A 68,852-nucleotide genomic window follows, 5' to 3' on the forward strand; every position below is an offset into this window, starting at 1 on the left:
GTTTCGAATACTTTTAATTTCTGAGTAAAGCCCTTCAGAATTTGTTGTAAAAATGGAATGCAGAAATTCCTTCTATAATCGTTTACAAATATTTACCAGGGTTGGTATTTGGATTTCAGGCTATGAGTTTTTTTTAATCAAGGCTCTGAAACTACAAGGCTCTAAACTACATCATCTACTTCTCTTTTGCTAGGGGTATACGATTTCCAGTAGGGAAAAAGGAGAGGGACCCCCCTCCCCCCACTTGGAAGCCACCCTCTTTCTTAAATTTTAAAATTTTCTTAATTCGAAGTAAATATAGCGTTTTTTAACGCATTTTCCTATATTTTTACCTTATTCCTCAAGAAAGTCAATAATGCTCCAGCTTTGTATTTTATATTGCTGAAATTATTAAAACATTTATCATGTATAACTTGTATACAATGTATTCATGTAATTCAAAGATCATGATTGTTAACTGTAAGTCTTTCCCTCTTTCACAAAAGCGTTTCTTGTTTCAAAATAAGTTGCTTAAAACGATGTTAGTATAAAAGTAAAAATCCACAAATAGCCACATCAATTTGCCACAATTAGCCACCAAAACCACATCTTAGTTGGTGCAAAAATAATGGTTTCAAAGCAACCTCCTGCCGAAAAAAAAACTATTTTAAAATTGATGTACTTCTTTCTTTTAAAGAGAACCTTCTTTTTATTTACCTCTCTTTACCATGCCTCTTTTGTTTTATTCTTTGCTTTTTTTTCGAAACTAAAACAAATTTCTTGGGCACATCTGTTATTATGGTAATTCAAAACCTGTTAGGTGACAGTTTTAAAGCTTATATTTATACCCTTCTCCGTCCCACACGACAGGGAAATGAGCCGATATACAGTCAGTGAAAAAAATAATAAGGGAAATGTAAATATCTTGGCTAACCTATCCTCAGTACCAATACAAAATTGGAAAACCTAAGAGAAAAACTCAGAAAACCACCACAGAAAACGTGTCTTAATTTCCATTCTCTGTATTTTCTATTTCCTGTAGGAACAACGCGTTGCACCGTCTCGGAAAAAGAAATTTTGGGAATTTCGGGAAATATAAACTGAACTATCTTGAAGGCTAGATAAAGTATTAGAACATGAATTAGACCAATTGATTGTGCTTATTTAGTTTAACCAGAGATATTTTTAATGCACTTTTTTTTTTACAAAATGTGACATAACAGTTTTTGGTTTGTCGCAGCTGAAATTATCTTGCTTTGAAAAAGGGCTTTTAAAAATATTTTGTCGGAAGATTAAGCTATCAAGAAATATCCACCGACCAAAACTGAAAAGTTTCCGCCAAAGTGTAAGTGGCGTGAAAATGGAAAATGAATAGCTTTTGAAGCAACGTTTCAATATAACTACCACTTTTTGAATGTCATGCAAGTGCCCTCTTTTTAATGAATCTTCCACTTAGAGTGACATACTTATATTAGATTTTCAAAAGCCCCCCTTCAAGTAACCTCTCATCTGTTACAGGGGCCCGCTCGGATATTGCTATAAAAACAGTCGAGAAGGATGAGACAGCAATCCAGCCACTTGGACTCCGCAGCAGTAAGTAAAGTGGAACATATTTCCTTTTCTGTAAAAACCTTAACCGTTGGGTCAAAGGTCAAACGGTTTGGGTTTTTTCGAGATATTTTTGGTTGAGTGTTGACAGTTATTTGAAGTGAACTGAATTTATTGGTTTTATGTCTGTATTTTGAATGAGCATAAAAACACATTCTCTTGGCTATTAACAGTTTCCGAAGGGTCCTCCTGAACTAGTTTATTACTAAATGAATATTAAAACACTAATATTAGGCCATGGAAATTAGGGTTAGTCAACTTTTTTTTCTCACTGTTTATGGGGACGATTTCCTTGTTTTTTCAATATTTTTAATAAAAAAAAAGAAAGAAAAAATAGCGTTTTGGATTCAAAATACAAAAAAAACATTTTTCAGAATTTAGGGGGAAGCATGCTCCCCCCATAGACGCCAATCACTGATGTATCCAGGGGTGAGGGGGATCCCCCTCCCCCAAGAGTTTTCTGTCGCCCTCACTCCTCGTTTTTTCTTCTGTTTTTACTCTTTTTTTTAAATAAATTTGCCAATTTGGTCAATTATTGGCACGCTTGTCACATTTCCCCCGCCCCTAGATTTTGCACTAGATCTGCCCCTGACGCCACTGTAATGAAATGAAAAAAGCAATAAATACATCAACACACGGATATTTAGGGAATGGTCGTAAATGATTAAATTTTGTATCGCCTATGACAGCACAGTAAAACGAATTTTTACCCCTCAAACGCATCATAGATCTATTCATACCTGAACACCGCGATCCTATAAGATTTCAAAATTATAAAGTTTCTATGGCAGTACCACATTTTTGTCAGTATTGCCACGTTGAAATGTAAAAAATGACATCGAGTTAAAACAACTTTTTAGCCCCTCGAACGCATCTTAGGTCCATTCATACCTGAATACCGCAATGTTTTAAGATTTATCTTTTGGTAATTTCAAACTTATGAAGTTTTTTGGGCGACACTCAGTGATGCCAAACGTGGTACAATTGTACCATTTTGGTACATTTCACCTTTACTGGTACAATTTAGTACAATCCCACAAAATATGGTACATTTTACCAAATTATGGTACAATGTGGTACAATTCAGTATTTTTCTACTTATGGTTGTATTCTTTCATCTACAAATATTTTATTTCACCCTGATCTGTTCAGCATAGTCAAGACAAGAGACAGACAAGCAGTCATCTATTTTCCTTTTTTCGTATTAATTAAGAAAAAAAACTTTCCAAAAAATAAGTTTTTCAAACAAAAGTCAAGTCTATTTTAAACTTAAGCTCAGCAGATACAAATACCTGGTAAAATTCAAACTCAAAACGACCAGAAATTACTATTAAAGAATAAATGAAACCCAAAACGAACAGAAATTAAATAAACAATCATAGGAAAAAACATACAAAAAGTAATAATATAAATGAATAAATAGATCTTAATTAGTAATGCTTAGATTGAATATGAAAATCAAGCTTAAAACGGAAAAAAAATATTTTGCTATTGAAGCATAAATGAATCTTAAAACGAAAAGAAATTAAATAAACAATCAATGCAAAAAAACATGCAATAGATATTAATGTAAATGAATAAATAAATCTTAAAAAGACTGAAACTTAAATTGAATATACAAATCAAGCTTGAATCGAACAAAAATCACTATAAGCAAGAGTTTGGGTATCACCTCCTTCTCTCACTGTAAAAGTCTAAAACCTACTGCATCATTGGCGCTTTACTGAAAACCAATTTTTTACAAACATTTTCTTTTGTACTTAACATTGAAAATAGACATTAAATTTGGATACTGCCCCTTTCCTTAACTGTAAATAAGAACCAAAAGCCTACTGCGTCATTGGAACTTCACTGACAACGAATTATATTACAAATATCTTCTTTTTCAGTTCTTTCAGCATTGAAAATAAAAATAAAATTAGAGTGAAATAAATTATTGAACTGATGGATCTTTCAACAACTAATATCATTATATATCAAATATTCAATTTGATGCTCTTCATACTTTGCAAGACGCATATAGTTTTCAGTAAAGCGCCAATGAGGCAGTAGGTTCTAGACTTTTACAGTGAGAGAAGGAGGTGATACCCAAATTTTTCTCCGGCAGACAAATAGCGGGCCAAACTATAAAGTCTTAAAAAAAGAAAAAATTTAAACTATTATTTTCTTTTTCCCTGAAAAGAGTATGTCAATATAGGACGAACAGAAATTAATTAAAAAAACTTTTTCCAAAAAATAAGTTTTTCAAGAAAAGTAAAGAACTCCATTAAACCAAAAATGAGCAAAAATAAAATCAAATCATCTACCAAGCGTGAAAATACCACGAATCAGCATCGATAAATAAATGAAACCCAAACCGAGCAGAAATTACAATAAATAACCGAGTCAAACTCAAAACGAGCATAAATTAACATTAGTAGGGCTCAAAACCCCTATGCCTTCCCAAGGCCAGAGCATAATTTACACTTTAATGAAAAAAAATAGAAATGAATGTGCATTGTCAATTTAATGCACATATACTGATATTTAGTAATCAAAATGATAATATTATTTGATTTATTAAGGTTATAAAAGTACAAACATTTACATTTTTTCAGTAAAGTGCAAATTATGTTCTAGCCTTGGGAAGGCATAGGGGTTTTGAGCCCTACTCATGTTAATTTCTGCTTTAAGTACTGTCAGCAGTAATATATTGCATTAGAAGAGAAAGAAAAACAAAGAAATGGAGAAAGAAAATTTTCACCTACTTCTCTTTTTTTTAATTCACACTACTACTAGAAACTGAATAACTGCATATGGATGCCTTGTTATTTAAAAATTGAAATCCCTATTTGTGGTGCCATGTCTTTTCAGCCAATTTTTGTTGATTTTTCATCCACACTTCCTTTTTTTATTTAATTCGCGCTACAACTAGAAACTACTATAAAGGCATCCACATGGATGAGTTTTGGTTTTTGGGTTTGCTGCACTACCGACAATTGTTTGACAGTGTCTATTTTGTAGGGTCTCAAAAATGGTAAATGAGTGAATTTTTGAAGCACTCTAAATCTATTCTGAGGACTGTAGAAAACGGATTGAAGGGAACACCCTAACTGGTTCCTCACATAAATAATCAACGCCATCTACGTTTTGATTCTCAGAAGAATTTTACAGCTGTTAGTTTAAGTTGAACATATGTCTCGTTGCACTGCCTGTGCCGTTGACAATATTGGCATCTTTTCTTTTTTAAGTCATTAAAATTTCACCATTTTCCATTCTATCTACCTATCTATCCGCTGGTTAGCGACGCTTCTTGACTAAAAAAGGTCATTTCGTAGGCACTTACAAAATTGTAGGACAGGAGGGAGTTACGACTGGTGTTTTTCAAAATATTTTCAAATTTGTTTCAAATTAAACTTACTTTTCAAAGGTATTTTGAAGTTACAAAAAAGGTGTTTTCCAAAATCTAGGGGAGACATAATTTTTTTAATGAAAATATGACCAAAAATATCTTTCAAAATTAATGCGGAGACAATTAATACCCTCTCTATTTGCTACTCCTGGACAAATATAAATCCACGGTGTCACTATGTGACAATTTTCTATTTATAATCAACAAGCAAAAAAGAAATTACTCAAAGAACTTCCTATTTTTATTATTTAAAAAAAAGCTGCACCATGTAGGGAAAATGAATGAAAATTGCAAAAATCCTAGAGAATTTATCCAAAAACCACTTACAATTTTATGAAATCAAACTGATATTTTTTTTTTAGATTCAAAAAAGGATTATTCAAAATCTAGGGGAGCGTATTTTTTTAATGAAAATACCGCAAAAAGGTGTTTTCAAACTACTTTCTAAATAATTTTCTTCAGAAACGCAGCGAAGCTGTTAATTTATCTATTTTTTTTTTTTTTTTTGATTTCTTGGGTATCCGATAGGCCGAAATTTAATCGATGGACGGTAACCTTCGTTTAATATTATAGCCGTGAGTAAAATTATGAGAAATTGATATTAACGATTAATTTTCAATCTCCAAGATCCATCGTTAATCTGGGAGGCATTTAGAAAACTATATCGAGGGAAAATTGAAATTTAATACCATTTTAGAGTGAAGGAAGGCGTAATACTAGTACCGAGTAATCCGTATAATTATTCGAACGTACATTTGATTTGTGACTTCAAAGATGAATTGATGCTTGAATGAATTAATCCATTTGTTTAGCTGTCTCTCTAGATTTGTTATGAAACTTGAAAGTAGGTATCTGCAAATTATTGGGTATGAAAAGAAAATTTAAGGCAGTTTTATCGATCACATGATTGACTATGCTTTGGGACAATGATTTATATTTATTAATGTCTAATTGGCTCTGTTTTGGACATGATTTTTGGACTATTGGTTTAAATTTACTGTTTTGTCCTAGGTGATTGGATGGATGAGTACTTGAACTTTGTTCAAGTGCTCATTTATCTCAGTTACTAAATTAGGAAGAAAGAATTTTTTTTTTACCAAGTAATTACCTGTATTACACTATAGACTTACCCTACCTCGGAGAGAACTTCTATCATCATTCCTGCTGGTTGGGAGGTGGATAATTGTCATAAATTGTAATAATAGATTTTGAAATGTAAATCATCATCAAGGAATTCTTCCCCAGAGAATTATTCAACATTCTTCCTTGCAGAGCTATATAACAAGTGAAAGTCGTTGCAAACTGTAAAAATTCGAAAAAAGGGTAAATCGTCAAAAATTTTAATAGCACATTCTAATAATTACCAAAATTACCAAAACCATTAAGTGACCCTCCCCCTGAAGAATTTTCCAACATGTTTCCTGCCAGAGCGAATGCAACAAGGGTAAATTTTATTACCCCAACGGTAAAATTTTAAATCATAAGTTGTTTCAACGACTAAAGAATTTTGAATTAATCACTGGAATGTTCAAATTAATTAATTAATCGTCAAGTATTTTCAAATTAATTAATATATTAAGGAATTTCAAATAATGGAAAATTGAACTACATATTAACTAAGTACTAAGAATCGTATGAAGTGATCTTATACAAGTCACACGCGTCAATTCGAACGGTGCTATTTGTCATTTTTTGAGATTCTAATATTTATTATAATATGGTATTCCTATTATAATTGTATTTCATACCCCTGCCCGATTTACCCTCGACCCCTCCTCCTGAAGGCTTGCTTTTGAGTTTTAAGAACACTTGGAGATGCCCCCCCCCCGATTATTCTTGATTCTGATGTGAGTTGCTTGACCGTTAAATTTGGCTTTATACGTTTCCTAAATGTCTGTTTACCTTGTGACTATCGAACGACAGCCTTTACGAACTGCAGTATTGCGCAAAACTTGTGCAGCATTGTGCAGTATTGCGAATAAAGTATTGCACAAATCCTGAATCTTTTTGAAGTGACGCTGCTGCAAAAGGACTTCAATGATTTCTAGAACGTAGGCGATTTTAACACGGGCATAAAGAACCTTTTCCCCCATTCTGATACGTTATCTAGGGCTCCACCCCCTCCTATCATTGCAAAGAACTCACTTAGTAATCCACAATTCTGATATTGTGTCAGATCTGAATAACGTTATCAATTCAAGCGATCTCAGACCGTTTCTCATCGAAGTGACCACTTCCCACTATTTTTCAATGTGTCTATGAAACTTCACCAAATTATTTGTGCAAAACCTAGTATAAATAAGTGGTTTACTGTTAGTGATTGGAAGATTGCAGATATGAAACATTATTGCTATGAAACTTTATGTGCTCACTTTGAATAGCCTACTAGCAATGATCCACATTCTTTATCAACTTCTTCAGTGCTCTTTTTATTTTGGAGATAGAAAAAGTGATGTTAATGCTTATCATTATCAAATTCTTTCTTGTCTTAAACGTGCTGAAGGACTAAGTGTCCCCGAAAACTAGAGTGAGAGCTAAAACTCGGAAGTCCTTTTGAGACTCGGATCCTGAATTAAAAGTCATAAAAAAATGAAGTTTTAGCTTCAAATTTGGGTTTATTATGGCCTAAAAAAGGTGTGGTTATTGATATAAAACAAAAGACAAGACTGAGGCATGAAAAATACCTTGGAGCTATTAGGTATAAGAGCTTTAATTTTTCGAGTTCGCGTAAAGAGAGGACAAAGGTAATGAGCCCAGTGAAGGTTGAGAGAGTAGTGGATTCTCCAATTTCAGCGCAAGCTACGGCTGAATATTATTCGTCTAGTTTTTCAAAAGTATGTTCACAATGGGGGTTCAGTATGTTTAATATATTCTCTCTTTCTTTAGTTAGTTTGTTCCCAAATATCTACCATCCACGGTTTCGAAGTCTGATGTAATTGTCTATCTTTATCTTCCATTGAAACTGCTCTTAAGTGAATTAAATCTTCACCTAATGATTTTGATGGGATTTCTGCACTTCATCTCCAGTCTGGTTGCAAACTTTTTACTTCACAACTTCATCAGCTACTACTACTACTACTATTACTACTACTAACAACTCACCGCAGGACCAAGCCGTCTGAGGCCAACACAGCTACGCATGCTCCTCTTCCATTTCAATCTATTCAAAGCCTCCCTCTTTACACCCTCACAGGAAGTTCCCATTTCTTTTAAATCTTTCTTTATGACATCTTCCCAACCCAGACGAGGACGACCTGCTTTCCATTTAGCCCTAGACAGTTGGCCGAAAAGGATAATCTTCGGCAATCTGTCATCATTCATCCACAGAACGTGCCGTAGCCATCTCAACCTTTTTCTCATTATAGCCTGAGAAAGCGGGATTGAACCTTATTTTTCGTATAGCCTACAGTTTGAAATACGGTCAGTCAGCCGAGCACCCAAAACACCTCTATTATCCTATCTGTTATCCCAAATTAGCTATGCTCGTCTGTTGTACCCGATCCCGATAACTTTCTATACAGCACGATACCTTCGGTTCTTAAAAAGGTGAATTTCCACTTTATTGTTCGTCTTATTTACCTTTATCCGTATGACTCCAGGGATTAGTTTTGGAGAAAATTTGTTTGGTTTTCAGCCTGAGGTTGGGTGCATTCACCCTCATCGGACTCCTTTTTCTCTTCTTTTGGATGATTCTAGAAATAACCACACTAGGATGGATGATAGACTATCTATGAACGAGTGAAATGAATCATGTTTACATAGTTCTGCAAAATTAGCCATGGTTTATCAGAATAAAGCCAAAGCTGGCAAAGCTGGCTTAACTTTTCCGGAATTGTATGAACATGATTCAGTTTATTCGTTGATAGTCATCATCTATCCGAGGGCATCTTTGTCCCCTTTATATTTTTATAGCCTTTGATTCTATTAACCCTTCTCAGCTATTTCACCATCTGCTCACGAAGGGGATCAATCTCTCTATCATTTTAATGCCGAAGTATTCATAACTCTCATCTTTTCTTAAAGTTAAAGTTAACCATTTGATTTTTGAAAAAAAAAAAAAAATACCATTTCGACTTAAACATAATTATTTTATTATTTATCATCATTATTGTTATTATTAGAAAAAATATTTTTGAGTTGATAAAATTTATTACAATTTTATTATTTGATTGCTATTATCATTAATTTTGTCATTATCATTATTATTATTATAAGTATCAATCAGTTATTATTATTATGTACATTATTATCAAAATGTGCAAGTATGAAGTGTTTTTTTTCTTTATTAAATCATGGCATAACTTATAATTTCATTATTTATTTATTCCTATTATTGATAATTATTGTCAATATTATTCTACTATTTTTGTATTATATTTTACCATTATTAGAGGGATAGGTTTTATTACTATGATCGCATAATATCATAATTATTAGTATTTATTTTATTATTATTATTAATAATACTACTAAAGTATTTTTTGTCCTGTTTAGCTAATCATTACTTGGCGGCTACTCTAAATTTTTGTTTGGTGACATGGAAAATATTGTTGGTCAAAGACTTTGCTGACGGAGTGGAAAATTCATGTTATTTATTGCTTCTTAAGTTCTGTAAATCCATCAAGAAAAAAAAGAAAAAAAGAGGATGAACCTCATTTATAAAAGGATGTCGTTTATGCGATGGCTATTGTGTATAGACAAAGAATAGACAAAGATCTTGGCATTCTCTATTTTTATATCCTGTTTACAATTAAAAAAGAAGAAGAGAAAAGTCTTTTCGGTGGCCTGAACCATGTGATTAATCTGGGTATTATTAATCTAGAACTAAGATTGGGTAATTTGTAGAGGGTGAAACCTTTCAGGAATTATATACACCATGTGGCGCGTGTGATCCATGGCGGAATTGTGACACGCGTTGCGAAACTGTATGGCGCAAGGGTGTTCAGAGATGTAAATCAGGTGACGCGTGTCATCTGTGGTGGAAGTAAGCTAAGATTGGTGAAACTATGTGGCACACCGGGCGTTCTGAGATGTACACCAATGGGGGAAAAGCGAGTGCCCCTGGGATAATTTGATAAACATGCATTGTTAATAACTGGCATACATGGGGCACCTTGCTTGATCCCAGGATTTACAAAATAGTGTTAATTATTTTAGGAATTTTCTATAGTGTCCAAACATTATTCTAACGACAAATTAATCACTCGATCTATAAACCTGATAAAACTTTTCATAAATCAGGAAAGAAATTCTTCACGAAGTTTGGTGAAGTCGGGCAGTAAGATAATAATTATCCACCAAGGGATCAAAACTAAGCAATAAGGTGATTCTAAAATATAGGTTAATGCATAAAATACTATGTCCGTCTTAATAGTACCTCATTAAAATTGCAAAATTCCCCCCTTGACCCATGTTAGGTCTAATCATGCCACACTTTGCAATTTCTCTTTTGTTTCAAAATTATGAAGAGCTTAGGGCCGCACCACATTTTCATCAGTGTTGCCGCGTTGAATCTTGAAAATAAGTTAGCAAAACTAGTTAGTTAAGTTTCTTAACGGTTTTGTCAATAACATTCGAACATTAACCATGTGTTAATCCCAAAGACAACTTCCCCTTCGAAGGTTAACTAATTTTCTTAAGGTGCTTTACGACATGTGTTAGCAGGGGCGGATCCAGGAATATTTTTAGGGGGGGGGGGGCGCAAAATAGGTTGATGCGATAAACTTGCGTTAGGAGCAAGTTTAATTAACGCAAACTTGCGTTAACTAAGTAAATTACTCTACTTTAAACTACGTTAGGGGGTGCGCACCTCCCTCGCCTCTCCCCTGGATCCGCCACTGTGTGTTAGTAGCTTATTTTTTGTTGATTGTTATCCAACATTACTTTTTTTTCCTGCCCGTTACTGCCAAAATTTTGTAACTGAATACGGAGGTCGTTTTTTTTTAAATTAAATTCCCGGTTTTTCCTAAGTCTAAGATACCCATGGTTGCGTAAGTTTCCACTTAACCGATTCAAACAATCAGTTTTCATTTTCACCGTTCTTGCTCTTGGTGGTTTAGAATCTGTCTCCCTGCAATGATCGACTGAAACGATCCAATCTCAGCAAAACAGCTTTTGAAGAAGTTTTTAGGCTTATTTTTAGCTGATATGTGACATTAGTTAAGCCCAGCCCAATTTGTTACTATCGATAAACATAGGAGCTGACTAATTGCGGCAGATTCTGTGTATCAAATGTTTAATTCATTCAGGTTGCGCAAACTCATATTCAAAAATCTATGCTCGAGTTACATATTCTTAAACTATAATAGACAAAAGAAGCACTAATCGTCCAGGCGAGGTCTTTAATTTTTCTGAGCCTAATTAATGAGTTAAGCGGAAAGTTTCACAACCATATATTTTGTAAAAAAAGAAACATAGTAAAAATAGTAAATCCAATTGTTAGCGAAAATGATCTATATATTTAAGTATGCCGCTGTTGGTAGTAGCGGGAAAAAAAGAAGAAGAAGAAAAGAAACGTGGGTGAAAAATTAGCAAAATTAGCGTGGGTGAAAAATTAGGGGGAATAAAAGAAGATTGGTCAGAGTGAAAAGGCATTTTATATTTTTGAATGTTTTTTACTGCTTAGACTAAATTTTTGATTTTATATAACTGCTGTCAAGTTGAAAAAAGTGTCTTTTAAGTTTATTGTATATTAAGTAGGTAGTAAGTGTAGTTGTTTTTGATTTTTCTACGATTTATATACTAGACTACCTGGTAATTTTGATAGGTGGGGATGGAGGAGGAGCCTCCTGCGCCACACATGACTCTGAACAACTGTTCAGGAAGGGGTTTTGATGAGTCTGCTATGATAATCAGACTCATGACTTGTGCTCAGGCACTCAGACTAAAATGACATTGACTTGCATATACTAGCTAAGGGTTTTATTGATAATAGAGAGGCAACCATCCCTAGGACAGCAAGAATATTTTTAGGTAGATACTTGACAAAGAAATTTAGAAACCATGAGTGTAAGGGTCATTATGGAGTGATTAGTCAGCGCCCAGGTCCTGGTGGTAGTATTGAAATATTAGCCAATAGTGAAGAAATGGCAGTAAATTTACTAGCCCTAAATGACCTTAAAGTAGAAAATGTAGTTCTTCGGTTTGAAAGAAAAGACATCAGAAATGCAAAACAAGTGAAAAATAAAAGAGGTATAGTATTTATCCCAAAGTGTTTTGCTGGCAAAGAGGAAATGAAGAGTGAAATAGAAAACAACCCAGAGGTAAGTGAAATCAGTTTCATGGAAAAGAGAGATACTATGCAAGAAAATAAAGAAAGTGTTTATCGACTTATAGTAGAATACCAAGAAGAAGTAAAATTCCCAAAAAGAATATCAATATGGGGAGCACTTTTTAGTGTAAAACAATATATACCCCATGCTCTGAGATGCTATAAAATTTGGACATACAGCTTTAAACTGTTGGGCTGGTGAAAGATGCCTTCTTTGCTCTGGAAAGCATAATCTAAATGAATGCCCTGAGAAAAATAAGAAACCTGAAGAGCAAACACTAGTGTGTGCAAACTGCAAGGGCCCGCACTCTGCAAACAGCAAACAATGTCTCCATTATCATGAGAGAACAGAAGCTCTTAAAATAGCTTATACAAAAAATATGACTTATAAGGAAGCAGTGTGTCAAGTTAATAAGATAACAGTTCCCTCAACAAGCCATTTAATGTCCCTAAAGAAAAAACTAATGAACTAAAACAGAACACTAGCTTGATGGAACAAAGCACTAGAGTGGATAAATTAGAAAAATACCTCACCTCAGCTGCCTCTCTTCTTACTACTATACGTGAGTCATTGATCGATATGCTACCCAAAACTTCAGAAAAAATAGGAATAGTAAGAAACTTTACTAGGGTCCTAGATGAAGTTCTTGACCTTGTCCCTGGGGCAACTAAAAATTCTGCAAGCAATGACCATACAGATATAGAACAGAGTGAGACTAAAATGGTAAAAAGAGCCCGCACATCACCTGACAAAGAGAACTCACCAGGCAAAGGAAAAAATCTAAAGAAGGGGAAGCACATCAATAAAACATGAAGGTCCTGCAACTAAACACACGAGGAATGGGAAAAAACTAAAACTGCTCTTATAAATACTTTAATAATAAGAGGTAAACCTGACCTGGTGCTCCTCCAAGAGACCCTACTAACTAATGAAAATAAAACACCAAAATTTCCATGCTTTCATCCTGTAGGGTGGGATAGAGAAGGGAAAAAAAGGAGGAGGTCAGCTGACACTGGTAAGAGAAAATATACCCTTCAGGAAAATACAAGTGCCCTTTACAGGTAAAAATGAAGTTGGATTTGTGAATGTCAAACTGGATGACAATAGATGGTTATCTTTTGTTAATTATTATAATAGAGCAACAGTGGATTTTGATGCGAGTCAATTTAAAAAGATCAATGACCTATGTGAAAGTCACAAATTTATAGGAGGTGATTTCAACCTTCATAATAAAATGTGGGATACTACATCACAACAGGACCAACAATCTCTTGCCTTTGCTGACTATATCTTGGAGCCTGAAAGTAACATCTGCCTTATTACACCATGTGATCTGGGCACTAGGCTAAATGTAACTAATGGTAAGTACTCTACTCTAGATTTAACACTTGTTTCTTTTTCATTAGCTGTAAATCATCACGTCCAGCTAGCTGGCGCAGTAGATTCTGATCGTCTTCCAGTTATAGTAGAACTAGAGGAATGCATTGATTTCCCAGAATTCCAGAGAACAAAAATGTGGAAATTCTGTAATAGCAAATGGCCAAGCTGGCAAAGTACCATTGCCTCTAAAATCCAAAAAATTTCACCTGATTATCCAGTTGATTTAATGAATGAACAAATTACAAATTTACTAGTGAAAACTAGTGAAGATACTTTTGGTTTTTGTAAGCCTAAAAAAACAAAAATAAACTCCATTTCCAGGCTGGAATGCTAACTGTGAAAAAGCTTGGCTGGAAAAAAAGAAGCTAAAAACCGATATGCAAGAAATCCAACAATAAGTAATAAAATAGAGATGAAGAGGGCCACTGCAGCCCTAAAAAAAACTATCCTTCAAGAAACAAGAGAAGGCTGGAAGAAACTAATTGAGGAAAAATTTTCAAATAATACAACTATAAAAGATAGGTGGCGAAATTTTAAAATCTATACTGGCCAAAAAAATCCCCCCAAAATTCCTGTCCTACTCAAAAAGGATGGCAGGGAGCTCACAGCTCCAGAGGATAAAATGAAGATCCTCCTAGAAAATTTTTTGAAAAGTGATCAAAGATACCCTCATGAAACACCAAGCAATACAATTATTGAAAAGATAAACCACCCTCCAATGGAAGACTTCACTCTGGAAGAACTTGAAAATGCTTTAAAGAAAATCAAACCAGGAGCAACTGGTCCTGATCAAATACACAACCAAATGCTAAAAAATCTACCAGAGGAAGCCAAAAACACACTTCTGATACTTTTTAACAAGTCTGTTAAAGAGGGGTATACTCCCAAGGAGTGGAGAAATACATTCATTATCCCAATACCTAAAACAGGAAAGCAACCCTCTAGCCCAGATTCATATAGACCCATTTCTCTAACATCCTGCCTCTGTAAATTACTAGAACACTTGATAAAAAATAGAATTCTTGAGCTTGTAATAAAATCTGCTCAGAAAGAGCAGTTTGGTTTTCTTCCAAACCGGAGCACAACTGACTGCCTAGTTAGACTTGAGAACCAAATAAAACAGGGCTTCAGATGCAGGAAGGATACATTTGCTGTCTTCTTAGACATGAAGTCTGCATTTGACCGAGTAGATGTGGACAAGCTGTTGAAAAAAGTAGAGGAGATTGGTGTTCCTATAGAGTATGTCAATTGGATCTCTAGCTTTTTGAGGAATCGTGAGGTTAGAGTATCTGCTGGAGGATATAATACAGATTTTCAGATTAAAACTGACATGGGATTACCTCAGGGAGGTGTATTAAGCCCCATATTGTTTATTATTTATTGCTGTGACTTGGACCTCTCAACTGTCCTTGGCTGCCAAACATATATATATATATGCAAATGATATTGCACTAGTTACAACTGGAAAAGCACCCCATAATCTACAGTCAGTGATGCAAAAAGCATTGAATAACGTACAACAATGGTGTAAAGAGAATAATATGGTATTATCACCTGAGAAAACAATTGTTATGCTTTTCTCAAAAAGTAATAATACTCCAATACCAAAGGTGAATCTTCAAAATCAGGTTATTAGGGTGGATGATTCTTTTTGTTACCTAGGCCTAATTTTGGATAATAAAATGACTTGGTTGAGACATATAGAGTATTTACTTGGTAATATAAGGAGTAGGTTAAACCTTATAAATGTTATGTGCCTAGGAAAAGGGGTGCTTCTTATAAGTGCCTTAGTAAAATTATAAAGGCTGTTATTGTTAGTAAGTTTGATTATGGCAGCTTTAAATATGGTGATACTAGCAAGAAGAATTTAAAAAAGTTAGATGTAGCTTATCATAGTGCTCTTAGGCGAACCTTAGGCTGCCTTAATAGTACCCCTGTTCCTGCAATGATGATTGAGTTGGGGGTGAATACCCTTACATTACGACGTGATAAGTTACTTGTAAAGTATTTTGCTACGAAGGCTAGTCTAGATGATGATCTTATTAACATAGAAATATTAAGAAATTACAATAGAGATATATTAGATTTAAGACCAGGAATATTCCTGCTTTCTTTAGATGTATTAATTTACTTTCTAATGAGTACCCAAATATAACACCAATAAATGAGATTGCCTATGAGGATAGTGTATTAAATCAACCATTTGAAATAAAGGATAATATGTACTTTCCTATATCTGGCCGTGGTAATGAGGATAATATGACTTTAAAAGAGGACTGGTTTAGACAGACTGACCATTTAAGAGACCATATACAAATTTTTACTGATGGATCTAAGTCAGATGAGGGTGCTGGTTGTGCAGTAGTGATTCCCAGTATTTCAATTTCATATAGTTTCATGTTACCAGGTAGCCTATCTATTTTTTCAATTGAGATGATAGCATTGTATAAGGCTTTGGATTTTATAAAGTCATATGGACATGCACAGAGATGGATGATTTGTTCTGACTCTGCATCAGCCCTTAAGTACCTGATGAATGAACATGACCCTAGTCGTGAGATGGTTTATAGTATTCATCAAATTGTTAGGTCATTAGATTGTATGGGGAACAATATATTTTTGGTATGGGTCCCAGCACATGTTGGAATTGCTGGAAATGAATCTGCTGATAATATGGCTAAGTGGGGTATTTTAAATGCCAGAGTGTAATTGTAAAACCTACACAAAGTGAATATATAACATGTATTTATAATCTATTATGTGATAGAGAAAGAAATGAGTACATTAGAAATTGTGCAAACCCAATTTTAGAGCTTTATGATTACAGGCCACCACCTGATGAACTGGTACATGATATTAGATCTGTTGCTGCTTCCATTTTCAGATTGAGGACAGGTCATGCAAAAACCCGTTCAATTTTGCATAAGTGGGGCAGAGCTGACTCTCCGTATTGTGATATTTGTAATGAGTATGATGATGTTAGACATATCCTAATGAAATGTAGGAAATATGATGTACAAAGAAATGTATTTAGAAGTTTAATTTTAAAGTATTTCAGTGCATTTACAATGAGAGCAATCCTTAGTCATGCTAAGTCCCCTAAGTGGGCCCATAGAAAGGCTATATCCTTATTGACTAAGTATATAAAAAATTGCAATTTGCATAACGTTCTATAATATTTGTATTTTAATTTATTTTATTTTATTTATTTATTTTTTTTTTTATTAGATTTGTTGCTTGACCATAGCAGAATGTGATTTGCAAAAAAATGTCAGTGTTTTAATTAAGAACACTCTGTACAACGTCCTAGTACAGACCCATGATAGTTAAGTGTTGACGTGGCCTGTGCCAAACATATTTGTGTGATTCAATGTGACATGGCTCCATATAGGACCCAAGATTTACTAAGAGGATCGCACGTATACGAGCGGTTGATTCGCTCAAACGTCAACTAAACAACAACAAACAACAACAATTAGCAAAACATAAGCTAAAACATTGTGTGCCAAATAGCATAAGAATGTGTGGCTTTCCTTTGAACATGATTTTGTATTTGGGAATCAATAAGTTGTTATGTCTCAGTTTTTACGTGCGAAAACTGTTAGGAAATATAAATAACGGTTCAACGTTGCAACACCGACAATATGTGGTACTGCCCAAAACATCATAATTTTATGCAATCAAAAACATTGCTATTGGAATTTTCAGATATAAATAGACAAAAGATGGATTTAGGGTGCAAAAATCATTTTGTTTTCATGTCCTGACATATAAGGGGGGGGGGGCGGAAGGGCTAAACTTAAAAATCTATATTTTCCTTAAAACCCCCTTCTCATACCTCTGCCTTACAAATTAAGCTTTTAGATGTATTAATATATGAAATGCGGGGTTTTTCCAAAGTTAAGTTTTAAACCAGGACCGCCCCCGAAGAAAGTTCCCTACCTAGGTGTGGGGGTGTCAATGCACGAAAATGTAGGGGCGGAGCAAAATTTATTTTCCGAAATATAGGAGGGCAATCTAGTTTTCTATCGATTTTTTGAATGAAAATGCTAAAATAAGTATTTCTTAATGTAAATACCAAAATAGGTATTTTTTAAGATCTAGTGGAGCCCCCTGTCCCCCAATTGACATGTCTATCCAGCTGTTGGTCAGTCAAATTGTAGTTTATAAGTATTGTGGTTTAAATTCTCTTTTAATCATCTTAAGAAAGGCAGTAACTACCATAGCTTCTAAACGATTCATTTCAATGCTATTGAACGACCGCAGAAACTGATAAAAACATTAAATCAAAGCAGTAGGTCTTAATTACAGTCCCATAAGCTTTTACAGAAATAGTTTGCTCGCGTGTCGCGTGAATATTTTCTTGGTGAAAATAATTTGATAGTTACAAGTATGGACACCTTAACAGATGGTATAAAGCGTGCTTCTAAGTTATAAACGAGAAAGACTCAATGACTGGAAGTAAAAACTATTCCACTGAATTAACTAAAAATCCCTATTTATGATTAAAAATAATTTTAAAACAGAGGAAGTGGTCGCTTAGGGATTTACACCCCCTGACAAGCTTTATTGCTTTGTAAGGGATTTATTATCCGTTGTCCATCAACCCTTATTTTCTACGCCTCTAATAAAATTGGGTTTGAATTTAAGCGGATGACTTTTTTATACTTCAACAATCAAGGAAGTTGTGATTCAAAACTTGACGTTTACGATGTTTGTGACATTTATGAAGTATGTAAAATTCTACGAGTAATCCCTTAGTCTACACAGCTCCTTTTTTTGGGGGGGGGGAGGGGGAGTAAACGATTGTGATATGGAGGGAGAATACAGCAAATGTATTATTTAAGCCATAATGTCCCCTTATTCATGGTGATTCCTTTTCAAAAATTCCACAAGAGTCCACCTTGCCCCCCTCTTTGAAGCAATTTGACCAGAACTTGCGTAACAAGCTTTGTAGTTTGAATTTAAGCTGGTGACTTTATTTATTCTTCGACAATCATGGGGGTCCTGATTCAAAAGTGGACGTTTAGGATGAATGTAGAATTTACAAATAATCCCTAGGTCTACACAGTTCCGATTCTCAGCGGAGGGGGGGGATCAGAGGTAAAATAATTTTTCTTACTAAGTAGGGGAAACCAAAAGTGTACGTTTGGGCCACAATTTCCAAACACTTATGGTGATTCTTACGGAAAGAACTCTACTTTACCCTTCTCTTTACATTAGTCTGGCCAATACGCCTGTCAGGGTTCTAATTTAATGTTAATTTTTCGTAGATCTACGGATCACTTACGGAAAAAGCGGAATTCTATTGGAAATTTCATATAGCCAAGGTCATATCAAGGGGAGGGGTTAGGGGGTTTCAACCCCCTTCCCCAAACTTTTGTCTGACTCTTAAAACCGTAACAAAAATGAATATAAACACATTTGTTTGCATTTGAAGATTTTTTGCACCCCTCCCCCCCGAAAAAATTATTTGTAAAATAAATTTGAAAAAAAACTGGATATGACACTGTATATAGCCTACAACTTTGCCTTATAATATTTACCCCAAATCACTAGAGAATTACCCTACAAATTCTAATTTTCGGTTTAATATGAACCAGAAGTCACACCCAAATTTTGATACAATTTGATCTGCGACTTTCTTCATTGGCCATTGGTACTTTTTGTTATAAGGGACTTAGACATAACCTTTACATAAAAAAAAATAATAATAATAATAATTGAGAGCCTAAATTGCCAGCAAAAGGACAAAATTTCTAATCTCGGTGAAATCCCAATCTTGTAGCTCTGAATGATTAGGACGGAAACTTTGCCGGATTTTGCGGTCATATCCTTGGACCATAAGACTTTTGTGGCACTTAGTGGCTTACAGAAAACTCTACTGAATCTGAAACGCCATCTACGGATGTTTTACGGAAAACATCCGAAAATATATAGTGGAAATACTGACGCGTGTTATAAAGCTATGACTTTCCTTATTGTTTTTCGATCAAGAAAATCCTGATTCCAAACTATCCGTTTATAAGATTTATGATGTTTAAAAATTTGCAAAATAGTACAGATAATCCCTAGGTTTATATACTTATTGCACATAGGTGGGTTTGGGAGCTGCTGTAAAAGGTCAAATTTATTTCTTTACAGGAGGACGGGACACGCCGAAAGAGCATTTTCAAGCCACAGTGTCTGAAAATTTCGTCGTTGCACGCTTACAGGGAGTATCTGACATTTTTAGGATCTTAGGAGATTGGTGACTTTTGTGGGATTAATTTTAGGCCCAATTTGAGCTGGGCTAGAATGCCTTATCTGCTGTTCTCGACTCTCATTCTTTTTCTAACCTTTGCAGCAGTAAATATCATTTATTATGTTCCTATAATTATAGGAGGTTGATTATAGGACAGTTAATGATTGATGGCCACAGACACGTTAAAGCTGAGGGGAGTTTGTATTAATTTTTAATTCCACTTTCGGCTTCTATGCAAGCTTGCTGTAAATTTTTCGTCATTCTTCCAGTCGTTGTAGAATAATTGTGTCACGTGTGTATATTTTAATTAAGGCCCAATGTGGGACAGAGCTATGCTGAAACATCCCTGTGTTCTTTTTTTAGGTCAGTTTAAACCGAGACTTATGACTGTAGTTACGCTTTCAATTTCAACTGTAGTTACAAGAATTTTTTTTTAGAATTTAGGAAAAGAGTCTGATGCACGAAAAGAATGGCACCAAAATGAAAAACAGAGTACACTGATTGAAGTCGTCATTGTCAAAAACCCATGAACAGAGGTTAAGAACTGTTAATAGGGGCTGACAACCCATAATTTGTTAAGAAGTTGTCATTATCTTTCAAGAGGAGGATCTGCAGGGTAATGGAGCTCGGGAGGATGAAAGATGAAGGACGATCAAAAGGTGGATCAGGAGGATCAAAATGCGACGTTACTATGATGGTTCCTCTTTAGAGAATAGGTTAATTTTGGTTTTAGTGATTATCTGTCAAGTGGGAAAATGTCATTTACGACTTTTAGACGTAATAGTCATAGTTTATTGGTGTTTTTTGGTAAAAGTTGCGAAGGATTCCATGCTATTCCGCTTTTTTAAGAAATCTAACCAATGCAGTCTAAATTCTGTAGTTCTATTCTAAATATATATCTTCCGACCTTAGACTCTGTGCAATCTGCTTCAAAATTGGAGAGGTATAACTCGTCTAAATACCGGCTGTACGACAAAAGCCTGGAAATCTGAATATCTACACTACGGGTCATGCTTTGTGAGCAGCATAGTCTGCATTGCATTTCTGTCTTTTTCCTCTCTCTTATTCTTTTGACCTATTTCTGCTTTTGAATTTAAATATATTTCTGCATGTTTGAACAGAAGATGGTAGCTTTTTGATTTTTTGATTAAAAATTGCACTCTTTCTGCAGCAAAATGATGGAAATTAACCTTATGTCAAACGTTTGTTGAAGTCTGAAGCATTGGGAAATAGTCTGGGCAAGCGGCAATTGCCCTCTGAATCCTGTCCGCTTCCACCACAAATATCCCTTCTCAGTGTTTTTCTCGGTTAGTCAGAAAAAACTGTATCAGCAGTCTAATATGATATTTATGCATCACAATGACATAATTTCAAAGTTTTTTGAAGTCTTAAGGATCGGGAAATAGTCCTGGCAAGCTGACTAATGCCTAATGCTTTTTGAATCCTACTTCTGTATTGTCTTCCTCTGTCAAGTCAGAACTAAAGTTTGGTAAGAATTCATGATTTTAGAGATAATGATCTTTTTTATTTTTGTGTATTTTCTCATTTTCATTCCCTTTTCTGCGTTTGAACCTAACTTTATTTTTCTATGGTTTAACAGAAGCTGGTGATGTTCTGTTTATTCTTTCCCCATTGGGGAAGTTTTGATTAAAAAGGGTAGTATTTTTGCAGCAAAATGATAGAAATCAACTTCTATCAAACATTGTTGAAGCTCAAAGGATTGGGGAATAGCCTTTGAAAGCTTTTCAGTTCCATTTGAATCCCATCTATGTGATGTTGTCTTTCCTTTGATGCCAGCAATAAAGTTATTTTGAATGAGCCAAATTTCAAATTGTTTTCTTGCGACAAAATTATCCTAAAACTTAGAGGGAAGAATATTAAATCTCAATCTGTGTTATATGAGATTTAAAGTTTCAATGGAAGAACTTGAAAATACTTTCTCTAAAATATCCACGGAAATCCTTATGCAGTAATTTTTAGTTCGACTCTTGAAACTGGTGATGTCTTTTATTCTTATGCAATCTGTTGAGTTCTTATTCAGATATTTGCAGCAGAAAATTAGAAACAAAATTTCAATTTGGCAATTAGTGTGAAATTTAAAGTCCGAAATCTTTGTATAGTTTTACCGCTACTACTACTACTATCAACTCAGTGCAGCACTGAGCCGTCTGAGGCTACACAGCCAAGCATGCTATCCTCCATCTCAATCTCCATCTCTGTTCCCGTTTTTCTTAAATGTTTCCTTATGACATCTTTTTGGCCGTAGGCGGTTTGCCGACTAGGACAACCTTTGGCAATCTGCCATCCTTCATCCGCAGAACTTGCCCTAGCCGTCTCAACCTATCTCTCATTATTGCCTTAGAAAGCGGGATTGAACCACACTTTTCGTACAGCCCACTTTTTGAAATGCGGTTAGTCAGTCGGGTACCCAAAACAAACCGTAGGCAATTTCTCTAGAAAACCTCTAGCAAATCTTCCTTTGTTTTTGTGGAGCGCCCTTGATCCAGAACTATACTTGACCACTGTTATCACTGTAGCTTTCAATTGATACCTATGCAGAAAATAATGGAATCAGCCTGAAACCCTTATTTTTTGTTGGCTAACGATATTCATGTTTAACTGTTTGTGGTGTACTTGTTCCATTGTCTTCTTATTGGCAAGATAATAATAATTATGTTTGCTTTTTTCGTGCAAAATAGTGCTTTACTGGCGTTGAGTGGCCTGTGTTAGTGAAAAGGTCTCTGATTGCCATTTTTTATTGGTTGCTTCAAGTGTCTGATGTGATAGAAAAAGAAGAAAAAAGATACAAACAAGAGCACCCAAAACGGAGGTCAACCGGTCTGAAGAGGTCAGAGGTCTGAAAGACCAAAAAAGATAGCTTTTTACAGCATTCGGCACTACATGGTACTTGTCTGACAATTTCAGTCCAACACTTAGACTCTCCTAGAATTTTTTGAGAACTTACCTTACCCCTCCTCCCATGTGAAAAATTTTCTTGGTAGCTTCTGAATTGGATTAGAAATTCCTCTGCCAGAATCAATGAGTCTCCAATTCTGGCGATGAGAAACAGTGAGTGTTGGCCTTTGTATAAACCTCTTATAATTATAGGCAAGGTTGCCACATGTTGCATAATGCCGTCAGTTGTCCTTTTATTTTATTGATTGTAAGCCGAGGGTATATTTTCTCTCACAAAGCTTTCTAGGTGTAGTCAGCAATAATCAAATCTTTACCACAATCTCCGTGATCGAGATGACATTTCAAAATATTAACTATTGGCAAAACTGTCTCATTGGACACCTTCTAAAGACAGTTCACTATAACCTCCTCAAAAGGTGTAAGATCAATTGACCAACTGTCACTATGTGTCAATAGGAGGCAGGATCGGATTGAATAGGTACGGAGCCCGACAGCTAACTATAACCTCCTCAAGAGGTGTAAGGTCAATTGACCAACTGTCACTGTATGCCAATAGGAGGCAGGATTGGATTGAATAGGTGTGGAGCCCGACAGTTCACTATAACCTCCTCAAGAGGTGTAAGGTCAATTGACCAGCTGTCACTATGTCAATAGCAGGCAGGATTGGATTGAATAGGTGCGGAGCCCGATTAGAATTTTTGCGGGGCCCTCTCTATGCATTAAACATTTAGATAAAATATGCCTGCATTTGTTTATGTACCTAAAGCAGTTCACGTACGCAGTGCAAAATCTCTAATGTAGGACAATTTTAATTGAATTCAAAAAATTTGATATTAACCTTTACGGGTATCAGTTTCTATATTATAAAGTATAAATCAAGGAGGCACACTTGTGCCTCTTGAAAGAGGCGACCCACCACAATGTTAAGCGATTTCCGGTCCTAGCGGTCGCAGAGAGACGGCGGTGATCACATTTTGTAGCCTAAGCTCAAAGTAAGAAACATGCAAAATTTCACCCCCCCCCCGACTTTATCTTCATGGGGGAAAGTGGGCCGGAAGTTTTGACCATTCCACCACAGCCCCCCTTTAACGTTGTCCGATTGGGAAATTTAGAGGATAAGCTTTCCTAGGGCCTGGGAGCTTATCCTCAAAATTTCAGCTAAATCCGATCACTCCTTCCCTGTTTTCCAAAAACCAAATTTAGCCACTTAATGTTAATCAAATTATTTTTTTATCAGCCACGCCTAAGGGCCACAGTTGGCAACGGATCCGGGTGAATAAAGACTCATTCGAACCGGAATTCAACCTGTTAGGGCCTTTTGATATTTTCAGACCAAAATATTATCCCCCGAATTTACATTTACGAAAAACCTCGTTTTCCTATAAGAGCCCATGTTAATTTTTGAAATTCCTAAAAGTATAGTATTTCATTATTAAATTAGATCATAATAATCCTCTTAACCTGACAAGATCGACTGCTAGCTTCCAAAAATTCCACCTCTTTCCCATAATTTTTTTTTGTCAGAAACCAAAAATATTACTTTGTTCTTGCTGGCGTCGAAAACAGACTGCACGGACTAAAAATAAATTACCATGATTTTATGCTGGTGGAGTGGTCAATATTTCTATCTGTTATATGGAATACCTACGCTCGATTCCCCGTCAGAGTTAATTTTTTATATCTTGAATTCAAAGTAATATCTCTTAAATTTAGAGTTTAAAGAAACTCAGTTTCTTTTTTAAATCCAATCTATTAAATCCTTCGGCTCAACAGGCGTCTCCAGAAGAATATCACACTCGGCCTTCAGCTTACAGGTAAGTCTCCACTGCTTTGATAACATGCCGTATACCCGCATGCTCGAAGAAAAGTTGAAAAAAGAAAACCTTACTGTGCATTTGATTTGAGTATTCATGAATTAAAAGCCTTTACACAAGAATCTTGAAAAGTGGGGGGTTTGGGGGGCGACAGCCCCCAACTTTAACTCCTGATACGATCAGCTGACAGTTAGTCAAGCAATAATAACCTTAGATACATTCTTAGACCACACTGGTTATACATGACAAATGAAATTCAGAGAGGAGAGAAACTAACAAAATGAAAAATAAAATCAAAAGGGTGAAAAAATGAGGATTTTGTCAGCCAGCGACTGACAAAATCCTCGTTTTTTCACCCTTTTTTATTTTATTTTTCATTTTGTTAGTTTCTCTCCTCTCTGAATTTCATTTGTAATAATAACCTTAAAACGCACAGGGATTAGGAGGTACAGTTAGGGGGCTGCCGCCCCCCAAACCCCCCGCTTTTGCAGCCTCTTTTGTTAAGGTTTTCATTTTTGGGGTCTGCCTCCCCCCTTAACCCCCGCTTTTTCCCTTGCAAAGAAATGCTTTGCAACACGAACGAAGTCTGCTTGAATTTTTTACCGTAAGAACATCCTATTGCATCTCTTTGATTAGAAACAGTACTGAGCCTGTTTGCTGGATTTTTTACAGATTTTTCCCTAACCGATAACAAGCTATAATGTGATGAACTTGGTACGACCAACTGATTGCAGGCTACAGGACTTAAAAAACCATAACAAAAGAGGCTGTAAAAGTGGGGGGTTGGGGGCAGCCCCCCCAACTGTACCTCCTAGTCCCTATACGTTTTAAGGTTCGAACTTGTGACTCAGCCTCTTTAACTCTTTCGAAAACGTAGTTTTTTCCAAATAATTATATAATAATACACAAATTAATGTCTCATTCCATACTGCAAACTTAAAATAAATATACTTTTAATTATTTGAATGGGGCCCGATTGGGCCCAATCGCTCCAATTGCCCTTTATCTGGCCCTCAGAGGAGGTCAACTTTTAAAGTGATAAAAGTGTCTGCAGGGCGTATTTGCAATAAGACAAAATCAGGCCACTGCTGAGGGTGCCATATTTTCGGACGACAAATTTTGAAAAGGTGGTGGTGCAAAGTCAAATCGAGGTCCGAGTGTATGTGTAACTGGTCATTACAGATTTTATAGACTACGCAACAATGGGGAGCGAATTATGTCAGGTTTTGACAGCAAAACTTTAGTTTTTTAGGGTTAAAATTGTGGAGAGCAATTTGAACCTGCCGTAAGACACCAAAGACAAGGTACAAATATTTTTTTTTACAACAATTAGTCTATAGTCTTTTTTAGTCTATTAGTCTTTAGGTTCATGCCGTAACCTGTGCTACAAATATCCGTTTGACAAGAAACAGAAAGAAAAATTAAGAGATGCCTCGCTTTGAATTACTGCAATCAAATTTTCAGTAGCTAAAGCTGTAAGCCTGGAAAACCTCGCTATACTTCTCATCCTCCGCAGAAGAGGGGCGTAAATTAGAATGCTTTTGGTTGTAGACTGTAACCTACATTACAACTCTTGGTTTGAAAAAGAAGAAGAAATATAACGACTATTGAATTACCACAACCAACTTCTCAACTGCTAAAATACTACACCTGGAAGAGCTCTGCATAACATGGAATTTCTATTTAAATATATGAGGGTATTGTCCCCCCCCCCTCGACACCTTGCTCTTCACACTAATTTTTTTTTTAACTTTTAAAAGGGCTTCTTATTCGAATTAAATCATCCTTTTGTTTCTAGAGTCGTTGTTAATAAAATGAACAAACGGCCAAACTTTATCGTAAAGAGCAAGGTATTGAGGAGGGGGGCCACCCCCACATATATGGAATAATTTCTTTTAGTTTTAAATTATAATTTTTCCCCTTACTTTTAGTTGAAAAAACTTAAATTTCTGATCTTTTTTTTTTTTATTTAATATCTGATCGTTTTTCAAACAATCCTGGTAAATCCGGCAACCTACATGAAAAATTCACTTCCCTCATGGTAAACTGTCCGCAAAAAGCTCCTCTCATGTAAAATATCCCCCACCGTAAAGTTTCTTCCAGAGAGTCTCATCCTTGCTAATTCCCCCTCCCTATTCCTGTAAAATTTCTTGCAAGCGAATCTGCCTAAAAAAAAAAAAATTCTCGGCATGCTTTCATTGAAAGCATGCTCTAGAAACCCCACCTTCTGTGGAAAATTTTCCTGGACCCCCCCCCCCCCCCCACTGGGAAGTTATTTTGGCAGAAAATTCCACCATTGAGAATTTCTCCTACGGGAAATTCTCCTATGGATAATTTGTCTCGCGGGAAAACTCCCTCCCCTTCCTCTGAAAAATCTCCCAGACGATTCCAAACCCGCTGAAAATTTCCCCCGGGATATCTTCACTTACAAGATTGAGTTGACAAAAAGAAAGAAAGACAAATGATTTCGTATAAAAATTCTGTCAAATCCCACAGTGTAAAATTTTCTCTGGAAAATTCACCCCTGTAAATTTCCTTGCCACAGAAAAATCTCTCCATGGATAACCACCCCCCAGCAGAAATCTCCCCTCTGAAAAATGTATGCATGCTTCTCAATAACAATCAGGCTAATGTACGCAAACAATGGGCAAAATTCATAACTTACAGACCTTTGTCCAGGGTCTGTGGGGGTCAAGTCATCCCCAAAGACATAGTAATTGGATCTTTCAACTATGCTGAGCCGAATGGCTACCTCAAAATTTTGATTGGATGATTTTGAGGAAAGGGGGTGTGGGAAGGGCGCTATTTGCCCTCCTGGCAGCCTGAAACCTCTAGTGTAGGTTCTCTGATACGCTGAATCCGATCGTGCAAATTTTGTTAAGATTGTTTGACTTCGGGGGGTGTCTGACCCATTTTTTGAAAATCAGGTAATGTTTCTCAGGCCCGTAGCTTTCAAAACGAGCAAGTTCAAAACGAGCAGAGGAGTAGGACTGGTGCCCCCGTGCCTCCTAAAGACCAGAACATATCACAGCATGTTTAGTATACAATCCTTTGTTTTTCAGTAATCTTGGCTATGATGGTGATTATTCTCTGATCTTATGAGAAATAGAAATAAATAGCTCAAAATAAGGATTGTTTTCAGTAAAGTGCAAATTATATTCTAGTATTTAGGAGGCATGTGGGGACGGTAACCCTATTCAACTATTTATCTGCCAAATTCTGAAATTCACAAAAGAGAAGAAACTCAGCCATTTATTAAATATAACCAAAAATGAAGAAAGATTATAATGTATATAACACAAACCGTAAAAAAAAACAGATAAAACTAGAGATGAGCAGATTAAACCTATTAGCAATAGAAATGAGAATAAGGATTCAACTCGAGCTTTAAAAAAAGAAATTACTACAAATAAGAGTGGGACAATTTCAACTCGAGCTTAAAAAATACTACAAATTAGAGCGGGACAATAGCCCCCCTTGATCTTCTAATTGCCAGATTGTCATTAACTTTTGTTAACATTAAAATTTATGGTTTTTAAAAGTTTATGAAAAGTTCTTCGTAAATTTTATGTTTTCACATTAAATCATACAGATTGAAATAGTTATTGATTTCGGTTAAGTAGACATTTCATATCTTATTCACTTTTCCAAAAACCTTGCTGTCACTTTTCCAAAACCCTTGCTGTTCCCATCGCTAAAGAATAAGGACGAACCCGGCTGGATATATTCTGGTTATTTCTTGAATTTAAACACAACTGAAGCATGGTCGTCAGTGCGCAAAAAACTTCGGTTGTGTATATCTTTTACAACAGCCAATTGCCGAACACTTCCTGTGTATACTGTAGTTTCAGAGCCAGAGCAAAATTCAGTTGGGTGGTAAAGAACACAGATTTTCGCCTAAATAAAAGAAAGTATTAGTTAAGGCAAAAACAGCACACAGCGGTAACCTAATTTTTCCGCTTCAACACAGCTTCAAATTAAAGCTCAAGCCCTATTCGGCAATTAATAATGTTGATGGGTACATGATATCTGCTTCAAATACGACTCAAGTTCAATTAGTAGAGAATGTAGACAATTCATGCCAGTAAAAACAGCGGAAATGCCAGTGAAAATGCTGAAAGGCTGCCCCCCCCTCTAGAAATTACACAAAAAAATAAAACCTAACAATAAGCTAACCTGGTTCTACCAGGTTAGCTGCAAATTTGGTTCTTTGACATTCTTACTTGTTTGAGGTGTTTCAACCTTGCCTTGCATCAAGGATCACTCAGACTTGTTTAGTTTATGATAAACGATTTTACTACTAATACTTACAGTATTTCAAGCAATTGAGCATTTTCCATGTTCTACTGCCCTTTGAATAAATATCTTTCTCTTGTGTCTTAAAAGAAATGTTATAATAGTTTAAAACTTAAGGATGAGGGGGAGGGGGCGGGGTCATTTGAGGGGGGTTATATGGATGACTTGTCGATCCTTGAAGTATGTCACAGGAGTATTTGAAGTAACTCCTTTTGGATGAGGCTAAGAATCTAAATATAAAAGTAGATAGCACTAAATCAAATACAATGAAGGTTCACTACTTAAAATCTACCCTCGTTTTTCTATACCTACCCCACCCGAAACGCTAATGTCAACTTAAACTCCTTATAGTGCATTTACACAGCGGAAATCCGTCCGGATTTAGCAATCCGTGCGGAGATTCAGTCTGTTTTCGTGCTTGAAAAACTCTCTAGCTTTCCGCAACAATTTGGTCGAATCAGGACCGATTTTTGGTAAGATTTTTAAATGAATAAAACCATGACTAAGGATCATCAAAAACTTCACGATCTTGTAACATTGGTTCAAAATTACCCCAACGTGTATGATACTGTTCACCCAGGCTATAAGAAAATCAAGAAAAATGGTGTCATTTGACTCTTTACTGCTCAACAGCTTTCAGAGGAGGGTCCCACTGATGCATTTATTTGAAAACTTCGCCTTAACACGTAGCGTTTTCAGGGCTATCGTCCAAAAAGATACGGACGGGTTTCCGCATGGATTTCCAAAATGTGTAAATGAACCATTAGTGTCACAATTTCTAGTAATCTTAAGCGGGGCATGTAGGTTTGAAATACTGTTAAACAAGCAAACACATCACTACTTTTAAATAAATTTAAATGCCTTAAAATACATTCCCTCTGTGTTTACTTATCCTTTGTCAGGGCTTTATTGGAGTATGCATATCCAGTCCGGTATTCACAATTTTCAAGAGAGTTTAGAGACATACTCGAGTCAGTCCAAAAGCGTTCACTTAGAATCATTTACAAAGAGAGTGAAATCCCCTACTCTTTCCTCCTTAAAGCCGCATGCATTACCACCTTAAAAGAAGGGAGGGATAAAATTTGCTTGCGTTTTGCAAAGTATGTCACTCCCAATCCTCGCACTGAGGACTTTACTTTCAGATTTCACAACCCCATTAGACCTTGATTCCCCCACTTAGCGTCTACAGCAATTCCAACTAACTCTCCAATCCATGCAGTTGCCAAGAGATTTTGAAAACTTTCATCCCCTTTATTTTGGAGCACCTTAATAATTTCAAATATAGGTCCTGAACAAAAAAAATCCTTTCGTCTCTTTTTATGTACACAAAAAAATAATAAATAAATAAATATTACACTGTGCCCACACAGCTCTTTACTTAGGCGGAACTTTTGCATTGTCTATGATGATGCGTTATCACAGTAACTATTCACCTTTTTCTATTGCCATATTCATTTTTGCCAATTTTTGATGCTTCTTTGGTTCTAGTTTTTTCTGTGTTTCAATCTTTAAGCTGTATTCTTTAATCTAGTCTTTTACACAATCATTTCTTTAGTTATCAGTATTTCTGATTGTTTCTCTTATTCTTTGTGATTATGACTTGCATTACATTTGTGGTTCCAAATGTTTTGGTGTTAACATTATTTGACGTGAAACGCGAATTCGGCTATTTTTATTTAGCCTGTGATAGTCGTTTCTCAATAAAGTATTATATTATCTCACACAATATTATGGTTAAGAAATTATCATCAGATTTTAATTCCAAAGCTTGAATTAAATAACAATAACAAAACATAAACAGTATTTATGGCGGTTTTGATCACATAAGTTTACAAAAGACCGAAAACTACAATATTTTAGCTGTTTCTGTATTAAGCCTAAGACTGAACATTTGCAGTAACAATATTTTTTTTGTAATTTACATAACCGGGTTTCAAGTCTACGGCAAAGGTCATTAGCTGATAAATAGGGAATTTATTAATTTAGCTAAGGTAATCTATCAGGTTTGAAACGTCTAGCGAAGGACAACTCTTAAAAAGGCAAAAATAAAATACTATTTTACTAAAGACGTCCCACTTCCAGGCTACGTTTAGTCTGAGACAGAAAGCATCTCAGCAAATTTTTAGAAAATGAGCCATCATTATTTAATCAATCTGTACTTCCTAGTAACTTAATCTTGACCAAAAGATTTGCATTTTATTCCACAATTTTCACTGGCTTGTATAATCCTCGGTTTTCTCTTTTTTCCTCGTTTTTCTCGCTACTATTTTGTCGTTTTAGCTTAATCAAAAAAAAAAAAAAAAAATATGTGCCCAAGCACGTTCTTCTCTTTTTCCTTGGTTAGTGATTTAAAAAATTCTTTCTTTTTTTTTTCAGTCGTATCTCAAACAATGTGGTTAATTTTTGAAATTATTACTTGAATCTAACGGTCATCGATTTTCAGAGCCATTACGGTAATTAGAGCGAATATTTTTCACTTACCCGCACCCCAACTATACAAAACGAAGACGCTCATGCCCTTTCTTTGAGGAATGTAGACACACTCATAAGAAGGATAAATAGAGTTTTAAGGTTATTTATTCCTTAAAATCTTAATTAATTTTTGATTTCTTAAAGTTATAAAAGTGAAAACATTTAAAAGAATTTTTTTCAGTAAAGTACAAATTATAGCATGGCTCTTAGAAATTATGGGTTTAGAAACCTACTCAGATTAATTTCTGCTCGTTTTGAGTTTGACATATTTTAATTCTTTTTTTTTTCATTTATTTATTAATACTGATTAGTGGTAGTTGTATGCTTGGTAGATTATTTGATTCTATTTTTGTTCATTTTTGGTTTGGTGGAGTTCTTTACTTTTTTTTAAAAAAAACTTATTTTGTGCAAAAAGTTTTTTTGATTAATTTCTGTTCGTTTTATATTGACAGAATCTTTTCCAGGGAGAAAGAGTGAGCCTTTTCTGAAGTTAAACAACCATCCCTTCCATAAAAACCTTTAATACACCCTGGGCCTAACTTACAACCCTTGCCCTAAGTCTCTGGGGTTTGTTTCAACCCCAAAAGCCTTGTTATATGACATTTAGACTATTTTGAATAGAATGACTATCTCGTTATTTCTATTAGACGCATTTCGGGACAATATAACGTGTGTGTAGGGGGGAGAGGGTAGCTACACTCTGATCACTTTGAATCTTAAAAATGCACTAGAGCGTCTGATTATCAATCCGTGTGTGTTGGGAGCTCTCGGGGGTTTGTCATCCTCAAATACTTAATTTCCAGAATTTTCAACTACGTTGAACAAAATGGCTTTCTCAAAACTTTGATTGAATGTGTTTAGTGTTATGGTGGGCGTGAGAGTGGGGTTAGTTGCTCTCCATTCAGTTTTGACTATTAAAAAGGGCATTAGCCCTTTCAATTTCCAATCAAATGAGCCCTTTTTGAAGTTTCTACGACAAAACTTTCTTTAAAAACCATATATCACCCCAGGGCAAAACTTAAAAACCTTACCCTGAGGGTTATGGGGGTAAGGGATTTGGCATCCTCGAAGACATAATTTCCAGACCTTTCTAATAGGTTTAACATAATGGCTATATCGAAATATTGACAGGAAGTGTTTGAGGAAATGATAGACATGGAGGGAGACATTTACCCTCTGACACTTTCGACTAATAAAAAGGGCACTAGTCCTCTCAATTTCCAATCAAATGAGCCCTTTTTGAAGCTTCTACAACAAAAATTTCTATAAAAACACTAAATGTCCCAAAAGCATAACTTACGACCCTTGTCCTGAGGGCTATGGGAGGAGGGTTGTCATCTTCAAAGACATAATTTCTAGACCTTTCAACTACGTTGAACAATAGGGCTATCTGAAAAATTTTCATTGGATGTGTTTGGTGAAATGGTGAGCGTGAGATTGGGGTTAGTTACCCTCCAATCACTTTTGAATACTAAAAAGGGCACCAGCCCTCTCAATTTCCAATTGAAATGAGGCCGTTTTGAAGTTTCTACAACAACGCTATCCATAAAAACTTCAAATGCCCCCAGGGCATAACTTACAACCTTTGCCTTGGGGGCTCTCGTGGGTTTGTCATCCTCAAATACATAATTTCAAGAACTTTCAACTACGTTGAATAAAATGGCTATCTCAGAACTTTGATTGAATGTTATTGGGGAAATGGTGGACGCAAGAGGGGGGTTAGTTGCTCTCCATTCACTTTCGACTATTCAACAGGACACTAGCCCTTACAATTTCCAATCAAATGAGCCCTTTTTGAAGTTTCTACGACAAAACTCTGTAAAAACCATATATGCCCCCAGGCCATAACTTACAACCCGTGCCCTGAGGTTGCAGGGGGGGGGGGGGGTTCATCCTCAAAGAGCTAATTTCCAGAACTTTCAACTACGTTGAAAAAATAAATATCTCAAAATTTTGATTGGATGTGTTTGGGGAAATGGTGGGCGTGAGAAGGGGGTTGGTTGTTCTTCAATCACCTTGGATTATTAAAAAGGGCTTTTGCCTTTTCAACTTCCAATCGAATGAGCCCTTTTTGAAGTTTCTACGACAACTCCTTCTATAAAAACATCATATGCCCCCAGGGCATAACTTATAACCATTACCCTGAGGGCTGTGGGGGGGTTGTCATCCTCAACGATCTAATTTCCAGAACTTTCAACTACGTTGAAAAAATGGCAATCTCAAAATTTTGATCGTATGTGTTGGGGTTATGATTTTATGAGAGAGGGGTCAGTTGCCCTCCAATTACTTTCGACCATTAAAAAGGGCACTAGCCATTTAAATTTCCAATTGAATAAGCCCTCTTTGAAGCTTCTATGACAAATCTTTCAATAAAAACCTTATATACCCCAAGGGCATAACTTATAACCCTTGCCCTGAAGACTGTGGGGGGATTTTCCTGCTCAAAGATATAATTTCCAAGACTTTCAAGTATATTGAACAAAATGGCTATCTCAAAATTTTGATAGATGTTTTCCTGAGAAATTGCCTATGGACTGTTTTAGGTACCCGACTGACTGACCGTATTTCAAACAGTAGGCTGGGCAAAAGGTGTGATTTAAGCCCCAATTTCTAGGGCTTTAATTAGAGATAGGTTGAGATGGTTAGGGCACGTTCTACAGATGAAGGATGACAGATTGCCAAAGATTGTCCTTTTCCGCCAACCATCTAGGGCTAAACAAAAAGCAGGTCGTCCTCGGTTAGGGGATGGAGGATGTCATAAGGAGAGATTTAAGGAAATGGCTACTTCCTGGAGGGTGTAAAGAGGAAGGCTTTGAATCGATTGGGATGGAGGAGCGTGCATCACTGTGTTGGCCCCAGGCGGCTTGGTGCTGCAGTGAGCTGTTAGTAGTACTAGTATGCATGAAGTATACACTTTTACCATATATAAAGTGTAGAATTCAGCTGGAAACGAAGGAAACTGTTACCGTTAACAGGAAACCGCATTTTATTGAGAAATCTTACAAATTACTTGCAGAATATCAATTATCTCGATATCTGCGTTAAAATATTCACAGGCAAGTCAGGTTTCAACAAATCCACATTTTGAGTTTTTATAATGCTCCATTCAGACTGCAAAAGTCATTTGTGAAAAAAAAAGAAAAAAAGAAGATAAAGAAAAGAAGAAAATCTCTAGCTCATTTATAAATGATGTAAAATCAGGTATAATTTAAGTGCATTCAATAAGTATATTTAAATTAAGGTACTATCAAAGGCCTTGGGCTCTTTAAATATATCTTCAATGTTTATCGCTACTACTGACGACTCGTCGCAAAATCAAGGCACCCCTTCGGCCAAGACAGAAGGGCAAACTCTTCCTCTACCGCGCTTCCTTCAATTTCCCAGTTTGATCCCTTTAATGAAAGCTCTGCTCATATAAATCCACCTTTCCTATCTTTTCCAACACTATCCGAGGATATACTTCTTCTCGTTTGGCCCCTACTGGATTCCAAAAAGCATGAATTTGGGCAACCTAAATTCCAGAGGTGATACAACTCTCTTATCTGCTCCTTCATTCTATCCCTAGATAGTATAAACGTATTACACTTTTTGTGACCTTCTCCTTTGGCACAGTCCGTCAAATGAGCAACCTAAATATGAATAATGATTAGTATCCTAATCATTATTCCAAGATATATCTTGGTGTGAAGTCTATTTTCTCAGAATCTATTTACCACTTATTCCTAATTTAAGCAACTTGGATGTATTCAACATCAATCTTGAAAACAAATATCGTACCCTGAACTCTCAAAGCCTCCAAATTCATTTATTTGGCTAGTATCCCAGACTCCCAAATCTTATCCCTAATCTGATTTTAGTGGTACTGTATCGTTCCATTTAGTATCGTGCTCTCCCAGAGTATTTGCAGAAAATCCATCAAAATTGTCCATTTAAAAACGCATAAGACACACCCATGTTTAATTTCTGCCTAGGTACTAATCTAGTCACAAATTTCCGTTCCTACCATAACATCAACAATATTATTTTCATACATAGCACAAGTCACTTTATTCTGTTACACCATATAAAGATAGGACCCTTAGATAATCTTTTCTATTTGCTGAAATTTGTATTATCAGTTATTAGCCAAAGCAGGTCAGTTATAGCCAATGACCATCAGTATCAGTTATTAGCCAATGACTGGTCTCATATCCTTTCTATTTGATAAAGCTAAATTTGTTATTTTTTAAATAGCGACGAAGACCACACTGCCATTCCATAACAAACAAACATATTCAGAGACAACAGGGAAAATTATATATATATATATATATATATATATATATATATATATATATATATATATATATATATATATATATATATATATATATATATATATATATATATATATATATATATATAAAATGATCTGCTGAACCAAGGATAAATTGTACCTTTAAAATAAGTCAGGTTTTAAATCTTACAGGGCCTTACCAATTAAATTAATTAAAAAAAAAGCTTTAGAAGAAATGTAAAAAGCCATCGAAAAACCAAAAAAGAGCAAAATAAAGTAATACAACAGGCGTTAAACATAAAACAACCAGAAATTAAAATCAATAATAAAATAAAAATTAAAGACGTAAAGGCATTACCACAGATAACAGTTGGGCTACAATGGTTCTCACATCCCCTCAGGTTGCAGTGTCTTACCCTTATCCATATTCCCCTAGTAAATTTCTAACCCTTATTTTCACCAAGAAATTATTTTTTGTTATAAGATAAGTATGCAGTTATTATAGAGATAACACCAAAAACTGCGTTGTTCACGTTGGAGGGGCTAGAGGTATTTGAAGGATTAAAATAACACCTAAATACCTTCAATTATACAACACCTGACAATGCTACCATAAGGATCCAAACCGGCTCAGGTTATACCCACAATTATAAAGATTTAATATTTTTGAGTGATTCGAGTTTTAAGAAAGTGCAGCAATTCCCTTTTCTATTAAAGTGTATTTGTGAAGATTTGACCAGTTCCATAATTTTTGGCCTTCGCCCTAGGGGTTGTTTAGGTCTTAACTCCTATTAAGTTTTGATCATTCTGAGAGAAATATATAATTAATAAATTTGATCCAATGCGATTAAAACGACAAGAAGAGTAGAAGGATTTTGCCCCTAAATCACTTTGGGTCTCTTAACTATAAGGGCATCTCGGAACAATAAGGGCACTGGAACTTTCAAGTTCTGAACGAATGAGCCACTTTCTTACTTTCTACGAATACCTCTTTTACTTGAAACGGCCGTAAACAAAAATATTGGTTTACATGAAACCTCTCTTCACGTAGACAATACTACTCCGTTAACCCGGATAAATATCCTTCTCATATTTCTTCAATAGCCAGGCTTTAAAAATAGATACAACTTAAATCGCTAATAAAGGTGAAACTGAACTATTGCAGAAAATTGTCAATAGGGAGGTAAACCGACACATGTTCATAACACGAAAACCCAAATAGACAGACGCACAAAACACGCCCATGTGTTTGTCTGTGCTAATGCAGGGAATAGTTGGCTTTCCCTGCTATTGGAAGCCAGCTATAAAAAGCTGGCTTCCTATTAGATTTAAAAACTGTTAGGACACAAAGCAAAAAGGTACAAAATTTTTTCTGAAGTTTACAAATTTTACCAAACCTTCCCTCTCATAGAATCATTTTCTAGACTACTAAAAGAGCAAATTGTAAGCAAAAATATAATTTGATTCCTATTTGTTGGATCTTAGAATACGATAAATTTAACTTAACGATTCCCACAAAAATTTTATAACCTAAAAACAAGGGATGACAGAAATGGCATTCAATATTAACTCAAAAACAAAGTAAAAAATTACATTTACACTGCTGCCTGAACAAAATTCGATATTGTTTTTGTTTGTCGTACTTTCTCTTTACCAACTCAATTTTACATGTGGCGATGTTAAAACGAATTTTCTTTCCAGGGGGGGGGGGGGATTTTCACGGAAGAAATTCTTCATGGGGAATTTTGGCGAGAGAAATTCTCTATTGAGGGATCTAGAATGGAATTGTTAGGAGGAATTTTTCTGACGGAGAGAGGGGGTTTATATGGGTGAAAATTTCTCTGTGAGAGTTTTTCCGTAGGGGGAGGGACTTTTACATGGAGGAAGAGGAGCAGATTTTCCAGGCATTTCTTCAAAAAAAAGATCACAAATTAAATATTAAAAAATAAAATGAACTTAAAGTTGAAATTATGTGAATTATTGGAAAATATCTATATTAATGGTATTTCGAATAAGTAAGTAAATTAGTAAGTAAGTAAGTAAATTAGTAAGTAAGTAAGTAGAAGTAAATAAGGGCATTTCGAGTAGTCTATCAGTTCTGCAAGCCATTTGAAAGCAATTCTAGACCAACAATGATTCATAAATTAATGACCGACCTTTTCCACATGAATTGCAGGTAACTGGGTGACTGAGATTGTTCATACTAAATGAGCTTGCCAACTGGAATCGCATTGAGGGGGGGGGGGGGTTGGGTTGACTCAAGACGGGCAATGTAGACGCTGTACTTGTAAGAAAAACACGGGACTGAGATATTTTGAGGTTTTTCAACAGAAATAATTACTTATCTCTGGGGGCTATCCCTTCCTCAATATCTTACTCTTTATGCTAAAGTTTGACTTATTGCCCTAATTTTTTCAGAGAGACTACTGAAATACAAGGGCCCTCTAATTAAAATCAGAAGTTTTTTTTGGAAATAAAAAAAAAAAAAATTTACCGTAAAGAGTCGAGTATTTAGGAGGTGGCATCCCCCTTATATACATAATAATTTATGTTTGTTCTAAGTTTTAATGATACTCCCTACTTTCAGTTGAAAAAACGTGATTTCTCATACTTAACTGAAGGGGTTTTGAAATCAAACAGTTCGTGGTCACAAACTGTAAGTAAGAAGCAACTCAGCCCAATAGTAACCAAAACTCTAAAAACAGAATTTTGATAATATAAGATACATCTAAAGAATTAGATTTTCATACTGATTCCAAATATATGAGATTCATTAACTTTAATGTTACCCTTCAAAAGAACAGAGCCTGAGAAAATTTGCCTGGTTTTTGAAAAAAAGAAGGAATCTCCCTGAAAAGTCAATGAATTTTATTCAAAATAGCACCATACGATTTAGCATATCAGAGAACCATATCGTAGAAGTTCCAAAGTTCCATTTGCGAAAACGTGGAACTCTGTATATATTTTTTCCAGAAGAAAGATCACGGATGCGTGCTTATTTGTTTTTTGCTTTGTTTTGTTAGTTTTTTCCCCTGGTGATAATTTTATCGAACCAGTATTCTTAGAATAATAGAAAAAGGTTCATTGTAACGGACATTGAAAACTCTAGTAACCTTTTAAGTGATCAAAATGAATGGAGAGCAACTAGCGCTCCTACCACGCTCTTTTGTCTCAAACATTTTCTGATAAAAGTTTTGACAGCCATTTTGTTCAGCATAGTAGAAACGTCCAATAAATATTATTTTTATTTATCTTAATTTCTCTTTGGTGACAATTTTTTAGCTGTGAAGAATAGGCAAATTGTCCTAGGGAAGATGAGCAGAGGGATTAGACAAACATTGAAATTAGGTTTCGTCAATTCTCCGTTTCTTTACAGAGATCATCTTTTTTTTCTTTCAGTTTTGATTGAGCCTCTCTGACCTCAGAAAGCTCACGAATGTCCATATTTCGTACGAACCTTGAGTCAATAAGCTAAGGTAGCAAGCAATGTTCCCAAAAGAATTGGAGCTTTGGCAATGTCTTTTTCCAAAATTCCGTGTCACGTTGGATCTCGACAATTTCAAAATCACTTTCGTCAAAAAAAGCAATTAGAAAGCCAGTTTCTCGGTCTAAGATATTAAGACTTGTCTATTAAGAATTATGACCAAAGATTACCTCAAGGGAGCTTTTCCAGAGGACTGCAGAAGATCCTCCAGATGCTTCAATGTTTCCTTTAAAGCATGATCCGCCAAATCAATCTTTGTGATTACAACGAACACAGGAAGTTCTAAAGCATATGCCAAACCTGCAATAGAAAGCTTATAAACCCCTACAGATACAGTACATGTAGAGGTTTCGTTCGAGGAACTGAATTATCAGTTCCTGATAATTGTGAAAGTGAACGAATGGAACGAACGCCAAGAACTGATCCGATAAACACCGAAGGCGCTAAATCACAAGGCACATAACTATGATTGCTTCGGCGATCATCTGCTCACTTTGGATTTGCCGCGTTTATATGGAGTGATGCGCAAAAGCATTCCCTGCCTGGAACCGCGTTGTTGTCATTGTGAATTTGTGATTGCTGCCCTGTTCGGGTCGCGACAGTTAGATTAGAGACATGTTCGTCAGACGAAACACGAATTAGGAATTTTCTATATATATATAAAAAAAAAAAATTAACAGGCTAAAAGCGAGGTGCGTTATTTCGTGAATTCATAAGCAATGATCTTGAATAAACTATTTTGTTGAGGAGATAGTTGTATTTCTCGTTATAATATATTTATGCATATAATGCAGAACAGACTTACACTATAACATTGATATTACATTGTAGTTCAATTATTTTTTTTTATTATTGTTATTCATTTTATCCCCAAAATAAGTGGACCAAGTAAAAGACAACGACCCTATAATTTTAACACTGATTGGGAGGAATCATATTGTTTCGTTAATTTAAAAAATAAATGCGTTTGTTTGTTGTGTGGTGGTAACATTGCAGTGCCAAAAAAAACAACGTTGAACAACACTTTCAGACAAATCATGGTACTTTAAATGTGAATTATCCTCTTATATCTGAAGTAAGAAAAACTGTAATCTAAAATCAAGTCTAACAGCACAACAGACTGTTGTCACAGACATGTGGAAATTTCTGAAAAGGCCATTATTGCTTCTTTGAAAATATCTCAAATGCTTGCAAAAAAGAAGAAACCTTTCATCGATGGTGAGTTGTTTAAGGAACTTTTTTGACTGGTGCCGATTGTTTGTTTGATGGATGTTTTAACAAATGTGAGATTGTCTCAGCAATACAAGACTTACAGTTGTCAAATAACACAGTGACAAGAAGAATACATGCAATTTCAACAGACATAGAAACATAGTTAAAAACTGACTTGGAAATATGTGAATGGTTTCTCGCTACAATTTGACGAGTCAACAGATATATCAGACACCACGCAGTTAGCAGTTATGGTGGGAATGGTGTTTAGTAACTTCAAAGTAAAATAGAATATGTTACAAATACTACCTATGAAAGGACAGACAAGGGGTGACTTGACTTACTTGACTTAAAGCTCTTGCTCGGCAGCGTCGCCAGCGTAGAGGCAACCACACGTCAGCGCCGTCAGTCGTCTCCAGAGTGGCCTGTTTAGTGCCAGGGTAGGATCTTCATTGGGGTCAATGCCCCACGCCGTGAGTTGCTCGCGGATGATATCCGCCCATCTCATACGTGGTCTACCTCTGGGGCTTTTCCAGCCATTTGCAGTTGGATCGAAGTCAAATATAACTCGGGTAGGTGTTTCAGTGTTTTATTATTCTTGTGTAATTTCTAGAGGGGGGGGGGCAGCCTTTCAGCATTTTCACTGGCATTCCCGCTGTTTTTACTGGCATGAATTGTCTACATTCTCTATTAATTAAACTCGAGTCGTATTTGAAGCAGATCCATCATGTACCCATCAACATTACTAATTGCCGAATAGAGCATGAGCTTTAATTTGAAGCTGTGTTGAAGCGGAAAAATTAGGTTACCGCTGTGTGCTGTTTTTACCTTAACTAATACTTTCTTTTATTTAGGCGAAAATCTGTGTTCTTTACCACCCCACTAAATTTTGCCCTGGCTCTGAAACCACGATATACACAGGAAGTGTTCGGCAGTTGGCTGTTGTAAAACATATACACAACCGAACTTTTTTGCGAACTGACGACCATGCTTCAGTTGTGTTTGAATTCAAGAAATACCCAGAGTATATCCAGCTGGGTTCGTGCTTATTCTTTAGCGATGGGAATAGCAAGGGTTTTGGGAAAGTGACAGCAAGGTTTTTGGAAAAGTGAATAAGATATGAAATGTCTACTTAACCGAAAACAATAACTATTTCAATCTGTATGATTTAATGTGAAAACATAAAATTTACGAAGAACTTTTCATAAACTGTTAAAAACCATAAATTTTAATGTAAACAAAAGTTAATGACAATCTGGCAATTAGAAGATCAGGGGGGGGGGCTCATTTGAGGGGGGTTATATGGATAACTTGTCGATCCTTGAAGTATGTCACAGGAATATTTGAAGTAACTCCTTTTGGATGAAGCTAAGAATCTAAATATAAAAGTAGATAGCATTAAATCAAATACACTGAAGGTTCACTACTTAAAATCTACCCTCTATACCTACCTTTATCTTTTACCCTCTATCTTTTCTATACCTACCCCACCTGAAACACTAATGTCAACTTAAACTCCTTATAGTGCATTTACACAGCGGATATCCGTCCGGATTTAGCAATCCGTGCGGAGATTCAGTCTGTTTTCGTGCTTGAAAAACTCTCTAGCTTTCCGCAACAATTTGGTCGAATCAGGACAGATTGCTGGTAAGATTTTTAAATGAATAAAATCATGACTAAGGATCATCAAAAACTTCACGATCTTGTAACATTGGTTCAAGGTTACCCCAACGTGTATGATACTGTTCACCCAGGCTATAAGAAAACCAAGAAAAATGGAGTCATTTGGCTCTTTACTGCTCAACAGCTTTCAGAGGAGGGTCACACTGATGCATTTATTTGAAAACTTCGCCTTAAAACGTAGCGTTTTCAGGGCCATCGTCCAAAAAGATACGGACGGGTTTCCGCATGGATTTCCAAAATGTATAAATGAACCATTAGTGCCACAATTTCTAGTAATCTTAAGCGGGGCATGTAGGTTTGAAATACTGTTAAACAAGCAAACACATCACTACTTTTAAATAAATTTAAATGCCTTAAAATACATTCCCTCTGTGTTTACTTATCCTTTGTCAGGGCTTTATTGGAGTATGCATATCCGGTCCGGTATTCACAATTTTCAAGTGAGTTTAGAGACAAACTCGAGTCAGTCCAAAAGCGTTCACTTAGAATCATTTACAAAGAGAGTGAAATCCCCTACTCTTTCCTCCTTAAAGCCGCATGCATTACCACCTTAAAAGAAGGGAGGGATAAAATTTGCTTGCGTTTTGCAAAGTATGTCACTCCCAATCCTCGCACTGAGGACTTTACTTTCAGATTTCACAACCCCATTAGACCTTGATTCCCCCACTTAGCGTCCACAGCAATTCCAACTAACTCTCCAATCCATGCAGTTGCCAAGAGATTTTGAAAACTTTCATCCCCTTTATTTTGGAGCACCTTAATAATTTCAAATATAGGTCCTGAACAAAAAAAATCCTTTCGACTCTCTTTATGTAAAAAAAAAAAATAAAAATAAATAAATAAATATTACACTGTGCCCACACAGCTCTTTACTTAGGCGGAACTTTTGCATTGTCTATGATGATGTGTTATCACAGTAACTATTCACCTTTTTCTATTGCCATATTCATTTTTGCCAATTTTTGATGCTTCTTTGGCTCTAGTTTTTTCTGTGTTTCAATCTTTAAGCTGTATTCTTTAATCTAGTCTTTTACACAATCATTTCTTTAGTTATCAGTATTTCTGATTGTTTCTCTTATTCTTTGTGATTATGACTTGCATTACATTTGTGGTTCCAAATGTTTTGGTGTTTACATTATTTGACGTGAAACGCAAATTCGGCTATTTTTATTTAGCCTGAGATAGTCGTTTCTCAATAAAGTATTATATTATCTCACACAATATTATGGTTAAGAAATTATCATCAGATTTTAATTCCAAAGCTTGAATTAAATAACAATAACAAAACATAAACAGTATTTATGGCGGTTTTGATCACATAAGTTGTCTAGACACACAAGGAATTCACAACAACTCAAAGGTACAGCATGCGTAGTCTTTAAATACTTTCAATTAGTAAGGATTAATCAAATTTGGTGTTATATTATCTTACCGAGAGGAAGTTGAAAGTGAATTAATTATATTTTTTGGTTGCATTGAAAAATTAGCAGATGTAATCTATCTTATTGAATAGATTTAGCAAAAAAATCAAGAAGCAATAAGCCAACTTTAAAAATGCTTTAGAGAGAAACTTACGCTGAAGCATTCAGTCGATTCTGGTTTTGCCTCTGGGGACAGTAACACCATCCCTTTACGTATTAAATTGTCAAAGTCCTTGTTGAGAACCACAGACGCGCTTTGACCAGCATATACAGTTTTATGCGGTTGAGTGTTTCTATGAATCGAGGATGTTCGTGCACGGCGGAATTCTCCATCAACGAAGGGCCCTACAAATAAAAATACCGTCACTGTAATATGAGAGTCACGACAAAAATATTTTTCGATAAGAATAAAAAGGAAGAGTCACAGACATCTTCAAGAAGTCTTTCCTCTTATTAATTATAAAAATAGTTATGATAAGCTCATTAATCCTTCTTGAGTTCATAACATTGTTAATAACCCCCCCCCCCCCCCTGTTAGCTCAGATTTCAGCACTTTGACTATGTCGTCTCAAAGTCGGAATTGACCAGTTCTGATGGCCACTTTAACAGTTTTGTTCACTTGCCGCTTTTAGAAAACTGTGAAATATTTCTTTCATCCATCTAGTCTGTATCCTAGTTTCTTGCTTTGGCTATAGTGAGAAGCTTTTTTTGAGAAATTTCATTCCAGGTGTCCTAAGTCATTGAATTTTTCAAGAGCAGATCAACTGCAAATTTTACATGGGAAGGTGGTATTTTGAAATTCCTACTTCAAATATTTTCCTATTTCTATGATTCAAAACAGTTCTTTGAAGAATTCTATCACGCGTCTTTGGTTAAAAAAAACAAAAAACTTGCAATCAGCCTGCTTTTCCCAAGCCACAGTCTGCTGCAAGTTAAGACCGCTAAAAGAACATTTCTTAATCCTGAAAAGTAGTTAGGCTGCTACACTTGGCCAATACGAAGGAAATGATACAAGAAAGGATCGAATATAAAAACAAGCAACATTAAAGAACATGTTCCATAGAAGTTTTATATTCCATATGGCAAAGTTTCATTCAATGTAAGAAAAAAAAAAGAAACGTTACAAAAATGGCAGGAAATAGATGTCCCTTGGATAGCAATTAGGCTCTAATTGGAACTAAAAGAAACTTTTCTTTTAGACCGACACTCCTTGTCTCGATAGTGTCACATAGTTAGATACAGCTTATATCAACATCACTATTCATCCTAAAAAGGCACTAGCCCTTTCAATTTCCAATCAAATAAGCCCTTTTTGAAGTGGCTACGACAAAGCTTTCTTTAAAAACCATATATCACCCCAGGGCAAAACTTAAAAACCTTACCCTGAGGGTTGTGGGGGGGAGGGATTTGGTATCCTCGAAGACATAATTTCCAGACCTTTCTGATAGGCTTAACATAATGGCTATATCGAAATATTGACAGGAAGTGTTTGAGGAAATGATTGACATGGAGGGAGACATTTACCCTCTGACACTTTCGACTAATTAAAAGGGCACTAGTCCTCTCAATTTCCAATCAAATGAGCCCTTTTTGAAGCTTCTACAACAAAAATTTCTATAAAAACACTAAATGTCCCAAAGGCATAACTTACGACCCTTGTCCTGAGGGCTATGGGAGGAGGGTTGTCATCTTCAAAGACATAATTTCTAGACCTTTCAACTACATTGAACAAAAGGGCTATCGCTTGAAATACTGTAAGTATTAGTAGTAAAATCGTTTATCATAAACTAAACAAGTCTGAGTGATCCTTGATGCAAGGCAAGGTTGAAACCCCTCAAACAAATAAGAATGTCAAAGAACCAAATTTGCAGCTAACCTGGTAGAACCAGGTTAGCTTATTGTTAGGTTTTATTATTCTTGTGTAATTTCTAGAGGGGGGGGGGCAGCCTTTCAGCATTTTCACTGGCATTTCCGCTGTTTTTACTGGCATGAATTGTCTACATTCTCTACTAATTGAACTTGAGTCGTATTTGAAGCAGATATCATGTACCCATCAACATTATTAATTGCCGAATAGGGGCGTGAGCTTTAATTTGAAGCTGTGTTGAAGCGGAAAAATTAGGTTACCGCTGTGTGCTGTTTTTACCTTAACTAATATGAAAAAGGGTGAAAAACGAGGATTTTGTCAGTCACTGGCTGACAAAATCCTCGTTTTTTCACCTTTTTCATTTTATTTTTCATTTTGTTAGTTTCTCTCCTCTCTGAATTTCATTTGTCATGTATAACCAGTGTGGTCTAAGAATGTATCTAAGGTTATTATTGCTTGACTAACTGTCAGGTGATCAGGTGACTAACTGTCAGGTTTGTGGGGCTGCTGCCCCCAAACCCCCCACTTTTCAAGATTCTTGTGTTAAGGCTTTTAATTCCTGAATATTCAAATCAAATGCACAGTAAGATTTTCTTTTTTCAACTTTTCTTTGAGCATGCGGGTATACGGCATGTTATCAAAACAGTGGAGACTTACCTGTAAGCTGAAGGCTGAGTGTAATATTCTTCTGGAGATGCCTGTTGAGCCAAAGGATTTAATAGATTGGATTTAAAAAAGAAACTGAGTTTCTTTTTAAACTTTAAATTTAAGAGATACTACTTTAAATTCAATATATAAAAAATTAACTCTGACAGGGAATCAAACACGGGTCTTCCACATGACAGACAGGAATAGTGAACACTGTACTATCAGTAGAGTAGTAGGTTCCATTTCTAGACCTTTATGTTCCTTCCCGTGTATTTCTGGACCTTGTATACGCCGTTTCAAAGAGATTCCTTTCTGTGATATTCTGGACCTTGTATACACCCTTTCAAAGAGAGTGAGTATCCCCTCTATTTATGATCTGGTTAAGTGGATATAATCTGGTTTGGTTTGCTATTGCGAGAGGACTCAAGCGATTTCTTTCTTTGTCATGAGATTTACATAAGCAATTAAACCTGTATTATAAAACCAGCGTGTCTTATTTCGTTGTAATGCAATTATTTTTTGTATATACAAAAAAGGGGTAATGAGATATGCGAGCATTTGCAAAAAGGGGTAATTATTGTTGAAAAGGGTAATTACTTCTTTAGTTTACGAGATTTGCGAATTTTTTGCGAAAAGATCTCAGTTACATACGGATTCGGTTACACGGGGATTAGTTAAATGGGGTCAAGTTGCATGGGGAGTTCAGGAGCACGAGGGGGTCAGGTGTTTAGTGGAGGTCAGACTCGGATGGGTGTAGGACATGGGTCGAGTGTCGGGAGAATCTACAAGGTATTGTTTCACATGGTCGTGATAGATACTATCACACCCCCACCGGTAGAAGATCCCTCCCAAAAACAAACGGTGATGTTCGCAGTTTATAGTGGTGCGTGTCCACGGTTCGAATTATTTTTTTTATTTATTGTTTTTACCATTACCACAAGGGGTTTTTATTTTTTTATGTGTAATACTCTAGTTTCTTTTCTTAGTTTTGAAAACATTTTTGAAGAAACTAAATTTCAGTTGGGGTGGGGGGGGGGGGAGGAGGGGGCAAAAGGAGGCAGGGGGTGAAAATTTGGTCTGAGAGAGGCAATTGTCCCCTCTGTCCCATAGGAAATTACGCTCCCCAACCCAGCCCCTTGCCACTTACTGACAAGAGTGAATCCGGGGAGAGGGTTAAAAGTTCTAGTGCCCTGTTTAAGCGACCAAAAAACTGAAGGGGCAACTAAGCTCCATTCAATGCTCAATGTCCCCAAAGTTATAGGGGTCGTGTGTGTCTCATTGGGCTATGTGTATCTCTTTGGGAGCGTTTGAATCTTTTGGTTACTAAAGTATTATATTTTTATCATGTTTTAGGATATTCGATTAGGATTAACTTAACTTAAGTCCCTGAGTGTTGTCGAGGGTAACATGTAAGTACCAAATTTTGAGTTCACTGCAGGGGATTTTCCACAAGGAGAATTTTCCATGGGGAGGGAATTTTCCAGGAGGTGAATTGCTCCAAGTTTCGTCCACTAACCTGAACGGTGGAAATTCAATAGCTCAGAATTGAGGTCGTAGTCCACCAGCCTGAACGATGGAAATTCAATAGCTCAGAATTGGGGTCTTAGTCCACCAGCCTGAATGGTTGAAATTCACTAGCTCAGAATTGGAGTCTTAGTCCACCAGCCTGAATGGTTGAAATTCACTAGCTCAGAATTGAGGTCTTAGTCAGCGTTCAGATTGGAGCGTTGGGGTCCGACTATCAGGGCTTTTATTTGTCAATACCTTAATTCTAAGCGATGGAAATTAACTCTATTGGTAACCCATTGTGAAAATGGAAAAAAAAAAAAAAAAAAAAAAAAATAAATTTTTGGGTTTTGTTTATAGCATGGAATGGTTACCGCTAGGGCAATAGTAAAACCGTTAACGGTTTTATATATCCGTGAATAAGTTATAAAGCGAGAGTGGAAGTTGGGACAAAGTTCTAGGGCCCTGTTTAAGCGACCAAAAAAACTGAAGGGGCAACTAAGATCCATTCAATGCTCAGTTTCCCCAAAGTTATAGGGGTCGTATGTGTCTCTTTGGGCTATGTGTATCTCTTTGGGAGCGTTGAATCTTTTGGTTACTAAAGTATTATATTTTTATCATGTTTGATGATATTAGATTAGGACTAACTTAACTTCATTCATTGAGTGTTGTCGAGGGTAAAAATTAAGTAACAAATAATTAGGTCACCGCATTTGATATTAAACAATTAGACTATACCATGTGTATTGACAATTAACGGAGGTGAAGTGCGACAAGTTTCGTCAACGAGCATGAACGATTGAAATTCACTAGCTCAGTATTGGGTTCTTAGTCCCACATACTGAACGGTTGAAATTCACTAGCTCAGAATTGGTGTATTAGTCCACCAGCCTGAATGGTTGAAATTCACTCTATAAGTGAGAGTGTGATTATGTTGGGTAATAACTTATTATATTGTGATAATGTTTTATGATATTAGATTAGGATTAAACTAACTTCATTACTTGAGTGTTGTCGAGGGTAACACGTAAGTACCAAATTTTGAGTTCACTGCAGAGGATTTTCCACAAGGAGAATTTTCCATGGGGAGGGAATTTTCCAGGAGGTATCGTTTTCTAAATAATGCCAGTAAATCTGGCCCCCATCTCCACGGAAAAATCCCTCCCTCCCCCTTCAAAAAAAAAAAATGTCTGTTCAGTTTGGGTTTCATTTATTTATCGATGCGGATTTGTGACAATCTGTTAATACATTTAAGCAATAAATATCTTTAAGCTTAACCCCTCCTTGTTCTTTAGAATAGTTCTATTGTAAGCAAGTAACAAACTCTTTCCTGAAGTCATTATTCAAATCCTTACTTTGATTCTGAATTTTCTTAATGAAAATGAAATAAGTTATTGATCAATTCTATTTTCCTAAAATAATATCAAAATTTTCCACTTCAGTTAAAAAAAAAAAAAAAGTTAGTCTGAAGTTGATGGTGAGTCGGAGGGTTACTCTATGACCTTTCTAATATTCTCAATACTCAAAGGTTCAAATGCAAGAACTTATTGATTTTCTTTAATTTATATAAAAATATCATATCTATCGTGATGAAAACCACAAAGTAATGTATATTTTTTACATGTTCTACACTTATATGTTGATTCATATCGATGTATATCTCTCCATATCAAAAACCAAGTCCGCTGCTTACACCAATAGCATCTATCGTCTTTGACTATATCGTCGGGGTTATGGGGATAGTACAATCCTCCTTCGGGTTTCATTACAGAACTCTGAAAGTAAACGTATATTAAATTATTAAGAAGCCTATTTCCTTCATATGAATACTTTTCATTTTAAACTTAAAATATGATAAATTATTTATTTTCATTATAACTTATTTTCTTTAAAAAATTGGAAAAAAAAACCAACTTCACAATAAAGAGTAACAAGTTAAGGATGAGACATACTTTTTATCGTTTACATAATTAAATAAAAAAAAAAATGATATATTTGAAATCAGCATAAAAATATGTTTCTATTGATGTATCCATGGATATCAAATTTCCAAAAGAATTATTTCGTTTAAACTTCTATAAAGTTAAGTTAAGATGTTTATCTCCAATCCCCACTCAAGAATTTTGATCTGTAAGATCTGAGAAAAACTGGTTTGTAATTGCATTCAGCATATGCGATAGAATTGACTATGGTACGAAAAGAACTCATAAAACTGCAGTTTCTATAAGAAAGGCTGAATTACAAAATCAAAATTAAATTGCATTTACTACTTTTCATTTAAACTAATACAGTTTCTATAAAAAAATTGAAATTATTTCGTTTAAACTTCTATAAAGTTAAGTTAAGATGTTTATCTCCAATCCCCACTCAAGAATTTTGATCTGTAAGATCTGAGAAAAACTGGTTTGTAATTGCATTCAGCATATGCGATAGAATTGACTATGGTACGAAAAGAACTCATAAAACAGCAGTTTCTATAAAAAAGGCTGAATTACAAAATCAAAATTAAATTGAATTTACTACTTTTCATTTAAACTAATACAGTTTCTATAAAAAAAATTGAAATTATTTCGTTTAAACTTCTATAAATTTAAGTTAACATGTTTATCTCCAACCCCCACTCAAGAATTTTGATCTGTAAGATCTGAGAAAAACCGGTTTGTAATTGCATTCATCATATGCAATAGAATTGACTATGGTACGAAAAGAACTCGTAAAACTGCAGTTTCTATAAAAAAAGGCTGAATTACAAAATCAAAATTAAATTGCATTTACTACTTTTCATTTAAACTAATAAAGTTTCTATAAAAAAAAAAATTGAAATTATTTAGTTTAAACTTCTATAAAGTTAAGTTAAGATGTTTATCTCCAATCCCCACTCAAGAATTTTTATCTGTAAGATCTGAGAAAAACTGGTTTGTAATTGCATTCATCATATGCGATAGAATTGACTATGGTACGAAAAGAACTCGTAAAACTGCAGTTTCTATAAAAAAGGCTGAATTACAAAATCAAAATTAAATTGCATTTACTACTTTTCATTTAAACTAATACTGTTTCTATAAAAAATTGAAATTATTTCGTTTAAACTTCTATAAAGTTAAGTTAAGATGTTTATCTCCAATCCCCACTCAAGAATTTTGATCTGTAAGATCTGAGAAAAACTGGTTTGTAATTGACTCCAATAAAATAATAATAATTATTTAAGAAATATAAATAAATAGATAAAAATGACTTCTAAGAAGCCAAAGAATTTTTAAGATTTTTTTTTGAACTATCCGAATGAGTGGCACCTTCGATCTGATTCAGGCAACTTATTCTTTTCAATATGACTCGCCATTAAAGGATTAAAATCTGACCTTAGAAAGGGAGTAAAAGGAACTTGAATACGATTGTTTGTATTGCGACGATTATAATTATTCTGAGCATAAGTAAAAGATGGCGGAGCACCTAAGGGAGGGGGGAGGTACCACGAAGCTGAGAAAAAGTAAAACATGCACACCAAAGAATATACAGTGACTCAAGATCAAGTAATGGACTAACTCCTGAACGACTAGTTTCCAAAATGAGGTTTCTAGCTTTATTATAAACCTTAGAAAGGGGTTTTAACAGTAAAGGAAAGGTTGAAATTCATACTATCGGACAGTAAGAAACTTACGATTGGATCAAGCAGTGAAGGGGGATTTTTAAGTTCTAATGTTGCTTCTTACTTTCAGTTGAAAAAACTTGTTTTTTTTAAATTTAATTTCTGATCGTTTTTTAAATAATGCTTGAAAATCCAGCGCACCCTTCCTAGAACTATCAAAAAGAGCACTAGAACTCTCGATTTCCAATCGAATGATCCCCCTTTGAAGTTTCTACGACAACCCCTTCCATATGAAGTGCCTCTGGAAAAAAAAAATCAGAGGCAACGCTGTAGCGTTGCCTATAGTAAAGGCCATACGGCTCCAATGTTTTATTATTTATTATTATCTCTTATTTTTTTTCCCAGAAGCACTTCATATGGAAGGGGTTGTCATAGAAACTTCAAAGGGGGATCATTCGATTCGAAATCGAGACTTCTAGTGCCCTTTTAATAGTTGAAAATGATTGGAGGGCAACAAGCCCCCCCCCCACGCCCACTATTCCACCAAACACATCCAATCAAAATTTTGAGATAGCCATTTTGTTCAGCATAGTTGATTTCCACATAGAAAATATATTTTTGAGGAGGGCACTCCCCCACAACCCTCAGGGTAAGGGTTTGAAGTTATGCCCTGGGGGCATATAAGGTTTTTATAGAAGGTGTTGTCGCAGAAACTTCAAAACAGGCTCATTCAATTGGAAATTAAAGGACTAGTGCCGTTTTTAATAGTAGAAACTGATTGGAGGGCAACTAGCCCCCCCTCCCATGCCCATCATTCCCCCAAACACATCCAACTAAAATTTTGAGATAGCCATTTTGTTCAGCATAGTTGATTTCCAGATAGAAAATATATTTTTGAGGAGGATACTCCCCCACAACCCTCAGGGCAAGGGTTTTAAGTTATACCCTAGGGGCATATAAGGTTTTTATAGAAGGCGTTGTCCGAGAAACTTCAAAACATGCTCATTCGATTGGAAATTAAAGGGCTAGTGCCCTTTTTAATAGTCGAAAGTTATTGGAGTGTAACTAGCCCCCTCCCCCCCCCCCACGCCCATCATTTCCCCAAACACATCCAATCAAAATTTTCAGATAGCCATTTTGATAAGCATAGTTGATTTCCAGATAGAAAATATATTTTTGAGGAGGACACTCCCCCACAACCCAGAGTGCAACTAGCCCCCCACCACGGCCATCATTTCCCCAAACACATCCAATCAAAAGTGTGAGATAGCCATTTTGTTCAGCATAGTTGATTTCCAGATAAAAATATGTTTTGGAGGAGGACACTCCCCCAGAATCTTCAGGGCAAGGGTTTTAAGATATGCCCTGGGGCATATAAAGTTTTTATAGAAGGCGTTGTCGTAGAAACTTCAAAAACGGCTCATTTGATTGGAAATTCAAAGGGATAGTGCCCTTTTTAATATTCGAAAGTGATTGGAGGGCAACTAGCCCCCCCCCCCACGCCCATCATTCCCCCAAACACATGCAATCAAAATTTTTAGATAACCATTTTGTTCAGCGTAGTTGATTTTCAGATAGAAAACATGTTTTTGAGGAGGAAAATCCCCCACAACCCTCAGGGCAAGCGTTTTAAGTTATGCCCTGGGGGCATATAAGGTTTTTATTGAAGGTGTTGTCATAAAACTTCAAAAAAGGCTCATTCGATTGGAAATTCAAAGGGATAGTGCCCTTTTTAATAGTCAAAAGTGATTGGAGGGCTACTAGCAACCCCCCCCCGGCGCCCCGCATTCCCCCAAACACATAGCCATTTTTGTTCAGCGTAGTTGATTTCAAGATTTAAAATATATTTTTGAGGAGGACACTCCCCCACAAACCTCAGGGCAAGGGTTTTAAAGTTATGCCCTGGGGGCATATAAGGTTTTTATAGAAGGCGTTGTCGTAGAAACTTCAAAACGATCTCATTCGATTGGAAATTAAAGGGATAGTGCCGTTTTTAATAGTCAAAAATGATTGGAGGGCAACTAGCCCCCCCCCCATGCCCATCATTCCCCCGAACACATCCAACCAAACTTTTGAGATAGCCATTTTGTTCAGTGTAGTTTATTTCCAGATAGTTATTTCCACGTCGTCGTGGTTATTTCCACATTTTCAACACCTGGCGTCCGTACTATCATATAATCTACCAAGCATACAACTACCCCAAATCAGTATCAATAAATAAATGAAACCCAAAACGAAGAAAAATTAAAATAAAGATTAGAGTCAAACTCAAAACGAGCATAAATTAATGTGAGTAGGGTTCAAAACCCCTATGCTTTCTAAAAGCCAGAATATAATTTGTACTTTACTGAAAAAAAAAATTCAAATGAGTTTACTGAAAAAAAATGTGCATTGTCAATTTAATATACATATGCTGATATTTATTACCTAAAATCTTAATTAACTTTTTATTTCTTAAGGTTACAAAAGTGAAAATATTTCAAAGAATTGTTTTCAGTAAAGCGCCAATGACGCAGTAGGTTTTAGGCTTCTGCAGTGAGACGATACCCAAACTCTTGTTTGTAGTTATTTTTATTCGATTCAAACTTGATTTCCATCTTCAATTTAAGTTTCACTCGTTTTAAGATTTATTTATTCATTTACATTAATTAAATAAAAAAACAAGTTTTTTTAACTGAAAGTAAGGAGTGACATCAAAACTTAAAACGAGCAGAAATTATTCCGTATATGAAAGGGGCTGTCCCATCCTCAACGCCTTGCTCTTTATGCTAAAGTTTTTTATTGTTTAAAAAAATAGAGTTGTGAGAAAGTCAAACTTTAGCGTAAAGAGCAAGGCGTTGTGGAGGGGACAGCCCCTTTCATATACGGAATAATTCCTGTTCGCTTTAAGTTTTAATGTCGCTCCTTACTTTTAGTTAAAAAAACTTGTTTTTTTTAATTATTTTTTGAACGTTTTTGAATAAATGCAGGTTTTGATCTTGGCTCACAGTACATGAATTATTAAAACAAAATTTTCATATTAATTTACTTTTATTTGGTTAAATGGCTTTCTCGAAACTTGTTTCATTTTATTTACGAACGTTTTTATTAGTAATAAATATACGTAACTTACGAATTAATTTACGTAACGAACTTCTATATTCATATATTTTTAATACGTATATTAGGGGGTTCGCCCCCTAGTCAATACCTTGCTCTTTAAGCGAAAGTTCAAATTTTGTTCCAATTCTCTAAAACTGACTGCTTAATCACAAAAGCCGTTAATTAGAATAAATAGCTATTCTTAAAACACTAAAAAAACTTTGTCTTAAAATGCGGTTGAGCTACTAACGAGAGAACTTTACTATAAATGCAATGCTTTTCTTTTGTTAACAGTTTGCTGGTACTGCTGCTGCAGTTGAAAAAAATTTTTTTTACATTTAGGTTTGGATCTTTTTTTAAATAATGATGGGAAGTCCGGCGTCCCCTTTATAGCAATGTCCCTTCCCCCATGAAAACTTCCTTCATGGAAAGATCCTCCCAAATAACCCCCGACACCCCCCCCCCCACTACCAGGAAAAATCTCCCCTGAAAACGTCTGTACTGTATACTTCCCATAACTAATACTATATGTTAACATTGGGTAAAGTTCATAACTTTCAGCCCTCCTCCCGGGAACTTCGGCTGAATAAGTCATCCTAAAAGACATACTTATAATATTTTCGAACATGCTGAACAAAATGGCTATCTTAAAATTTTGATCAGGTGACTTTGGGAAAAAATGAGCGTGGGAGGGAGCCTAGTTGTCCTCCATTTTTTGGTCACTTAAATAGGGCACTAGAACTTTTAATTTCCATTCCAATGAGCCCTCCCACGATATTCTAGGACCACTGGGTCGATAAGATCACCTCTGGGGGAAAAAAATAAACACGCACCCGTGATCTTTCTTCTGGCGAAAAATTGAAAATTCCACATTTTCGTAGATAGGAGCTTGAAACCTCTACAGTGGGGTTTTCTGATACGCAGAATATGATGGTGAGATTTTCATTAAGGTTTTTTTAACTTTTAGGGGGTCTTTCCCCCTTTTTTCGAAACTCAGCCAAATTTTCTCAGGCGCGTAACTTTTGATGGGTAAAATTAAACTTGATGAATTTATATATTTGAAATCAGTATTAAAATCCGATTCTTTTGATGTATCTATTTGTATCAAAATACCGTTTTCTAGAGTTTCGGTTACCATTGAGCCGGGTCCCAGTAACCAATACTATATGTTAACATTGGGTAAAGTTCATAACTTACAGCCCTCCCCCTGGGGGCTTTGAGGGATTAAGTCATCCTAAAAGACATAGTTATAATATTTTCTACCATGCTGAACAAAATGGCTATCTCAAAATTTTGATCGGGTGACTTTGGGAAAAAAAATGGGCGTGGGAGGGGGCCTAGTTGCCCTCCAATTTTTGGTCACTTATAAAAGGCACTAGAACTTTTAATTTCCGTTCGAATGAACCCTCTCACGGTATTTTAGGACCACTGGTTCGTTACGATCACCCCTGAGAAAAAAAAAAAAAAAAAAAAAAACAAAAAAACAAATAAAACACCAAACGTGTAAATTATCCGGGAAAAAAAATGAAAAATAAAAAATTTTTTAGTTAGGAGCTTGAAACCTCTACAGTAGGGTTCTCTGATACGCTGAATATGATGGTGTGATTTTCATTAAGGTTCTATAACTTTTAGGGGATCTTTCCCCCTTTTTTTGAAAATCAGCCAAATTTTCTCAGGCGTGAAACTTATATATTTGAAACCAGAATTAAAATCTGATTCTCTTGATATACCTATTGGTATCAAATTCCGTTTTTTAGGGTTTCGGTTACTATTGAGCCGGGTCGCTCCTTACTTACAGTTCGTTACCACGAACTGTTTGATATATATTGTATGTTTTGTTCGCATTGATTGTTTATTTAATTTCTGTTTGTTTTAAGTTTCATTTATACTTTAATAGCAAAATATTTGTTTTCTTTTTAAGCTAGATTTTCATATTCAATCTAAGCATTACTCGCTTTAAGATCTATTTATTCATTTATATTATTACTTGTATGTTTTTTGCTATGATTGTTTATTTAATTTCTGTTCGTTTTGGGTTTCATTTATTCTTTAATAGTAATTTCTGGTCGTTTTGAGTTTTTATTTTAAAAGGTATTTGTATCTCCTGAGCTTAAGTTTAAAATGGCCTTTACTTTTCTTTGTAAAACATATTTTTCGGAATTTTTTTTTAATAAGTAAGGATAAAAAATGATTGTTTGTGGCAATAGATTTCGCTTTGTTTCACTTAATATTAACGGAACCAAAGACAAAGATCTTCATATTGATGAGCTTCTTGATTATTATATAGTTTTCCTACAGAAACATTTTCTAACTAAAGCCAATACAGATACTCTTAAACGATCACCCACCCACCACACGTTTGTACGTGAAGCTAAAATTTTTAGAATTTAATTAGAAAGATTTACCACAATACTACCCATTTAAAGAAGAGTTGTCCCAACTTTCAATATTTTACTTTTAAGACAACTTAATTTTGTTTACAGCTATTATGCTGCCATCTTTGGGTCATTATTATGCTGCCAACTATGTTGAACAAAATGGCTATCTCTAGACTTTGATTGAATGTTTTTGGGGAAATGGTGGGCGTAAGAGGGGGGATAATTACTCTCAACTCACTTTTCCACTATTAAAAAGGGCAATTTCAATTTCCAATCAAATGAGCCCTTTTTAAAATTTCGATAACAACTTTCGATATAAACTTTAATACCCCAGGGCATAACTTACAACCCTTGCACTGAGAGCTCTGAGGGGGTTATTATCCTAAAAGACCTAATTTCCAGAACTTTGAACTACGTTGAACAACATTGATAATCTCAAGATTTTGATTGGAAGTGTTTGGGAAAATGGTGGGCGTAAGAGGGGCATTAGTCACTATCCAATCACTTTCAACTATTAAAAAAGCCTTTTTCAATTTCCAATTGAATAAGCCCTTTTGAAGTTTCTACAACAACGCTTTCAATAAAAGCTTTATATACCCCCCGGGCAAAACTTACAACCCTTGCCCTGAGGGCTTTGGGGGAGAGGTTGTCATCCTCAAAGACCTAATTTCAAAAACTGTCAACTACGTTGAATAAAATGGTTATCTAAAAATTTTGATTGGATGTGTTTGGGGAAAAGGTGGGCGTGAGAGGGAGGTTAGTTGCCCTTAAATCATTTTCAACTATTAAAAAGGGTACTAGCCCTTTGAATTTCAAATCGAATGAGCCCTTTTTTAAGTTTCTACGACAAAGATTTCAATAAAAAACTTATATGCCCCCAGGGCATAACTTACAATCCTTTCACTGAGGGGTTTGGGGGAGTGTCTGGGAAAAAAGTGTCAGTGAGAGGGGGGTTAGTTGCCCTCAAATCAGTTTCCACTATTCAAAAGGGTACTAGCCCTTTGAATTTCCAATCGAATGAGCCTGTTTCGAAATTTCCGCGACAACGCCTTCTATAAAAACCTTATATGCCCCCAGGGCATAACTTAAAACCCTTTCCCTGAGGGTTATGGGGGAGTGTCCTCCTCAAAAAGATATTTTCTATCTGGAAATCAACTACGCTGAACAAAATGGGTATCTCAAAATTTTGATTGGATGTGTTTGGGGGAATGATGGGCGTGGGGGGGGGGCTAGTTGATCTCCAATCACTTTCAACTATTAAAAAGGGCACTAGCCACTCCAATTTCCAATCGAATGAGCACTTTTCGAAGTTTCTACGACAGCTCCTTCAATACGAAGTGCCCTGGTATGGAGAAAAAAAATAACACATTGTGCCCACATCGTTCTTTACTTAGGCAGCGCTAGCGTACTGCCTATAATAAAGATACAAAAACAAATTATTATAACTCCTACAGATATTCCGATTGTACTTATAAAAGCATTTCCGAACAAATTGACTAAGCCACAAACACAAATTTTTAAATACATTTCAGCAACTTCAGTTCACGCACATATATGGAAAACGGGATATGTTACTCCAATCCCTAAAAGATACTGAACTTAATTTCAATGGTGTGAGGCCAATCACTTTGACCCCCTTGTTCAGCAAAATGTGCAAAAGTTTTGCAGCAAATTGGCTAAAAGCTGAAGTTGAACCCCTTCTTGATCCTCATCAGTACGGTAACGGAAAAAATACATCAACAACTCATTATCTAGTCAATCTTTTACATTTTATTTTTAAGCATGTTGATGAGCCTGGTAAATGGCTAAACTTAATAACAACTGATTTTAAAACGGGCTTCAATTTGATTGAGCATAACATTTTAATTTCTAAGCTTTTAATTGATTTTAGATGAATCCTGCTGTCGTGAAAATGATTAAGAGTTTCTTAATAAATAGGTTCCAAAGTTTAAACTATAGGAAGTCTTTCTTTGAACCTGAGCCAGTTTTTTTTTGGTGTGCCTCAAGGTACCTTTCTGGGTCCTATCCTTTTTCTAGTTATGATCAATGATATTGCTAATGATTGTGAAGACCGCAGGAAATATGTTGACGACCTTACCATTGGAGAAATTTGTGAAGCAAATGAATGTAGCAAAGCTCAAATTTTAATTGATAACTTGAAGACTAAAGCTTCCGGTTTAAATATGACGGTAAATGACAGTAAATCTTCAATTCAAACTATTTCATTTTTAAATTCTTCTGAACCAAATTTTTGACCTACGATCTCTGTTTCTCTTAAAGTCAGGAAGATTAAACTCTTGGAAGTTAATATTACCAATGATTTAAAATGAGAAGCAAGTACATCTAGTTTAGTGAAAAGGGTAATGCTGGGCTGCAGATGCTCAAGCTTATGTCGAAACATGGCACCCCTCCAGATCACCTCCTCCGAATATTTACATCTTTTATTTGCCCCATTCTGGAATACGCAGCTCCTGTATGGCATTTTGGACTGACGACTGAGCAAAGCGCCAGGATCGAAAGAGTTCTAATGATAGTATCAAAGCAGGCAGAAATGTTGTATGAAGAGCTGCTGACAAAGTTTAAAATACAATGCAAACTTTGAAAAAAGAAGACAGAAACTCAGCATGAATTTCGTAAGAAAATCTCTGATCCACACAATCCACAGCACCCCTTTCCCCCCTCAATCCACAACAAAACGACTTCCACACATGGTTGCAGTGCCTATTGAGAAAATTCAGCCGGTACGCTGTGCTCATCAGCGGTTAGCGAAAAGTTTCATACCTAGTTTTGTAAATATGTACAACGAAAATCAAGAGGATTGACTAGAGTTGTTTTTTTTTTAAATATTCAGTTTTTAATGTGACTATAATGTGACTATGCTTGTATAATGTGACTAATGCTTTTTAATGTGACTATACCAAAGAAATTTGGCAGTGCCATGAAGATTTTGGTGAAAATAAAAGTTTATCTATTTATCGATCTATTTATGTGCGAAATCACTGTTTTATCCCTTGCTACAAGTCCCAAAAATTCAATTTTTGGCAAATTTATTATATCATGCAGACAAAGTCACTGAGCATATGTTTTGGAATTTACCAACACTTACATCTACACAAAAATCTGAATTATAGTCATAATTGAGAATTCTTTCTGACATCTTATCAGAATGATTAAAAAAACAGCTGTCACATCAAAAAGTGCACTAAATGGCACTGTTTTTCACTATTACACACTAGAAACAATCCACTTTAACTTGCTTCAAACACTTATATATATATATATATATATATATATATATATATATATATATATATATATATATATATATATATATATATATATATATATATATATATATATATATATATATATATATATATATATATATATATATATATATATATATATATATATATATATATATATATATATATATATATATACATCCCTGAATCTGCTCCTACTGTACATAACTGGCGTCGGGTTTTTTCTTTTGCGAGTGTTCACACGGGCTGGCGTAGCAGGTGGTTATAATGTGCAATGTGGAGAACTTGAAAGCAACATTATATTCTAGAATATATATTCAAGAAAACTTTCGGCTAGAAATCCTCGCAGTGACCGAAGCACGATGGAAAGGCTGTGGAGAAAAGAAGCTCAAAGCAGTAAATAGCAACACGACTTATACAGTTCTGTACAGCGGAAAAGTGGACAGACATGCAGCTGGAGTCGCAGCTATATTGACCCCAAATGCAGCAAAATCTCTTTGCTCGTGGAAGACAATTAACGAGAGAATCCTGTATGAACGATTTGTATCTAAACATGCAAAGCTGTCGCTAGTCATCTGCTATGCACCAACAAATGATGCCGATGAAGCCTCGAAAGGCAATTTTTACGAAACCCTCCAGTCCTTCCAGACGTCATTGAGAGGGACTCCATCCCTCTCAATGACGTCGCTTGCTTAGCAGGCGACCTAAATGCAAAAGTCGATCACGACAGATCTTATTGCCCCGAGGTATTGGGACATCACGGGCTTGGAACTATCAACGAAAATGGTGCAAGGCTAGTCAGCTTTGCCATGTCGAACAACCTGTTGATAGGAGGTACATTATTCGAGCACAAATATATCCATAAGTATACATGGACATCCCCAGAAAAAACTGTCAAAAATCATATTGACCACTTTCTGATCCGACGATGGCGTAGAACTAGTCTGAAAGACACGAGGAGTTACAGAAGTGCGGACGTCGGGTCGGACCGCGAACATCTTATAGCAACACTCTAGTTGAAACTCCACTCCAACAGATCTCGACAACCAAAAAAATTACCAAGAAATTTCGACGTGGAGAAGCTCAGAGACAAGGATGTTAGGAGACAATTCAGCATTAAACTCTCGAACAGATTCGAGGCACTTGTTGATATGCCACAAGACTTGGAAGAAGCTTGGACGAGTATACAACAGAACTACACAAAAACTGCTGAAGAAGTTCTTGGCTTTAAAAAGTCAATAAAGAAACAGGGGATATCCCAGAAGACATGGGACTTGATCGAAGACCGCAAGAAAATAAAACAGAGCACGCTTAGTAATGATCCTTCTGCTGATGTCGAAAGACATAGCGTATAAAGAAGCGAACAGAGAAGTGAAGAAAAGTGCTAGATCAGACAAGCGACAGTACCTCAATGAGAAAGAAAGAATGGCGGAAGAAGCAGCCCGACGTGGTGACACGAGAACTGTGTACCACCTAACTAAAGAAATTGTTGGGAAGACAAATGTACAAAATGGACCAGTAAAAGAGGAAAACTGAAGACTGCTGACCAATCCAGATGACCGGAAAAATAGATGGGCGGATTATTTCGAGAGCCTTCTCAACCGCCCGTCCCCTTCTGTTCTACCAGATATCCCGGACAGCTCATTTTTGGATCTGCTCATTAATGAAGACGAGCCAACGGCGGGTGAGATCCTTTCAGCCTCGAATAAGCTGAAGAATGGAAAATTCCCGGGTAGTGACCATATATCCTGAGAAATGGTCAAGTCATCGATCCGCAGGTCCCTTTTGGTGTGGCTAGTCTTCCTTTCCTTCTTCTGGCACAAAGAAAAAGTCCCCAAAGACTGGAGAGCAGGAACCATTATTAAATTGTTCAAAAAGGAGACGCGCCAGTCTGTGGCAGTTACAGAGGCATCAACCTCCTCTCGATAGCTGGAAAACTCTTCTGCATAATCACCCTGGCAAGACTTCAAGCTGTCTTAGACCCGCATTTACGCAAGGAGCAACATGTTTTCCGACCAAGAAGACCTTGCGCCAATCTGATATTCACACTGCGCAGCATGCTTGAAGAATCAAACGAGTGGAGACAACGTCTATATATATTGTTCGTCGACTTTGAAAAAGCGTTCGACTCATTAGACCGCCCAATACTATGAAGAACCTGATCCTGAAAGCTATTCCTGAAAAGCTGGTTCGGCTGATCATAGCATTGTACAAAAACACGGAATGCTGCGTGAGAACCTCTGAAGGAAATACAAGATATTTCGAAGTGATGACAGGTGTCAAACAAGGATGCGTGTTGTCTCCATTCCTCTTTATTCTCATAGTAGGCTACATGTTCAGGCAAATTGATGGATACGGGATCAAAATTGCAGTCAGACTAGTCCATGGTCTCGACTTTGCAGACAATGTTGGATTTACGGAGAAAGACAAAAGCAAACTTCAAGACTTTTTATGCAAATTAGCCGAAAGAGCCGAGTAGTTTGGGTTACATATCAACGCCCCCAAAACCAAAGCGATGTCAGCCACTAACTCACCGATGAATATCTATTTGGGGGATTGAAAGCATAGAGCAAGTCACCGACTTCCAATATCTTGGTAGCACCGTCTCGTTTAGTGGTGATTCCAAAAAAGAGCTGCGAACACGAATAGCCCTGGCAAGCTCGGCATTTCAACGACTTCGACCAGTCTGGAGATCAGCGAAGTACTCATTCCAGCTAAAAACTCTGCCTTTTCAGAAGAAACATCCTTTTGATCTTGACGTACGCGATGGAATGTTTAAAACTCACAACTGAGCAGGAAAAACGACTTACTGCATATGAAAACAACTGTCTTCGACATATCCTCAACATTAACTGGAAGGATAGGATAATAAACTCGGAAATTCGCCACTACACAAACCAGCCTGATGTCACTGATGTAGCCAGGCAACGAAGATGGCGCCATCTTGGCTACGTTATCCGTATGCCAGGATCGAGACTACCAAGTATGCTTCTCCAGTGGCAACCAGACGACACGCGTTGACGAGGAAGGCCCAAAAACACACTTCGCAGGACACATGAGCGGGACAGGAGAGTCCTCCATGCATCCTTAATCTCAGAGTGGGAGGACATCTACGCCGCAGCTCATTTGCGGGATGATTTGAGGCTGTTAACGGACGCCCTGTGTGCCTCTGGAGGTACAGGAGTACTGTCTGTAAGCACAGACAGTACTGTCTGTGCTTACGTTGTACTATTGAAGCTTTAAAAATAACGAAGAGCTGAAAGAAGCTCAAGATTAATCAATTTGGCAATTAATTTTAACCTTTAATAATTTTAATTCATCATGCGGAAGAATAGTCCAAGTGTTAAAGTAACAATTTTTGTGTTTTAGCCTGAAGTGATGAAAATGCTACTAAACTATAGTTTTCAGCAATTTTTAGTCTTTAAGATAATCCGAATGCTTTTTTCTACAATCTGGACCTGATTTTTATTCTGTACCATGGATAAGGGTTTTACCGTGAGAATATATATATTTTCTTTTTTTAATGCAAAACAAGTAACAGAACCTGAAACATTCCTTAGAACCTTCTCCGAGAGCAACTACAGTCATCACATGCTAAATGGGTACAGCTTCTCCTTCCGTGTTAGCTTTTTCTAATTGAGCATTTCAAGAATGCAATTCCATAAAATGAAACAACTCACCAGTCTCTCCAATTTTTTCAGGTATCAAAGATTTCAGCCCATCAATACACCCTTGACGAGCACCAGTGGTATCCCTGTTAACATTCATCACAAGATTATTGATGTAAATATTTACTCGATCTAAGGCTTCTTCTTCTCTTGGTGTTCGTTTTGCAGACACTTTGACATTGATACCCATACATTCATCTATAATCTTTGATAGTTGTTCATTGGCTGTTTTCTTCTCATCTAAAAATGTAGAATAATATGTGCAAATTAAAACAGCAAAGGGCAAGTTAGTGAATATAATGATTCAAAAGGAATAGTCAAAGTTTCAACAGACATACTGACGGCAGTCACATAAGATTTAAAGCTTAAACTCGTCAAGTGATCCCAGAAAAGAAACCTTAGACCCCACAGAGGCAATAACTAAAGCCTTAAACCAAAGCCTCTCCTGTAAGTCAAAACTCTCAGAAGGTCACACTGAAATAACATACTGGGCAGTAATGCTCTAGAGTGGGACAGACAAAAGTTAGGTAGATACGGAGGAGGTACAGGGAAAGGATCTATGCCTTGAGAGAACTTTTAATGAATCAAGTCCCACATTTTCTCTTTTTAGCAGAATAGTGACTTTTTTTCCCATAAAAGGACAGGAGTTATAGAAACTCTGGGTGGCTTTATTTTATCAGCCCCTTGAGATGTCAGAAGAGATATGCTGAAATTAACACTATCATTTAGATAGAAAAAGCTGGATACAAATGAATTGATATTGAATTGATATATGAATTAATATTGATTAAAGAAATTCAATATCAATTCATATCAAACAGTTTACCAAAGTTTCTGTGTATCAGGAGTTTCCGAGTTATCAAAGTTTCTGTGTATCAGGTCAAATGCTTGACAAAATCAATTGCAATAAGGTTTGACCACATTCCCAGTACATCTAGTCTTTTTAGAACCTTATTCAGAAGACCCATCAGGTAATGGTTTGTGACAATAGAAAGATGTTTAAGGGAAGTTTTGGGGAGTTGTTGGCTTTCTATTACTGACGACGCTAGAAAAAATCCTCATTAAAAAGGCATAACATCTAATTCATCCGATAAATCAGTACAGTGATGTACTTAACTAAAAATTGGGGTTGGTGTTATGGGATGGATACCAATAAAAACATTTAAGGTTCATTAAAATCATTAAAGTTGGTATTGGAGATACACATCTGACCTACAGGGTTGAGTATTTAGTTGTCTGAGTAAAAGTATTATATCTATAAACAAAAAGCATGGCTACTTCCTGTGTAAAAGCTCTGATAAGATCTACAACTACATCAGAGTTAAGCTGGTTTGCCTCAAATTAGGCGCTTTTCTTTTATCTGTTTTTTTTTTGTGAATTTCCAGGAAGTCAACAAAGGTACCTGAATTTTATAAGGATTACATCATAGGCAGCTCAATAGCACATCCTATGTAAAGAGTGATATGAGTACTATGTGTCTTTCAACAAGGCACTTCCTATAAAAGGATGTGTTGCAGAAACTTCAGAAGGAGCTCATTCAACTAGAAATTGAAAGTTCTAGTGCCCTTTTTAAGAGTCAGAAGTGACTGGAGGGCAACCAGTCCCCTCCCACACCCAGTATTTCCCCAAATATATCCAATCAGAACTCTGAGATACCAATTTCGTTCAGCATAGTTGAAACGTCCAGACACTGTATCTCTAGGTATATCAACCCCCCCTCCCCACAGCCTTCGGGGCAAAGGCTGTAAATTATGCAATTTGCCCATTGTTTACATACAGTATTTGTTATTGAGAAAGAGGACATATTTGACCTTTCGTGTTCCAGAATACAAAGGGAATCCAGGTTAAGCTTTTGGGTAATGTTGAGGGAATTAATGAACTAAATTTTCAAAAGGGTACATCAGCAACATCTTAGAAACAGCTTACTGCATCAAGCTGAAGCTTCCAGCTGAAGCATCATGAAGGGGGTGTTCAACTGACGAAAAGGCAATATGTGCAAACTACAACTGTTACTATCACAATTGCTGTTACTGCTACTAGTAATAGAAAACTATTACTAATACTCCTAAAACTACTACTACTGATACTAGTACTACTAAGCTAAGGGTATAAAGGTAAAAATCTAAGAGAATATTGAAGGGAAAGTTGAACTAAATCAAAACAAACCACGTGCATGCAGGTTGTCAACAGATCAATTGATGAAAAAGATAATAAATGCCTGCTATTACTAATATTGCTACCACTACTACTAATACTACTCCAGCTACTGCTTTTATCGCAACTATAAGGGTAAGACTATTAAGGTGAAAAATTCAAGAAATGTTGAGGGAGAAATTGAACTAAATTAAAATACACTATGTGCATGCAGGTTGTCAAAAAGACTAATCAGCAATTCTCCAGGAACTGTTTACATAAATAAATTGCAGGATATCGAAAGGGCATATCGGCAACATCATAGCAACGGCTTACTCTATGAAGTTGAAACTTCCAGGGCTTTATGAGGGGGGTGTTCAACTGACTAAAAGGCAAAATGTGCATACTACTCCTACTACTACCACTGTTACTACTAATCCTACTACTTTTGCTGCTAGCAGTTCTTCTACAACAACTGTTACTATTACTACAACAAAGGCTAAAATAAGGCTATAACTAAAGGCTTAAATGCAGGTGAAAATTTCAAGGAATATTGAGGAGAAATTTGAAAAGAATCAACACATTTTGGTTGCATGCAGGTTGTCAAAAGTGCATATCAGCATTATCTTAGGAACTGCTTGATGTATAGACTTAGAAATTTCAGGGATTGCTGTGGGGATGCTGAACTAACCAAAAGGTGACTAAAGTAAAGAGCAAAGTATGAAAAATGTGTAATTCATTTCTTCATTTATTTATTTTTTTCACCAAGGCACTTCACATAGAAATTTTGCCATAGAAATTTTGAAAGGAGCTCATTTGATTGAGAATTGAAGTTCTAGCGCCTCTTTTAACAATCAAAAGTGATCAGAGGGCAATCAGCCTCCTTCCCAACCTACTTCATTCTCCATAAGCATCCAATAAATATTTTTTGACACTTATTTTGTTCAGCATAGTTGAAAGGTCCAACAACTATGTATTTGGGGATGTTAACCCAACACAGCCTTCAAAGCAAGGGCTCTAAGTTATGCAATTCCCCCATAGTTTACATATAGTATTTGTTATTAGGAAATGGGGGCATGTTTGACCTTTGGTGTTCAAAGGTCACGGACATTCAGGTGAAGTTTTCAGAGAATGTTGAAAGGAATATTGAACTAAATCAAAACATATTATGTGCATGCAGATTTCCAAAAGAATGTAACAGCAATATCTTAGAAACAGCATCGAGTATGAGTTAGAGCTTACAGGGTTTATTGTAAGAGAACCAAAATGCAGTATTAGAATACTTTTTACTACTAATTCTACTACTATTGCTGCTATTATCACTAATGCTACCATTAATATTGCTACCAAAGCTAAGACCATTAAGGTAAAAATTTCAAGGAATGCTGAGAGAGAATTGAACTAAATCAAAACACATTGTATGCATCCAAGTTGTCAAAAGGGCATATCAGCAATGCCCAAGAAACTGTTTACAGAAAAAAGTTGAACATTTCAGCATGTGTTGAGAAAGTTTTAGAAAAAGTGTCAAGTTTTATTTTTCTGATGCCCCTTATGCCTTCTAAAGAATTTGCAGTAATTTGCACTTTACTGAAAACAAAATACATTTTAAATGTTTTCTCATTTTAACTTTTATAAATCCAAAATTAATAAGACTTTTAGGATTGAATATTAGAATATATATATATATATATATATATATATATATATATATATATATATATACAATATATATATATACATATATATATACATACATATATATATATATATATATATATATATATATATATATATATATATATATATATATATATATATATATATATATATATATATATATATATATATATATATATATATATATATATATATATATATATATATATACATATATATATATATATATATATATATATATATATATATATATATATATATATATATATATATATATATATATATATATATATATATATATATATCCACATTCACATTAATTTTTTTCTTAGTAATATTTTTTATGATGGTGTTCTTTTATTTTATTTTCCAATATTATGAGAAATAGAAATATTCAGCTAGAAACAAAGATTGTTTACAGTGAAGTGCAAATTACCTGCTGGTCTTTAGAAGGCATGGAGACAGCATCCCTACTCATCTTAGTTTCTGCTTGCTTTGAGTTTTACTTAGTTATTTATTTTAATTTCTGTTTATTGTGGGTTACATTTATTTATTAATGGTGACTTGTGGTAGTTTTATGTTAGAAAATTATTTAAATTTATTTTTGCTAATTTTTGGTTTAATGTAGCTCTTGACTTTTTCATGAAAAACTTTTTTGTTGCAGAACGTTCTTTAAATTAATCTATTGATCGGTGTGGTAATTTTTACACAATACTCACAAGATGTTCATTGGGCTTATTTGCATTAACAGCTAATGGCTATTCCAACTTAAAATCAATCCCAAGTATTGTGATTGGCTTTTGAGATATATATATATATATATATATATATATATATATATATATATATATATATATATATATATATATATATATATATATATATATATATATATATATATATATATATATATATATATATATATATATATATATATATATAATATATATATATATATATATATATATTTTCTTTCAAATTGATCCCAAGCTGTAAAATACAAAATATTCTCTCTGAACCCTCCTTAATTAGCATGGAATTCCTCAAAGAACCTTCTTAGGACCACTCTTATATTTTGTATTGATTAATGAAATTGGTAAGATTCCCTCAAAGGTTTTAATATATAGATGACCTACTGATCCTTGAAGTATGTCATAGAACAATCAAAAACGACCCAATCAAAATTCAATTTCAAGGATTCTGGACTTTCCAGACAAAGGATAGTCGAAAAAAATTTTTTTTAAAGTGGATCAAAATGGAATATTAACTTTGAAATGGCCAAATGTTGACAACAGTACCACTGTGAACAACGAAGAAATTTTTACTGGACTATTAAAGCTGAGAGGATAAGATAATATTTAATCATCATATAATACACATACCATATTACATTTTACTATTCCCTCAAAGTCTCATTGGCCTGTAGAGAAAAGGGAAGGAAAACGAGTCACTTAATCAGAGAAAAACAAATTAAAATAATCACTTACTCAGAGAGATAAGAGCAAAAGTGAGAAGAAAGGAAAATAGAAATAAAATAAAAACTATAGAAAACAAAACTAAATACATTAGATAGATTAAATTAATTATGTAGATTA

At 35.5% G+C, this 68,852-nt stretch overlaps 3 protein-coding genes across 4 annotated transcripts in view; 2 read left to right on the forward strand and 1 right to left on the reverse strand.

Moving 5' to 3' along the window:
- Positions 1-27,970: 27,970 nt before the first annotated feature.
- Positions 27,971-43,792, reverse strand: LOC148943636 (GTP-binding protein AGP-1-like). Of its 2 annotated transcripts, XR_016142955.1 has the most exons (4): positions 43,602-43,792; positions 40,688-41,719; positions 39,302-39,431; positions 27,971-28,500 (listed from the first exon to the last, which is right to left on the reverse strand). XR_016142955.1 is itself a non-coding variant. In XM_089101423.1 (3 exons), exons 1-3 carry the CDS (start codon positions 43,609-43,611, stop codon positions 28,407-28,409), a joined length of 234 nt encoding a protein of 77 aa, XP_088957549.1. In that variant the 5' UTR covers positions 43,612-43,792; the 3' UTR covers positions 27,971-28,406. The 2 variants fall into 2 exon arrangements, 1 of the variants encoding a protein (XP_088957549.1); XM_089101423.1 differs by lacking the exon at positions 40,688-41,719.
- Positions 43,793-60,046: 16,254 nt separating this feature from the next.
- LOC148943637 (protein CFDP2-like) lies at positions 60,047-60,475 on the forward strand. The gene has a single exon (XM_089101189.1). The coding sequence runs from the start codon at positions 60,047-60,049 to the stop codon at positions 60,473-60,475; it is 429 nt and encodes a 142-aa protein (XP_088957315.1).
- A 3,930-nt stretch (positions 60,476-64,405) lies between these two features.
- Positions 64,406-68,852, forward strand: part of LOC148943638 (uncharacterized) — a 308,181-nt gene continuing 303,734 nt past the window's right edge. The window contains exon 1 of the mRNA XM_089101562.1: positions 64,406-64,418. The gene's annotated coding sequence lies outside the window, so the exon portion shown is untranslated. The remainder of the gene's footprint in view (positions 64,419-68,852) is intronic.

Source organism: Artemia sp. Qi Xiang Cuo, chromosome 15 (genome assembly GCF_049724085.1).
Source record: "Artemia sp. Qi Xiang Cuo chromosome 15, ASM4972408v1, whole genome shotgun sequence".
NCBI classification, from domain to species: Eukaryota; Metazoa; Arthropoda; class Branchiopoda; order Anostraca; family Artemiidae; genus Artemia; species Artemia sp. Qi Xiang Cuo.

What these genes read in the sequence shown, in the direction of transcription:
- LOC148943636 (XM_089101423.1), bottom strand. An exon ending in TCTGGAAAAGCTCCCTTGAG is followed by an intron (nt 28,501 to 39,301) that starts GTAATCTTTGGT and finishes TCTTTTATTTAG; the next exon opens with GCGAAAATCTGTGTTCTTTA.
- LOC148943637 (XM_089101189.1), top strand. Translation starts at nt 60,047, where the DNA reads ATGTGCAATGTGGAGAACTTGAAAGCAACATTATATTCTAGAATATAT.